Source organism: Tursiops truncatus, chromosome 4, assembly GCF_011762595.2.
Source record: "Tursiops truncatus isolate mTurTru1 chromosome 4, mTurTru1.mat.Y, whole genome shotgun sequence".
Classification (NCBI taxonomy): Eukaryota; Metazoa; Chordata; class Mammalia; order Artiodactyla; family Delphinidae; genus Tursiops; species Tursiops truncatus.
This window is the reverse complement of record NC_047037.1, coordinates 133,681,393-133,753,481: the sequence shown is the minus strand read 5'-3', so window position 1 is coordinate 133,753,481 and position 72,089 is coordinate 133,681,393. Positions and strand designations below refer to the sequence as shown.

The following is a 72,089-nucleotide window of genomic DNA, read 5'->3' as shown; positions in this document are numbered from 1 at the left end:
GAGAGTGGCATGGACATATATACACTACCAAATGTAAAATAGATAGCTAGTGGGAAGCAGGGGCATAGCACAGGGAGATCAGCTCGGTGCTTTGTGACCACCTAGAGGGGTGGGATATGGAGGGTGGGAGGGAGGCGCAAGAGGGAGGAGATATTGGGATATATGTGTATGTATAGCTGATTCACTTTGTTGTAAAGCAGAAACTAACACACCATTTTAAAGCAATTATACTCCAATAAAGATGTTAAGAAAAATAATAAAGTGATTACAAAATAATGGCTATATTTCCCTGTCCTGTACAATATATCATTATTGCTTATTTCTTTTATACATAGTAGTTTGTATCTTTTAATACCATACCCTTATCCTGCCCTTCCTCTCTTCCCTCTCCCCACTGGTAACTGCTAGTTTGCTCTCTATATCTGTGAATCTGCTTATGTTTTGTCATATACATTCATTTCATTTTTTAGATTCCACATATAAGGGATAACAGAGTATTTGTCTTTCTCTGTCTGACTTATTTCACTAAGCATAATACTAGGTCCATCCACTTTGTTGCAAATGGCAGAATTTCATTCTTTTTTATGGCTGAGTAATATTCCATTTTATATATATATATATATATATATATATATATACACACACACACACACACATATATACATATATATTCCATTGTGTGTATATATATTCATTGTTATATATATATGTATATGTATATATGTGTGTATATATATGTATATCACATCTTTTTTCATCCATTCATCTGTTGATGGACATTTGGGTTGCTTCTATATCTTGGCTCTTATAAATAGTGCTGCCATGAACATTGGGGTTCATGCATCTTTTCTAATTAGTGTTTTCACTTTCTTTGGGTATATAGTCCGCAGTGGAATTGCCAGATTGTATGGTAGTTCTACTTTTAGTGTTTTGAGGAATAAACCCCATTTCTTATACATATGAATAGATACTCAAATGAAAATTTGACTGAGAATGAGAACATATAGAGGTCTGGTGACATTCAGTGGCGGGGGCCATGGAGCTCTCCTGTGTTGCCGGGGAGAGTGTGAATGGCCAACCCTACAGAGGGCAACTGGGTGATAGTGAACAGTGGTATAAATCCACATGCCCTTTCACCCAGCCTCACATCTTCTGAGAATTTGTGTTGCAGAGACACTTTAGAGATGACATGTGTCCAAGATGATTCACTGCAGCTTCCTGGGTGATGACAAACAACCAGAAACAAATCCAGAGGCCATCAAGAAAGGATTAGTTAAAGTGTGGAACCTCAGAACAACAAACTATGCAGCTACGAAAAGGAACAAGGAAGCTCTCTGTGGTCTGATATGGACAAATTTCCAGGACTTTTTGTTAAGTGACTAAAAAACAAGGTACAGAACGTTGTGTATAGAATGTTACCTTTTGTGTGATAAAGCGTGGGGATGAAATATTGGCTTGTATAGGGATACACATATTCTAGAAGAATAGATAAGAATCTACAAAGACGTAGAAGAGGGGCAGGGAGAGACGAGGGCTCCTGGGGGATGAGACACAGAAAAGGAAGATATTTTAGACTTTTATATTTTGAGTGTGAACGTAGAGCATGTTAAAAATTTTTAATTAACAAACTCATCAGTCTTATATGAAAATATCCAAAATGGACAGATCCCTAGACCTAGAAAGCAGGTTAGTGGTTTCCAGGGGCTGGGGGAGGGAGAAATGGGTATGTCTGTTTAATGGGTACTGGGTATCCTCTCGGGGTGAAGAAAATGTTCTGGAATAAATAGAGGTGATGGTTGCACAACACTGCGCCTGTACTTAATGCCGTGGTAAATTTTATGTGATGCCTATTTTACCACAATTAAAAAAAAAAACCTTATCTATCATAACAGCTACCTTTCCAATTTCACAGGCCTTCATTTGGAGATCATTTTTTACTTCAAGAAATATTTCCCAAGTTCCACTCGTTCTAGAAAGATGGAGTGTGAATATTCATTTCTGTTCCAGGCATAAAGCTTTATCATGAGCGCTTGAGAGACACGAGCTCACAAGAACACGTGTTTCACTAATTAATCAAAAGCTAAAATCCAGTGGGTGAAGAGCAACAGTAGGTGAGAGGGAGGTTTGGGGTGGGTTGGGGGGAAGGCTAGTTAGCAGGTTCCTGAGGTACCGGGCAAGGGATAAAGTAGGGATGTAAAGGTCTACGTGCCACTGGGGGCCCTAAATCACCAGCTGCAGGGGCTGCTGGGTGAAGCAAAGGAAAATGTGACTTCCCCAGAGTGGAAGAGTGCCTAGGCAACTGAACACACAGACCCGCAGACAAGACATCTTTATTTTTAGGGATGCCACCATCCATGCCATCCATCTGTCAGAGCGCTGAGCAGGTCCAAGTCTGTGTCAGCATCCCTGGCTCGCCAAAGAGCTCCGTGTTCAACCGGTGGTTAATTGACTCCTTACCAGGTCACCTGGCCAGACAGATGATGATGATGAACTAAACTGACTGACAGGTTAGGAACAGAATCAGCCCATTTAAGTTGATGAGGGAGTTGGATCAGGGCTCCTAAGGCTGCATCTATATCCATGACCTACCAGAGAAACCTAATTTGTGGACACGGTTGGCAAGGGAAAGGGGGAGGTAGTTTATAGAGCAGAACTTTTCCACGTATTTTCTCAGTTTTTCCTCGCAACCAACCTGTGAGGAAGGGGTTCTTTCTGTGTTATTGAATAGACAACCAACACTCTAAGAGTTTACAAGTGGCTTCCCCAAGGTTCTCCGCCTGTCAAGACTCAATTACCAGACCTTAGCTTGAAATCCTTACTTCTTTCCAAGATGCAATACCCTCTCCCACCAGGATTTGAATGGTGTGGGGCAGGGGTGTGTGTGATGCAGGTTTCACAACTTGCTGCAGGATCCTCTCTGTGACTCAGTTTGCCCACTTGTAAGACGGAGACGATAATGATGCTTACTTCATAGGATAATTGTGTGTATGAGACAAAATAATGAAATTAAAGCAGCAGTCCAATGCCTGAGTCTACTAAATTAATGCTAGCCAGTGTTATTTTCAAAAATATCAGTAGTTTTAACAGCAAAAAATAAATGTGGTTGATAACGATGTTTTCTGATTAATAAATTCTGATAACTAGATTTACCATTTAGATGGCAAGTGGATGATTAGGTTTCAAAAATTAAAGCACAGAGAATTCCCTGGCGGTCCAGTGGTTTGGACTCTGCACTTCCACTGCAGGGGGCACAGGTTCAATCCCTGGTTGGGGAACTAAGTTTCCACATGCTGCACGGTACAGCCAAAAAAATTAAAAATTAAAGCACAATAAAATTCCTTGAAGCTGGATACTCAACTAGATATTTTTCTTGGACAATCTAGCAGGTCTTGGGAATCTAGTGGCACCTCATTATGAATACCAATTTTATTTTCATGCAGATATGCAGATATACAGGTATATACAGTGATCCAGGTAAGAGAAATCGCTCACAGAGAATTTACAATTTGAAAATGCAAATGATGGAAGAAGCCAATCCCACTTCAATCCCACTTCATGCTCAGAAGAAAAGACGGGCCTTGATGAAGCATGAACTCATGACTCAACCTTTTGTGTCCACTCGCTGTTTGCTGGACTCTCTTCCAAGTTCAGATTCAGCCAAAGGCTCTTTCTTTAAAAAATAAAATAAAAAAGCAGCTCAGCCCAAGGAGGCTGCTCGAGAGACATGTGAGGCTACACAGTTGTTTCCCAATCACCTGAGTGATGCCAAATTGCTTTAGGCTTGTACTGCAGTGAAGCTGAAAATATTTCTTCTTATCCTCCCAGACAGATGGTTGCAGAGTCCGTCACTGAGCCATGGACCTAAGGCCAGCCACCCACTGTCCTCTGTTGTGGAGGTCATCATCTCTAGGGTCCTCAAAGGAATGGAGAAATTCAATCTTGAAACTTCCCAGAACAAGCAGTCTCCCCTAGCCTGACTGGTCTCAGGTTACTGTTGCTGTTTCTAGGACTCTCCAGGCCCAATTCCACCATCTGACTGTTAATTCTCTCTCCCCATCGATGTTCCCAACCTTACCTCTGCAGCCCAAAGTGTCCCCAAACTTGTACTGCCCTTGATGTCTGTATCATTCAAGGATTTAATCATATTCTGCCTTATATCTCAATATAAAAGTTCCCTTTGTCTATGCCATGTTGCCATCAGCTAACTGAAGAAAGAATCTTTGTCCGAAGTCTTTCCAATCCACGTGGTACCTAATATGGGAATGGGTGCTCAAGAATGATTGTACAAATGAATAAAAGATAGTGTGAGAGAAATCGCTGCTCATCACTCAACCTGTGTACAAATAATGAAAAATATTGAATTGACCCCCAAAAGGTTTGACATGCATACCATAGAATAGTGCTTCTCCAACTTCTTTAGCAGCAAGCATCAGAATCCCCTACGGGGCTTCTTTTTTTAATATTTATTTATTTGGCCGCGCCGGGTCTTAGTTGCGGCACGCGGGATCTTCGTTGCTGCATGCAGGATCTTTAGTTGCGGCATACGGGATCTAGTTCCCTGATCAGGGATCGAACCCAGGCCGCCTGAATTGGGAGCATGGAATCTTAACTGCTGGACCACCAGGGAAGTCACAGGGCTTCTTAAAATACGGACTCCAGAGCTTCTGGTTTAGTAGGTTCAAGGTAGGACCCAAGAGTGCACGTTCCTGACAAGTTCACAGTGATGCTGCTGTTGCTGGTCTGAGGATCACACTTGAGAAGCATCTTCTTGGTTTATGGTCCTCAGCTATGAATCAAGAGATTTAGATACTAACCCCAGCTCTACCATAGGTGGCTGAGGGACATGGGGCAATAATTTAAGTTCTCTGGGATTCCTCAAAGGAAACTTTCCCTGTATGATTGCTAATGTTACTTCTAGCTCTAATGTTATCTGAGTACAAAAGGTATAAATTACCCTTCCTTGTGTCATCTACAATGCTATAATCTTCACGAAATTTTAGGCAATAAAGGCACAACGATTGCTTATCAAAACTTGGACCCATGAGAGTTCAACCCCAAATGATGCTGTGTTCCATTGAAAAGCTAAAAGAGGTGGAAACTAAGACCAGGCATCATGGAGACTTATGAATTTGACAGGGGTGGAGAAGGCCCCAAGGAAGCCAGATCAGATTCTCTTAAGGAATTAGAGCCTGATCTGAGTTTGGTTGCTCTCTACGGGCTCCAGGCCCCAAAGGATGCTGGCTTTTCTTAGGAAGCTGGAGTGGCAGGCTCCACAGAGCCCAACGTTGGCTCAATGGCCAGTGCCCTGAGAGAGGATGACCAGCTGTCATAGTCAACTGGTTCTTCCCTGCTTTTAGGATGGATCAAAACTTTCCCAGATAGGTGGTATCTATTTCAGTTTTTGGCATCACTAATTTGGGGGTCTCTCTCAAAAATGGTATTTCTACCTGTGACTGAGTATGTGAAGAGGTATCAGTCCTTGAGTGTCTTCAAGGGGAGAGAACTACCACGACTGGTTTCATATCCTCAAAGGGAAGGGCAAGTATAAAATATTCACTTGATGAGAGAGTGGCATGGACGTATATACACTACCAAAAGTAAAATAGATAGCTAGTGGGAAGCAGCCGCATAGCACAGGGAGATCAGCTCGGTACTTTGTGTCCACCTAGAGGGGTGGGATAGGGAGGGTGGGAGGGAGACGCAAGAGGGAGGAGATATGGGGATATGTGAATACGTATAGCTGATTCACTTTGTTATAAAGCAGAAACTAACACACCATTGTAAAGCAATTATACTCCAATAATGATGTTAAAAAGAAAAATATTCACTTCACTTTTGTGTTGAGTCAGAATTTCCAGCGTTTCAGCCACTTCCTGCCTTCCGGCCCTGCCAGCCTCCGACACTGAATCTCTGCTGTTCTTGGGACATTGACCATTGAGGAGCTGGCCACTCTTGCTTCATAAGTAAAAGTCAACATCTTTCAGGCCTGGAGCTCCTGACTCACGCTTTTTGAAAAGCACGTCTTTGCAAAAATCCATCCCTGGGAGGTGAATGTGTTGTGGCTCTCAAACACCAGTGAGCAAGTTAAAAGTAGGATGCTTGGTCTTTGGTCTTCAGCATTTTCTCTTAGACACTGTTCATCTCACCTCTGCCTCTCTAAAATTTTTCTCAGTTAAAGTGATTTAAGAATCAGTGGCTAACCAGAAAACTATCAACGTAATGAACATTTGCGTTGTACCTTGCAGTTTTCAAATGCTTTTCTATCAGTTATCTCATGGAATCCTAGCTTCTCTGTGGTGATTGATTTCTCTAAAGATCCGGGGTCATGTTGAATGGTGGCTCACAATCTAGATGACAGAATGGGAGCATCTAAAATTGGGAAGGCGGAAATGTGATTGATACATTGCAAGGCCCTCCACATGCCTCTTTGACTACAGGAAGTGATCAGACTAGATGTGGAGGCCCTGGGCTTGGTTATAGCTTCACAGGTGACCTGGACCCAGAGGGGACTTCCTTGCAGGATCCCAGGTCAAGAGGTCTTTTGGAGGAGTTTCTTCAGGGACAAAGGGCAGCTGGAACAGAGCTAAGCAGTTCACATTAAAAATGTTTTGGAGTGATAGAGCTCCTCTTAACACTGTCTTTTAGACAACATCAAAATGATTTCATTTCCATTTCTTCCTGTAATCTCAAAAGGACAAGTATGATCCTATTGGTCTTGGGGAGAACAAGTGGCTTCTTCAGGGCCTCCCAACCAGTGGAGTGATTTGACCCCCATCCCAGCTCCCTGCCTATGAGGCTGCCCTGCCTTGTGAGGCCTAGTCCATTTAACCAGGAAAAAAGCATATTAATCTTTGCTTTTACCTAACCTTTCATGCCTTTTCCTATACTTTCTCATAACAGTTCCAGGAGCTGGGTAGGAAAAGTCTTTCCCAGATGAGCAAACTGTGATTCAGCAAAATTAAATGACTTGCCTAAAGCCACATAGCTCTTTGCCCAGTTATCTTAAGACCAGTTAAAGAAGGTGGAGGGGCCAGCATAGAAAGAAACTACGGACTGAGGGTATGCTGATGGGGGATGAAAAAGGTAGGTGTGAGACTGGTCTTCAAGAAACATCTACCAGTGGTTGGTAGTCTCAGTACCCAAACTGGACACATTTATGTTCCTCACCCAAGTAAACTGAGTCCCTTCTGAAAGCATTTTAAAAAGGGAGAACGCTATGTCCCTGCACAATCTTTCCATTATCTTAAAAGTTCATCAAAATCATTAAATACCGGGGCCTACTGCTTGTGAAAATCAGTGTCCAAATTAACGCGAAGCTTCTTGCATTCACCACTGGGGCAACTTAAGACCATGCCAGAGGAGACCGACATTGACCATGACACCCAAATTCACCTCCGCAGGGTTAAAGCCGTCACCGAGACAAGGCTCCCCTGAAAGGGCCCTACTGATCTGTCTGTTTACTAAATCTCTACTGGCTTCTGTTTTGCATTTGTATTTTCTGCCCAACAAAGGACATGTTGTTCTTTCCTAAAATCCCTTGATTAAAAATCCAAGTGTTGGGTAATCTTGCGGCTCCCACCCATTCTAAACCCTCTCCCTGGTCCTTGATTCTCATCCACTCCAGCTTCCCCCTCCAGGCCCCTTATGAAGATGTGGGTCTGAAATCCACGTCTGAGTGATCTTGCCGTGCGCACATGTATCTATACCAATGGTAGCCCAGAAGTCCTCAGACGGAAGAGAGGGGAGGAGAATGCAGGGTAGTTAAGAGTTGCCTTTCTCCTGATATTACTTGGTTCCACAAAAGTGAGCTTCAGGCATTAACCCTTAACCAGGCTTTGGGTTCTAGATCCCAATTTCCTTTATTAGGAGGTCACACCGTGTGCAGGAGGGCCAGGACCAGCCAGCCTCCATGGAGCAAACTGGGAGGGTTTCCTGTGATCATGGTAGGTAAAGATTGAATTTCCTGGGGTGTCAAGTCGATACAGTGCCACCTAACTCCAAACCACCAGCAAACACCACAGGGTTCTCATGGCAGTCTTCCAGGTGCTAAAAACCCCTACGCTGGTGTTGTTAAGGTAGTTGTCCCTGCAAGGTAGCACTTCAAATTTTATGTGTAAGTGTTATCATATTTTAAAATCGTTTCCTCTTTAAAAATGGAAATGGATCTTCAGACTTCTCAGAAACACCAAGAACAGTAATATCATTGACATTTGGGGTAACTTTGATAGGAGATCTAACCATTCTCTGCTGCCAGACAGGGCCACCTAAGATGTCTCTGAGAGATGAGATGTTTCCTTTGTCAAGATCTCCTGGGGAAGCTGCCACACCCCCTCCATCACAGCCACTTCCATTTCTAGAGATGATTACTCCCCGGAATCACTTTACAGACTGAAGGCAAACCCCTCCTGTGCTTATGGAGAGCATTTCCGGGATCTGGTCCTGAGGACACGGCGGGAACATGCTTCTCCCTAAAGACCACATTGTCAGGGAAGCCCAGAGCTCTCAGACAATGTGCTTATTAATAAAGATAGAAATCATTTTGTCTGTGGTTGAAACTGTATATTCATTTCTTACCAGAGAAACTGCTTTTATCTCATTCAACCTGACTGAATCAGAGAGCTGCTGAGAACAAAACCAGCATGTTTTGATTGTTTGTATTTAATCTTTCTCAAAAGAAAAAAAAATCACTTTGTTCCCAGAACATGAAAATGCAAGAATAAGAATAGTAAAAAAAAAAAAAAAAATTATTTTTTATTTATTTTTAAAAATTGTGACGTGTAATTCGACATCTCTCACGAGGAGGTGATCCCTCAGGGCAAACAAACAAACTAACCCAAACTTGAGAGCTGTCACCTTCCAGCTCTTCCCAGGGTGAGATAATCATGATTTATTTGGAGGTGGCTTCTTGTGAAAGTTGGACAGCCGTGTCATAGCTACACAGACTAAATGAAGATTGTGTGCTGTACACAATCAGAGCATTTTACTGCTAAAAGCACCTGGAGATGACGGAGGCCAAATTCCTCCCTAGGCAGTAAGCCTGAAGCCTGAGGACCAGGGTTCCAGCCACATGAGCTGTGGTCCGTGACCTTCCATTGGCCGGGGAGGTCTCCTTTGATTCTTGTGTGCACTCAAGCGTAGGGTTACACTTTTGCCTCCGCTCCCCAACTCAGCGTTCCTATTTTGACAGAGATTTCACTTTCCCGTGGTTTAAAGTCCATGGGCCTATGCCTCCCCAGTGTCTTACGACACAAGTAAGAGAAAGCAAAGCCATTTCCCAGACAACTCTTTTCACTGGAAAGCCTGCCTGTCTTGGAGGGCTAAACCGGGAGAATCCCTGAGACAAACAGACAATAAAACCTGCACCAAGACGTGAAACCATCCGGCAGACATTGACAAGTGACACAGAATGAAGCTCAAAGAGAAGAGAGAAGAATTGGGATCTTTTGTTTTGTTTTTTCAAACTCCGTGTAACGTCTCAGGCTCTTTACTTCTTTCTAAACATAGCTTTTCCTACCACAGGAGAAACAGGGGCCTTTTTTCCCTCCTTATTTTTAATCTTTACAGCTGGCTTTTGGGCTGAATGCAGGGAAGGCCGGGGTGGAGCTGGAGAGGGGACCCATCTACCTTGTACGTGGGACACTTGGTCACCTGTACACCATGGAAAAAAATCATAACAAAGCCCTGCATTGACCAACTGCAAAAGAATCCTTCCTTCTGCTCCACCCTGTCTCCCCACCCTTTGGCGAGAGCCTCAGTAAATAGGTACATTTGGTGCCAGGATTGAAGGTCAACAGGCTCCTGCTTTGTCAGAGGAAGCTGGGACTCAAGTCAGAGGACTTCACGGAAATGCCATACCGTCTTGCTCCCCAGGTGTTGGAGCCTAACGATTAGAAGTAAAAGAGTCTCAGGGCAGCTCGCCAAGAACACAGGCAGCAGACACTTAATGCTACGGTGTGGCAATCATACCAGGCATCTCAGCTGACCTCAACCCGTGGGTTCTGTGCAGCGAGGCAGACTTCCTTTGGAACGGCCATTGCAGATCGTCAAACTCATCTGGGACAGGAGAATCCAAAGACGGCCCCCAAGATCCCCAGACCTTGGTGTACACCCCCTTTATAACCCCCCTGCCCTCTAGGGTGGGGCAGAACCTGTGATATGATGAAATATGACCTCTGGGATTGGGTTACTTCATAAGGCAGAGATGAAGGGATCTTACATATTTCATTAGAGCCCTTGGTCAGCTGACTTCAACTAGGGACTTTATCCTATGTGGGCCTGAGTTCATAAGTTGACTTTAATTGCAAAGGAGAGTATTCAGGGTGGGCCTGAACTAATCAGATGAGCTGCTTAAAAGAGGGACTGGAGGTCAGGGCTGGGAGATGATGTAGGAGAGATTTGAAGCAGCAGAGACATTCTTCTGTCAGCCTTGAAGAAGCACACTGGCGTCTTAAGGAGAGGGCTGTGTGGCTGGAGACCTCAATCTTACAACTGGAAGGAACCAAGCTCTGCCATCAGCCAGTGAGCTTAGACGTGGACCCTGAGCCTTAGAGGAGAATTACAGCCCCAGCTGACACCTTGATTTCGGCCTGTGAGACCCTGAGCCAAGAACCCAGCTATGCCACGCCTGGACCCCTAACCTATGGAACCAGTGAAATGATAAATATATGTTGTATTAAGCCCCTAAGATTGTGCAAATCTGTTAGGCAGCAGAGAAGAGTAATACAGCTGGCCCTCCACATCTGTGGGTTCAGTCCATGGCTGGTTGAATCCATGGTTGCAGGACCTTCAGATACGGAGGGCCAACTCTACAACGCCATCTTATATAAGGAACTTGAGCATACAGGATTTTGGTATCTGTGGAGGTCCTGGAACCAATCCCCACCACGGATACCAAGGGATGACTGTACATCAACCCAAGAACTGCAGAGAGAACCTGTGCCCATGTTCTCTCCATCATTTCTCCATATCCATGTTCCCCATTCCCACTTTTCCCTGTCAAGGTGAATGTTCAAAGTCAGGGCTTATTTTATATGAGGGCAAAGCAGACTGCTGCATGATGGGGGCGGGGTGAAGACTGGAGCAGCTCCTAAGATCTCTACGCCTGGCTGTTTGGGTTACTGAAGGCCTGGTTGACCATGTAGAACGTGTTCTGAGAAAAGGTAGCTTCTTAGACCCACAGTGGGGGATTAATCTTTCCTTCCTATTACAGGAGCATATGACTAGATATTGCTAATTCAGTCAGACTGCATTGCTATCCTAAATTTGGGGAGCGGTTCCATCACAAAGCAAAACACCCACCCCCAAATCCCTAAAGCAAATAGCTAAACAGATCTGAACTTGAAGCGCAGACCTGGGTCAAGGGTTGTAGGCAGCATAATGCTGGTGTGTGCCAGGGGGGCCTGTTCCCAAAGCATTAAGACTGGCACTCCATTGCCTCACTGTTCACAACTTACTAGCTGGGAAGGACATGGAAGATTATATCATCCAATCCCTGCATTTGACAGACAAGGAAACGGAGGCCCCGGGAGGTTAAATGTCTTTCCCAAAGCTCTCCATCCAGACACAGCAGGGGCAGGACCAAAACTCAGGGCTTTCAACAATTTCCCATCTTGTCACCCTGCCTCTACTGAAAAATGACCCCGGTGTTGCCTGTTGGTTAAATCGCCAGCTCTCTCAAACAGGCCCGGCTCAGTCTGCACCCGGCTGTCTTTGCGCGGCTGGAAACGTGACGCCAACTCTCCTGACGAGCCGACTTGCCTCTCTCCTTAGCTGCGCCGTCAGCTCGAGTCACTGGTAGCTCAGCAATGACCAAGTGACTCAGCCATTCTGAGATCCAAAGCTCACCAGGTAGATAAGTTTCCTGCGGCTGCAGTCACAAAGGGGATGGCTTAAAAGAACGGACGGAAATGGACTCTCTTGATGTTCTGGAGGCCAGAAGTCGGAAGTCAGGGGGTCGGCAGAAGCAAGCTTCCTCTGAAGGTCCTAGGGGAGATCGCTCCTTGCCTCTTCTAGCTTCTGGTGGTTGCCGGCAATCCTTGGCATCTCTTGGCTTTTTGCTGCAGTCTCTTCCTCCATGTTCACATGGCCTCTTCCCTCTGTGTAGGACTCTACATCTTCTCCTTGTCTTACAAAAATATTAGTCACATTGCATTTAGGGCCCTTCCTAATCCAATATGACCTCATCTTAATTCAACCAATTATATCTGCAAAGAACCTATTTCCAAGTAAGGTCACATTCTGAGACCCCAAGTGGACCAGAGTTTGGCGGGGGGTGGGGGGGGGTCCCTATTCAACCACTGGTTGGCTAGTACACTGGTTTTATACGGCTAGCTCAGCCAACTGCCCTGAGGGTAGAGATAATGTGTATGGGCAACCCCTCCCTCACTCTTACCCCTCTCCCACCCCCACCAGGACTGTGTAACCCAGGACCCAGAAATTAGAGAGTTGATGCTGGAAGTAACTTCAGAGAGCATCTAGCCAGTGGCTGTTAATCCCAGCTGCACAAGAGAATCTCCTGGGGAGATTTTAAAAACACCAATGTCCAAGCCCAAACCCAGAGACTGTGATTCAAGCTGATCTAAGGTGTGCCTTGGGCATTGGTAGCTATTAAGGCTACTCAGATGATTCTGTTACATAGTCAAGGTTGAAACCTACCAGTCTAGCCCACCCCTTAGTTTTCACATGAAAGACGAGGCAAACAAAACTTTAGCCAATATTCCACCCGCTCCTCCATTTATTGCCACCTCCAAGCCTGTAAGCTGCCGATTCTCTGACTGGAATGTCTCGCCCCCTCTAGATGGTATAAGGCCCCAGAGTTGACAGAACCCAGTAAGCCAGTGAGGCCTCTCCAGGACCATGAGGCAAGATGGCGGCCACCTCGCTGCTGTCACAACGTCCTCCTCAACTTCCGACACACACCCGTGACGTATGGAACCACACACTTGTTACAGGCTTTGTAAAGTGTTACCCAAATGCGCTTGGTCACTCTATTACGTCATTTGGGGTAGCATCACCTCAGCTACAGGGTAAAAGTGTGCACTTTGGCCACTCACCCATTTGGCTTCCATTATACCAGATGTTCTGGGGCATCTTTCTGGCTGCTGTTCTATTTTGTCATTATCACCACACAGTCTTTAAAAGCAAGACACATTTTTTTTTACTTCTTTTTAATTTTTGTGTATTCTAGTATCATACTCAATACAACAAATTCTTCGTTCCCTTGCCTGAGCTGGAAAAAAATACCAAAATATGCACCAAAATGGCCTGCTCAACACCTGAACCACCACCAAATAACCCTAAGATTTTCTTTCAAACAATGTTCTCTTTTGGGACCAGTGAGCTGCAAAAAACTAAAATAAAATAAAAGTTGAACAATTTTGATGGAGGCAGGACGCATCCTGCTACTTGGTCTCCCTTAGAATTCCAGGTGCCTCCCTAATCCATTTCTCCTTCCTCTTGGCTCCAATCTTGGGAGAGCCCAAGATCATGAAGAAAGGGAACCCCGCAAATAAGCCTCTCATCCTTGTTCCAGATTTAAAAACCAAGAGGCAAAAAACCTTGTCAGAATAACCTGTGTGTTCCTTATACTTTTTTGAGTGCAGTCCACACTGTTGGAAAATCACGTGCAAGTGTTTCAGACACTCCTACACACCTTTCAAATACTTTGGCACACGATATGACCAGCAAGGGCCAGGTCGGATGACACTGCCCAGGGCTCATGGGCAGCTCTGGGCCTCTGGCCTCCCCCCAAGTCACAAACCTCAACACTGGGCAGCTTGTAGCTGCAGCTAAACTCAGTTTTTGTGTCAGTTTCATGGGCTTCCCGAAAGGCCCGTGGGTACAAGAAAGTACTTACATAGCTGTGGCGTATGCTACAGCCCTCGCCCGTCCCTTTTTCCCTTGAGTCTCTTTCCAGGAACATCCAAGATCTGTCTCCATCTTCTGCTTTTTGTGGGTTGTGAGCAGCCGCCTTCTGGTTTGATGAAAGGAGGCCAGGTTCCTTCACGAAGGAACACACTCAAGACATCAACCCACTTGGATGCCAGAAAGAGCCAGCAAAGAGGTGGGCTTTGGTGACAAATGAAGCTGAGCTCCGTGGCATAATAATACACTCACAAACGAACCACAAGACATTCATTACTTTTTTCTTCTTCTCCGGCAGCAAAATAGCTGAGGCCCAGTTTGGACAGCAGTCTGAGGACTGTGGACTGGGCAGAAAGGTCAGATGTCAGACTGCCCAGCTGCTTTTTAATACAGTCCTACAGGGAAATCAAATGGACGGATTTGTCCATTGCTTGGCCGTTGATTCAGGAGCGATGGAGTAGGCTGTCGTCCAGCGGTAACCCCAGGGCTCCCACCAGCAGCAGGAACCTCATTCCCCATCCTCTGACCCCACAACATGGTGCCCCGCCTCCCCTCAGGGGCCGGTGAGGGGCCAGGAGGACGTCTGGGGATGCGGCCACAGGATGGAGGCAGGAGAGTGCATCCTCCTACCAGCCACGCAACCACCCATTCAGGTGTCCTCACACCTTCCTCCAGGCCCGGGGCCATGAGGACAACTCTGCTAGGCAGGTGTGCTGGCTCCAGGAGCCCAGGCTTGCGAGGTGGGGAGTGGGACCCTCCACCACTGTAGGCCTCCCAGGATCCTGGGACTTGGCCCTTCCTTAAGATCTTCGTGCGTCTCTGAGCCATCAGAGCATTGGGCTCATGCGCTGGGAGTGGGGGGGGCCAAGGAGGGACTCCAGGGCTCTTTTCAGCCCCTGAAGTCTACAAGGCAGGACACGCCTCCACCCGCATCTGTTTTCACCAACGGGAAATGGGTGAGGGGCCATCTAGAGGGAGTTGTGCCTGAGGTAGGGTAACAGGGAGCTTCCAGCCCTTGAGGACATTCCCAGGCAAGGCAGAAAGCTACAGAGCCCCTCCTTGACAGCCTTCGATGCACCAGAACACACAGCCTGTCGTGGGTGTGGACCTCCTGCAAGCTGGCTGAGACCTGCAGGATCCTTCTATACTTTGCTTCTCTGGCCCGGAAAAGCCACACTTTGACCCGTGGGCCACCCCAGGCTGACACCGAGAAGGCTGGACCGGGTTTGGATGAAGGTCTGAGGCTGAATCTGCCTCAGGCCGGGGTGGTTAACCCAACAGGTTCCCGTCGGAAGCCCCATTCCGGGGGGGGGGGGGGGGGGGGGGGGGGGAATGGGAAGAAGCGCCCCCTAGTGGTGAGAGGGGCATCCTGCCCAGGTGGGCTTTGGACTCTGGCTTGCAGACCGCTCCCCTGGGTGTACCTGCCTTTCCTCTTCTCAGGGCCTCGAGTAAATGCCATGCGGCTGAAAACTGTCTCCAAGCCAAATGAGAGGGGTCCCAGTAGAGCCAACCGTCCACTGTGGAGCCCACCCAGTTCACAGGGGCCTGAGAGAGGACTGGCCCAGCCCTGGACGGCTCACAGGGACTGACCAAAGGGGAGAGCTGGGCAGTCAGCCACCACCATCCCCCAGGTGGTGCTTCACTGTAGGGAACCAGGAAGTCAGGGTGTAACTGTTTTCCTCCTCTGTAAGAAAGGTTCAAGGTCCTGTAAACGTGTCATCGCGTGCTCTGTCCCTTTTGACACAACCCGTATAAGAGCAAATACCACTTGTATGCAGCCAGCTGCCTGGCAGTCTTCACAGAGAACTAAACACACCAATTTCTACGCGACTGTGAGATATTGTTCCCATTTTACAGTCGAGAAGAGTGAGGCTCAGAGAGATTCAATGATCATTCAGATGTGTCAGAGGTACTGAGGGCCAGTTTAGGACCCTATGTGTCCTCTTGTTTGTTTTTTCTTTTTTAACATCACCACTGCTTCAAAGTCCTTATGGGGATGAGGCTAGAAACATGTCTAACTTGTTAGCACTTAATGTCAGAGAAAAGCAAGCAAGCGAAAACCCTTCATGCTATTTCAACACCCCCTTTCACCCGAGCGAGGATGGTTCCCCTCCTTCTGGAGTGATTCTCCTGGAGCCTGAGGGGATCTGAAATATTGACCGGCTTCCCCGGGTTCTAGTAGGTGTTAGTTAAGTGCGTAGCAGTAGCAGAAGGTCTGGCTTTCAGGAAGGGGCCTGATTCAGATTCACAGCAGCCACCTGGAGAGACGGCTTTGCAGGGGACAGAGCTCGGCAGGTCAGCTGAGCCGTGGGTGATCCCCTGGCCAGTCACGGATGGCCTTGTCTTGGTCCACTTATCCAGGGGTATGACAGGGAGCCCCTTACTGAAGGGAAGTGAGGAAAAGATGGAAGTGGGTGTGTCGTCAAGAAAACTGGCCTTGCTTCAAGAGGGTTGTTGGGATGGCTGCCAGGTCCAGGGGCCGCGGAAGAGAGGCAGGGCAACATGGGCAGTGGTCCCTGACAGGGCAGAAATGAACAGCAGATGCTCTAATGTCCACTGGCGACCCAGTACCAGGCCTTACTCCCTAAATAGATGTTTCCATCCCCAAATCTGTAACTCCCCGCTTCTGAACACAGTTTCCCCTGGACTGTGGCCTGACACAAAAATGGCAGCCCAGGCCTTCTCCCTGACTAAGTGGCCTGTTCAAGGCAAGGGAGACATGGCTGGTACCCTCTGCAGTGGGAGGGTGACTTTGCCCAAGCACAGGCCGTATGGCCGGCAGCCGCTCCTCTGGGTCCCTGAGCCCACGGGCAGGGGGCAGGGACCCCCGGAAGGCCCACCACCTGCAGAGGCCCCGGCGAATCACGGGGAGACACCACACGCATCTGGTCTTCTGGCACCCCAAAATGCCCTCACATGTTAAAGCTCAAATCAAACAGGTGAAGGGAAACTGGTCATATGGAAAAATTCAGAATTGTAACATAAACAAACATCCCTTAATTGATCCATTTTATGTGTCCAGGGTTTTGCGAATCATATGTTCTTAGAATGATACGCATCTTGGTTCTCTAAACTGTAAAAGAAAGATTGGGTTTTTCTTATTTAAAAAAAGCTATTCTTTAATTTTTTTTTCCAAAGCCTAACTATGAACCACTGGAAGTTGGGGTGGAGGCGTGGGCGGAATATTGCTAAGAGTGTGTTTCTGGTCAGTGATTGAAGGAGGGGTGGAAGGGAGCCCAGACCTCGCCTTGCAGGCTGTGTGTATGTGCGTGTGTGTGTGTGTGTACATATGTAGGTACATGGGTGTATGCCAGTGTGTGAGTGTACTGCGTGAATGTGTATGTTTGCGTGTGTGAATGTGGATGTGTTTGTGTATATGTGTGTGAATGTATATCTACACGCTTGGACATGTGTGAAAGTGCTGTGGCCGTGTGGTCACTGTGCGTATATGTGAATGTGTGTCTCTGTGACTGTGAGTGTATGAGAGTATGTCTGTGTGTATGTATGTGAATGTGCACGTATGTAGTATGTGCACGAGTGTCTGTCTGGACAGGAGGGCTTGGGCATACATTGAATTCCTGGGGATGGTCCCGTTGATCACAGGAGACCTACTGAGAACTCTGGTCTCTGAAAGTTCTTTCCTGAGCTAAATTCTATCGTTCCAGCCCTACTTGCTGGACCATGACCAGAAAGTACAACTTTGTGACACATATTCTTTTTTAGCCTACATTTGGAGATTCTATGTTCAGAGGTAAAGCGAATTTTTTCTGAATTGTCCAGCCTCTTGGGCAACTAAAAGCAAGAACAGAATCCCCTCAGCCTGAGAACCGTCCCACGATCAGCCTCAGAGGAGTGCTGTACTCACAGCTTGTATTTGCATTCTGCATGGTATGTTTGGAAGAACAAATGCATGTCGTTTGGAAAAAACCCACACCTAATAAAGACTTTAGGCTAGCTGAACAGCCCTGGAATATTTCCCACCTTCCCACATATGAATAGTTTTGTAGGGGCCTCTGAAGCGGGTGTGCGGGGCAGGGCCCCCGGGAGGGGAAGGCTGCCAGGAACCAGCCGATTTCCTACAAATACACTTAAAAATGGAACAGTCCGCAGGGTTTCTATTTCAGCCACCTGGACAAGGACAGGTCACATGTGTTTTCTCAGACCTCTTTAAGGCTCCATTAGAATGTCTTTGTGGGTCACAATTCAAATACAGATAATCTCGAATTCAACTACTGATTATCTCTGGTTCAGAGTTGCTCTTGCCATTTTAAAGGAAGCTCATTCCCATTCATTTTATGTCTTTAAGTCTCAGTGGGGTCCCCTTTCTAAAGTTCCTGTAAGTATTAACTCCTATCCCATCCTACCTTTTTAAAAGAGAATTATAGTACAGGACTATCCCTAGGGTGGCGTAGATCAGGGTGATTTTAGTGATGTGTGTCCTGGGGCAAATCATATCCTGGGACTTACCCCCCACATTTTCCCATCAGGCAGGGGATCAGGTGAAACGATACACACACACACACACACACACACACACACACACACACACGACATCTTAGTAGAGAATGCAAAGTAAAAAAAAAGAAAAATCAAAGATATGGGTTCCATGTAAACATTTTTATAATTCATTTAATTTTTAAGGCATCACGGAGTTTGTGTAGATTACTTTAACCTCTAAAAATACAAAGTTTGCACTAGTAACATCAGGTAGTCAATTCATTTACTAAGTTTAAAGGTAACACGGTAAACCGCACCTTAAAAATCTGACTCCTAAACAGATGTGAAACAGGAATCACGGTGGCACATGCTAGACACAACCTCCGAAAATACATGGCTAACAAAGCAAGTGGAGGGCTGGGGTCGGCCGCCCCGGTAAAACCCTAGCGTCCAGCAAGAGGGGAGAGAAAGTGGCCACCATCTCAAGGACTTTGTTTCTCTCACTAGACATCTTTCACTAAATCCCAGAAGGGTTACTGTTAATGCATTTTCCTCTCTTCCAAATGAATCGCCCGGTGAGCAGGTGTATGTATTTTTTTTCTAACGAGCGTTTAACATCAACCACATGCTGTCACCTACTGGACAAGCAGATCTTCCGGAAGGTGTGTACAAATGTCAACGGGACACAGCCTGGCAGATGACACTCAAACCCAGTGAGTCTCCATGAGTGTGGAAACAGCCTCCCATTCTGTGCTCCAAGGCCTGATTCGGAGCCGGGCCCCAGCCCACGGGGAGCTGCGCCTGAGGGGCTGGCTCACGGATGGGGCAGGGCAAGTCACAGATGAACCAGAAACTCTTTTGACTCAGCAGTTTCCACTTCCTCCCCAGCATGACTATTTGCCAGAACTGCCCAAGAGGAGTCGCCATGAATCTAATCTCTCTGGATTTTCCTTGCTTGACCTCGAAATGACACTAGAGAGAGCAGAGAAACAACCGGATCCGGGCTAGCCCTACACGGCATCATGGCCCAAGAGGCGCAGTGCTGTTATGTCTTGGAGAGAGCGGCCATCAGAAGGGATCAAGATGTGCTTGGTCCACATTTCAACACAGGGCACGGAGATTCTGCAACACACAGCTGATGTCAAGAGTCCTCCTGAAGGCATGGTCTCTGTGAGAGGCGGGGAGCAAGAGAAGGCCCCTGACCGGCACCCTCCTCCATCCCCTCCCTGGAACCAGGGGCAGTGGCATCATGGAGGCAGGAACAAGGCAGATGGGGACACTCCATGGCTTCCGGTCCCCGCTTGTCCCTGCAAGTCCCTGTGGGTATGTGACCCTACAGTTCTCCATCCCTGTGAAACTTGGTCACAAGCGCCCTCTTGAGCTCTGCATTGCTGAATCTGTTGTTTTAGGTCCTCTATGGCTGACCATCAAGGCATTACCAAGGGGTCCCCTCACCGGTCCTTGAAAATAAACTAACACAATACCACGGAGGCATGAACTTATGTGCGGTGTGAATGTGTGTGTGAGAAAGAGAGAGTCTGAGGATTTGGAAGATGTTCACCAATAAGTTATCAGGAGTTATCTAAGTGTAGTGAAAGTTTAGGTGATTTTTTTTCTTTCTTCTTTATACCCTCTGACATTGTTTTAAAATATTAAAATAAGCGTGTAATTTGTAATTACAAAAACAAAGTTTTCGTTCTGAAAAAAATTAAACTACTATTTTAGAGCAGAAAAACATAGGCTATGCATGATTAAAAACCATCAGAGACAGATACAATTTTTTAAATAAAGGCGGAATTGAACCGAACCTTGTTTGCTTTGAAACTTAAACTGCAAAACACATGCCCTAAATATTGTAGATTACAGATATTCAGGGCATGTGTTGCAGCTCCCAGAATGTTAAAGACATAGATGAATATAAACTGGATAATTGGTGTGTATAACAACAGATACTGGTATTATTCAGATACACGAGTTGACAAATTATAAGACTCTGTATCACTTGGTGTTGAGTGGATCACGCTATGGCCTGTGCACTGTTAAAATATGGGTATTATTTTGCAAAGGATGGTTATTGGGAGGGAAACACAAAGGACACACTCTTTTCATAGTCTAGCTCATACGACCGAGATGAGACAGAAAACACCCCGACTTCACTTCATTCTTTTCGCGACATCCGAATATGCGTGTTCTATCTCCTGGTTGGCTGGACACGTGTTGGTGAACTCATCCCTAGCATACGCATTGTTCAAGTATCTCCAGATGCCAGTCATTTCAGAAGGAAATTCAAAATCTCTGTATCTCTTGGCCACGATCTGAAAATGAAGAGGAAATAGTCAGAAAGGGACAACCCACCAACATAGGCAGTTAGATCAGACAATCCATTCTTTTGAGGCGTGTAATATATTCTGCTTCTCAAGTTGCCATGTCGTCCTACAGCCGTTTGGGCCTCTCTGAGTTGCATTTTGAGTTTGCACGGGGCATACTGAGCGTGGAACTCAAAACAGAGGCTCTACACAACCGTGCCCACCAATGTATCACACAGTCCTTGTGATGCACTGGCATGAATTTGCTCCGTACTCCAGTGGATTTCTCTTTGTGTTGCTGGAAGTTGTCTCTCCCTGTGTTCTGCTGCCGTGTTATCTGGTGCCTGAGGTTCATGTTGGATCTTCAGTTTAGATTGTGCCAGGATCACTGTGGAGTGCCCTCTCTTTTTCCTATCTGCTGAGCCTCACCTCCTGAAATCCCAAACGGCTGTGTATGTTACTCCTGTGGATTTCTATCCTTCTGCCCCGGACAGGATCATTTCACTGTGGGTCTACCATGTGCAAAAGATCCTTATTCTTGTTCTCGTGGAAATAGTGGATGTACGGACAGGGTAGCTGAGAATGAACATCATGAAAACACAATGATGTGAGATGTTTCCTCTGGCTGGAAGGGTACCGTTGGGGAATTCATCACAAAGAGGGTGTATACTGTTGGAGATAGTATGAGTTTCCTGGAGTTGCCTTAACAAAGCACTACAAGCTTGGGTGGCTTGGAACAACAGAAATTTCTTCTCTCACAGTCCTGGAGGCCAGAAGTCCAAGATCAAGGTGTCAGGAGAGCCGGGCTCCCTCTGAAGGCTCTGGGGAAGGACCTGTTCCAGGTCCCACCCCCAGGTTCTGGCTTGTGGGAGCACAGCTCCAATCTTCACATGGCGTTTTCCCTGTGCTGGTGTGTCTGTGTCCAAATTCCCTTTTATAAGGACACTAGTCATGTTGGGTTAGGGGGCCCATCCTACTCACCCTAACTAATAACATCTGCAAAGACCCTATTTCCAAATAAGGTCACGTTCTGAGGTACTGGGAGTTAGGACTTGAACATATAAATTTGGGGGGACATGATTCATCCCATAACAAGGACCCAGGGTTACAACGGCCCATTCTGCTTTGTTCCTTTCCATTGCATTGGCTCCTGGGACGTTTGGATGGCGTGAGCATGGAATGTATCACCAATTAGAAGATCTTTGGGGGCTTCCCTGGTGGCGCAGTGGTTGAGAGTCCGCCTGCCGATGCAGGGGACACGGGTTCGTGCTCCGGTCCGGGAAGATCCCACATGCCGCGGAGCGGCTGGGTCCGTGAGCCGTTGCCACTGAGTCTGCGCATCCAGAGCCTGTGCTCCGCAACGGGAGAGGCCACAACAGTGAGAGGCCCGCGTACCGCAAAAAAATAAATAAATAAATAAAAATAAAGAAGAACTTCGGGACTTATTTCTCAGATTTGGAGGCCAGGAGCTATTGATGCAGTAAAACAAGACCACAGAACTTTCAGAGAGCCTCCTAATTTAACATCTTCTGCTTGAATTCAAACTTCCTGATGTTGATGTCAAGAATTCTGCTTTCCTTTCGTTTGCATTTGCCTGGCTGAGCTTTGCCCTTCTTTCTATTTTAGCATTTCTGAGTAAGTTTGTTATCTATATGCCTTTCACAGACATAAGCTTGTATTTGTATTATATCTTATGAATGTAATACTTTGTTTTCCAACTTCCTGTGAGTATTTTTGTGTTCATGTGTGTGTATGGGTTTCCCTTTCTGCTGGTTTAGAAGGTTTATGGTCTGTTTTAACTCTTCCAGTCGTTTCTTCTATAACTTTAAATAATAAGAATTCTTTATTTCTTGATTTATCAACTTTAGATGATCTCTACTTACTCCTGATAATGACAAATGAGGAAATTAGTATACCTACACTTCTTTTCTTTCCTGCTCCCTTACCCTCCTTCCAATGGTGTAAAATAGCCAAGTTTACTACATTCTGTTTCTTTCCAGTAGCTAGAGTTCCCACTGCTGTTTAGGCTAGTTCTGGTTTTAGATTTAAATAGGTTCTATGTTTAGCATCAATCCTTCTATATCACACACCTTCTCTGTTCCTGGATTCTTATTTTATTATCATTTTTTATTATTTCATTATATAGCAATTCTATTTTTAAAATTGGCTCAGGAGTGCTTATTTCATTGAAACCAGAAGTCTAGGTAAAAACAACAATTTACAAGGATATAAAATTCTTACATCACACAACCTTTCTTTCAATCCTTTAACTATTAAACCACTGTTTCCTGGGTTTTAATGTGGTCCTAGAGACATATGAGGCTAGTCTGAATTCCCTCCTTGTGTAGGTGGTTTTATCTTTTATTACTGTTATTACTATTATTATTATTATTACCATCATCACCATTATTATCATCATCATCATCATCTAGACACCCAAAGGTTCTTTTTTATCCTCAAAGTTCAGTAATTTACCAAATATGTGATAGTGTGTCGATTGTTCTGGGCAATATTTTTCTAATCGTGGCATGTTAAACTAAAGGTTCAGGTCATCCTTTAGTTCAGAATAATTTACCTTTGAGCCTCCTATTTCTCTCTTTTTTCTTTCCTGTTCTCTTTTTTCTGATTATGGGGTCTCGCTAATGACCCTTTACCTCGTGCTTCTTCTCCATCCGATTTGGGATGATCTTCTCAGGCCCGTCCTCTGATGTCTGATGAATTTCTGCAATGTCTTTTTCCACTTCTTGCTACTTCTAACATCACTTTTGTTTCTGAAATTATTTGCTTTAAGCGTGTTTTTTAGTTCTACCAGCTTGATTCCCATCTTCCTTGTGACATTATATTTTTTGGTATCTTGTGACTCGTCTTTGAGCGTTTTCACCAAAGGTTCTCTTTCATTTTTTTTGAGGCCACAGAGAAGTATCTGTCTGAAAAATTCTTTGGTTTACTGGAGCAATCTTTATCAGATACGTGTTTCTCATCTGCCTTTTCCTCTTTTGTTCTTTCTTTAACCTTTCCCCCCTCCTTTTGGATCATCTCTGTTCACATAGAAATCCCACTTGGATTCTTTCTGGTTATTAACCATCTTTTAATGGGCGGATCTATTGGACCTACCATTTGTTTAAAAACAGTGTGGTGGGCAAAGGGAGTGAGGCAGCGCAGCAGGTAGACCAATATGGATTTTACCCCCAAATACCCGCTCATCACACACTGCTCTATACTCTGTCCCAGGGACACATTAGGGTTAGGGCTACAGTCAGGGTCAAAGTCAAGGTTAGTGCATCCTCCACTCTGAGGCTCACAGATTAGGAAGTGGTCACCATGGCTAAAAGTGGAGCTCAGATAACTTACAGTCTTTCTTTTGACTTGTTCAGAGCTTGTTTCTTTTCTCCGCTCAGCAGTCACAAAGCAGAATGCCACTTGTCTTCTCTCCTCCCCTTCACCTCCCCTCCCTGTACCTTTGCATTAGAGGACGGTGGTGAACCTACAGATGGCGCCTCTGAACAGTTCCGCCTTCAACTCTGCCTCCACAGAGATCTCAGCTCTGTAGGGATGGTCCTGCCTCTCTCGTGGCCCACTCCGTGCCCTGTCCTCAAACAAAGAAGTCTGGGTTGGGCATTTCAGGGCTGTAATATTTACTTTTAGAGACATCTGAACCTTGCTGAAGATCTAGAGAAGCATGCCTAGGCTCTGTGAGCCCTCACACTGGCTGAAGTTTCTAAGTCTAGTTTTATAAAAGGTGGAGATAATGTTTTAGTCCTTCATAATGTTTTTGCTGGGTTTCAGGAAGGGAATAAATGATAAATTCCTCTATTCTCTCATCTTTTTACCATAAATTCCTTCACACTGATTCTCATTTCCTTTCAGAAATGCTCCATCCTGGAAGATTACTAAGCTGCTTGGTATTTTGAGTGCTAACTGGCTTTGAAGATTTTGCAGTTAGGTCTTATATTGGAGCCCTGGACTGCTTTATTTTACTCTGAGGTTTACCCCTCTACTGACATTTTAAACTCTCTTTTTTTATAGGGGCTAAATAAGTGGCAATTGTGTGTGTGTGTATGTGTCTGTGTGTGTGTGTGTATTTCTCTTTCCCTCCCTAACTTCCATGTGCTTCTGTCATGCCGCACTGGTCATAGCAATGATTAGAATACATTCAGTAAAGGGACTAAACCAAACACAACTACATAAATAACTCGTTGGAAAATGGCTCCCAAATGTCCAATTTAGAATATCTCCAATGTAGCAGGTTTGAGGGGTTAAGATGCTTTCGCTAATTTTAAGTGTCAGAGGACTGGCACAGCTACGGAAACGAACATTCACTTACAGGATCAACGGTGTCTTCAAGGCTGGAATTTCAAGTTGGTACCCTCTGAGCGCAACAAGGAAGACAGAAGAAAGAAGAAAAATGTAGCAAGGACTGGGATGGAGTAGGGAAGGAAGAGAAAGGCAAGGGAATGACTTGCAGTAACCAGGGGTGGCTAGTAGCCCCCAGGACATCAATGCCACAGACTGTGTGAACCTAATTTGTAAATTTCTAAGTGCTAATTAAATGTGTTATTAGAACACAGGGTCCTTGACTTGTATTTCCCTGTGTCTTCTCTCCCATCTCCCCTATGCTTATACCAAGGACCTAGCTCTGGAGCTGGTAGGATTTGAATAATAAAGATGCCCCAGAACAGGGGTTGAGTTTCTTCCTGGGGCATCTGAGGCTACTGAGGACCAAGGACATATCAACAGTGATAATGATAATAACAACTAACACCTGTAAGTGATAGACAGGCTGGGGCACTTCTGAGAGCAGCCATAACTAAGGAGTCCAAGTGTGGACTTGTCACAAGTCCAAGTCAACCACCTGGGAAGACAGGATGCCAAACCTGGCAGAGGTCCAGCCAAGGAGCTGTTAGCTGCTCCCCAGCTGTAGGGGTCGGTGATAGGAACCAACACCCTCTTGTCCCTAGACAGGGCTAGGCTTACCCTGCCCATCACCAACAATTGACTGAATTCACTTTTTTTTTTCCAGGTTGGCTCAGTTTTTTTTGTTTTGTTTTGTTTGTTTGTTTATTTGTTTGTTTTGTTTTGGCCACTCGGCTTGCAGGATCTTAGTTCCCCAACCAGGGGCTAAACCTGGGCCACCACAGTGAGGGCACCAAGTCTTAACCACTGGACAGCCAGGGAATTCCCCAAGTTCACATTTTAATACTAGCAGATTCCACACACCATCTCCAATCCTGGAGCTTCATGAAACACCAGGTATAATCAATGTATTCCCTCAAGTTGCTTTCACATAGCTTTTCTTTAGGCTCCGGGGGTGAGACTCAAAAAGAGAAGCAGTGAGGATGGAAGGATGGGAGCCACGTTCTCAGATGCTTCTTGAGAACCTCTGAGGACCAGCTGAGAATGTCATCCACAGATCTGAAACTTGGGGCTTGCCTGCCCCAAACAGAAACAAGCTAGATTTTTAAATGCAAGAGTCCGCATTTTAGATCGTTTCGATGTCTGGCAAAAACACAAGTGAAAACAAAATGAAACAAAGCCCCATTCATGTATTCAGCACCTGAGGTAAGAGGAAGGACAAACCTTAATAATGTGGAGCTTGGGTAAGAGGTTACAGTCGGCGAGCGTGAGTTCATCCCCATCCAGGAACTTCCTTCCAGAAACAGTAACTTCCTCGGTGCTGTAGGCGTCTATTTCATCAGGCAGAGGACTGTTCAGATAATTATCCAGCTTCTTCAGGGCCTTTAAGAGGTTCCTTTCGTAAACTGAAACAGAAGGGCAAAAAATGACTAACGTGAGCCATGGGAGTTAGGGTCACCTCTCTCTAGATACCGAAGAAGGAGTTTGTCCCTGCCTTCCTGAGACACGGCCAGTGAGCATTGGAGACTTGGGAAAGAGAGAAGTGGATTTACGAGATCTGAATAAAGGACTCACTTCTCCCTGGAAAGTAATTCTGCCATCTACACAACACTGCTACTTCTAGAACTCATTCATTTCTTCAAAAATCTTTATGGAAATCACACAATGAAGTAAGCAGCAGTAGAAGCTTCATTCGTACTGAGTCCCATGGTGCGGCAAGGAATCCCTGGTGGTCATTATTTTCCCCTAAAATGTGGTTTTCTGGGCTCCCCACCTCTAGAAGAAGCACTCAATCTCTTGAAACCCATGTGTCAAGGTCAGAGGTACTTTTTCCTCATTTCTATGTACAGGTCCCTCCCCACTGTGAAACGAGTCAGAATTCCCAAGATCTTATAAGAAGCCACACTAGAGGCGGGGCAGAGGTCCAAGTAGAAAGCAGAAAACAGGAAGATGGGAGGGACTCACTCTCGTTTGCATCCTTCTTGGTGTTTTTAATAAATGCTGAGAACTTGGCAAACACATCATTTCCAGCAGAGTTAGATTCAGCGTGTTGGGTCCCCAGCTTAGGGTACCTTGAAAAATTCAAAATGAGAGTATCACAGATCAGCCATCTTTGAGTTAGGAGAATACGATGTGAGGCAGGGGGAGGAAGTGACATTCTCTGAGTGGATATAAACATGAAAACTGCCCCTTGAATGTTTGCCTAATCTTTCCATCTTCAAAGTTGAGAGCAACGCCGTCCAGGGGAAAAGCACTGGACGGACTGTTCTCACCCTGGGATGCGGGGCCCCAACTGGCCTTACTGGTCTAGTTCCCTCCCTCCTGAAATAGAGGTAATGGACTAGAAGGTTCCCTTCCAGGTCCAGCCCGCTGTGATGCTGCGTGCTAACACCCGCTCCTTACCTTCCAGCAGAAGCGACCCACCCACGTGACATTGGCCTACTTCCTCCCCACTTCCTGCCGTCAACCCCTAATTGCCAAACCGCAGGTGAGGAGCAAAGAAATCCGAGCCACCTAAGCTCAGCGTTTCTAATCTCGCTGTGCCTTCTGTGGCACGTCACAGGTACAACTCGGGAAGTAGATACCGTGGCCAGAGAAAACCAACACACGGAATTGTCTGTGAACGGGGAGAAGTGACAAGCGAGTGGTGAACACGGGTTTTGATGAGGCCCACCTTGGGGGGGCTAACTTCTCCTCTAGGAACTCCTCGATCTTATTCACGTCCGTCTTGACCTCACCATCAAAAGTCATGAAAGGTGGGTTGGTGCCGGGAGCCAGGTTCTGCAGGTCCGCGGGTTTCCTGGGTGGGAGGGAAGGGCAGCGTTGGTAGCGCCACTGTTTGGATCATTTCCAAGGCTGAACTGTGTCCTCCCCAGTTTAAGAGAAACCACCCTTGAGAATTTCAAAGGCGATTGTGGGTTTACAAACGGTCCTACTGGTGAGGAAAGTGTGGCCCTTTATCTGGAGACGGAGGTGAAACGTTAACTCTCCCCAGTGTTACCAGCCAGGAGTGGTGCTCGGACAGGCTGGGTTTTTTTGTTTGTTTGTTTGTTTGTTTTTTGCGGTACGCGGGCCTCTCACGGTTGTGGCCTCTCCCGTTGCGGAGCACAGGCTCCGGACGCGCAGGCTCAGCGGCCATGGCTCACGGGCCCAGCCGCTCCGCGGCATGTGGGATCCTCCCAGACCGGGGCACGAACCCGTGTCCCCTGCATCGGCAGGCAGACTCTCAACCACTGCGCCACCAGGGAAGCCCTCGGACAGGCTTTTGAGAGGTTCACAGCTGACCGGTAACTGGCAGAGCAGGCTCTTCATGGCGCACCCTCAACCCCCACTCCTCCTGGATTACGTCTGATCCCGTTCTGTAATTACTGTGTGGCCCACACTACTCCCGCTTCAATCCAGGGTCCTGACCCGGGGTGGATGTGCCTGCAATATCACCCATGGGTCCTAGAAGTGTGTGTGTGTTTGTGTGTGTGTGTCGGTGTCTGTGTGTGCCTCTGTGTCTCTGTGTGCCTGCATGTGTGTCTGTTTCTATGCCTGTGTGTGTCTGTCTCTGTGTGTGTGTCTCCATCTGTGTGTGTGTGTGTGTGTATAGGGAATTAGGTACAGTTATTTCAATACTGCAGAAACCCTGTCGTACCTTTTCAAGTCCACCGTTGTCACATTAAATATGACGCCCTTTAGCCAGAGAATCATAAAGATACGCTGAGAAAATGGGCAATTTCCAATACTCTCACCATCACAACCAGCCTACAAATGGAAAAAGAAATCCTTATCAGAGCCAGTCTCACAGTTAGAAATGCCAGACTCTGCTATGCAATGCACACAAAATCATGATGAATTTTCGTTAATGGTGATGATACTGTAAATAGCCTTCTGAGGCCCCCTCCACCAGCCTCCAAGTGGGAGCTGGGGAGGGGAAGGGAGGACACACATGCACTCGCTGAGCATTTTCTGTTCTCCTTCCCACAGCTCACCACTTCCTGCCATGCTGGGCCTCTGAATAGCAGTACAAGGAGGCAAAGAGTGGCAAGAGGGAAGCCCCTTTGCTACTAAAGGCAAAGAAGGAAAACAGGTTCTTTCCCTCCCTCCATCTCTTTAGAAGGAACACATCTCTCTTTCCAGGATGATCATGCGTAAAAACAGACCAGCAGGTTCTCCCACGGAGACACCATCCCCAGTATTCTCTACTATTTTCATCTCTAGAATGAAGGCTGGATTATACGAGTTCTTAGACCCCCGGACACTGTAAAAAATTTTAGGTCCCCTCATCCGTTGGGGAGCATTTGTATTTAGATGGTAGATTGTTGCACAGTAGACATTGAGGGTGGAAGGATAGGAAACAGTGCCTCCCTGATGACCTAAGCAGGTCACATCCACACACACATCCCTGAGACACAGGCACAGAAAATTACTGAACAGACATCCTCCTTCCTGTGGGCTCCTGGGAGAGGAGAAAGGCAGGCGTTGGAGAAGAGAGGGGAACCGTGGGGCTTCATCCTCCTGGGGGAGTTCCCACACTCTTCTTTCTCTTCCCATCTTTCTCCACCCCATGCGTCTCTGGCAAGGTTACAGTGATAACAAAATGCTGACGGAAAGACCAGGAGACTCAGCCAGACTGCGATGACAGAAACACAGCCATATTTAATCCAGGAAGTCCATTTCTGCCACATGCAGTTCAAGGAAAGTTGAGAGGAAAGCAGTGAATCTATAACCTGAATAACAGAAGGACACAAGGCAGAAGGTGAGCTGTGGTTTGGGAACTGAAGAAAGGAAAATGATGCCTTAAGAAAACTGGACAACTTAAAGAGAACTTCAGAGGTGGTTCTCTGTCATTAGGTTCCGAAGTCACCCAGAGAGGTTGTTAATAACAAGATGTCCCTATAAAAGAAGAGTATAAGAGACCCCAGACCCAATGTTAAAAAGACTTGATCAGCCTCTTCACAAAAGACAAAATCCAAATGGTCAATAAGCACATGAAAACACTCTTAGCATCACTAGCCAGTAGGGCAATGCACATTACAACCACAAATAGATTCCACTACACACCTACAGAATGGCTAAAGTGAAAAGATCGGACAATATCAAGTGCAGACAGGAATGCAGAGCAACTGAATTCCCATCCATTGCCAGTGAGAGTGCAAACTGCTACAACTACTCTGGAAAACTGTTTGGCAATTATCTACCCAAGATAAATATGCATTTATGCTATGACACAGCTATTCCACTCCCAACAGAAATAGTGCTTAGGAACACAAAAAGCATTTATATGCATGTTCTTAGCAGCTTTAGTGTAATAACCGAAACCTGAAAACAACTCGGACACCATGAAGAATAGAATGAATAAATAAATGATAGTACATTCATATGGTAGGACAAGACGCCACAGTGGAAAAAATTAGCTATTACTACAAGCCACAATGTGGATGAATCTCACATACATAATGTGGAGGGAAAGAAACCAGACTCAAAAGAGTCCTGCATAATTCAACGCAGGTGAAGTTCAAACACAGGCAAACCTCTCTATGTGACGGGAATCAGAAGAGCAGTTGCCTTTGGAAGCTAGGTATTGTCTGGAAAGGCTGAGAGGGAGGCTTCTGGGTGGTGGCAACATTCTACAGCTTGAGCTGTGTGGTGGCTACACGGTGGGTATACTGAATTGACTAAGTCTTAGTTAAGGTTTGTTTCCTTTACTGCATGTTACATTTTAATACAAAAAAGAAGCAGAAATATTAATTTTAAAAATACAGAGTCAGATTCAGTGGGTCTTGCATGGGGTCCAGGGATCTGAATTTTCAACAAGCTCCCCCAAGGTGATGTGATGCTTGTGGTCAGTGGTGTCAGCCCCACCTTGGACAAGAGGGAAGGCTGGCCCAGTGTTATGATCAATGCATAGGACAGAACGGTTCAAACCCCCCAGTTGGATGATCTGTTGATAAGAAGACTTGCAAGACCTCCTAGTTGATAAAAACAGCTGCATAAGTGTAAAGATAAAGGATGAACTTAATACACCTGAAGAGGCACCAACAGATTCAGATAAGTGACTTCAGAGACCCCTAAGCTCTGGGTACTTGCTTCACCCCCTCCAACCCCTCCAGCTCTCCCTTCCCCCCCAGTAGAGGGAAGGGCTGAGAATACCCCCAGCTGGAGTCTGAAGTTCCTGGAGCTTGAGGGGTGGGGGAGGTGCATAGCTAGGACCCAAGCATCCAAGTAGTCATCACAACTGCCCTGCAGGCGGCCCCCTGGCCACCTGGTCCCATAGCCTTATGGCCATTTTGAAGGCTGCCCTGTCTCATCCTCGGCTCTGTTCTGGAAAAAGAACCAGCGCAGAGCTGAGTTACATAAAACTCCCAGCGGCTTCCTGCCGGGGAGCCCTCCTAAATCATGGTGCCTTCTTAACCACTGTAGGTTTGGGCAGAGTCATGCCAAAGAAGGGGGCCAAGGGGGGATGAAAGCGCTGGGACACAAAGGCACATATTTTGGCCAGTCCTGACTTGTTCTGCAGCTTTTAAACCTCTTATTTTTATAGTAGTTACACTAAGCTCAGCAAAGTCTGAGATAAGTTCTTCAGAGTGGGGCAATTGTTCTTCTCCTTCTGCCTTGTGTCTCTGACCTTGGAAATCCTGGAATAACTCATTCTGAATTCAGCAAGATCCCCGCTGAGCCCAGGCGTTCTTCACCGGGCTTCTTGATGAAACTCACCTTGACCAAGAACCCTGTGCCGGGGACAGCAGCATCTGGAGAATAATTACTCTGCACGGGTCTCTCTGCCTCACTCTGTCTCTTTCACGGTCTCAAACTCAAGCCAGTGTTTTCCCTTGTAATTGCTCTCACCTTTTCCTGAATCCCGGCAGCTATCCCTTTAGAAGAAATAAAAAGGGGGTAGGAGCAATTCATATTTTAAAATATACCAATGGCCTGTGTCATCCACTCCATCAAAACTTAGCCTTCTTAACAGGCTCCTTCCCAGAACTGCAACTGGTCCTTAACATGGGTGCCAGGAAGGTGGGACAACGGTCTGCACGGCCATAGCGCCCACAGCCCAGAAGATCGTGATAAAAGCCGTGACTGTACATTTCCCCCCCGTGTGGCCTTCAAACAGAATTGTTCCAAGCCAGCGCAGCTGCTGGACTGAAGGCTGTTAGGCAGTTTAGAAGAATTAGCCAGCTGCCACGACTGCCCATAAAACAGGATTTACATAACCAGGGTTGCCTCATCTTAAATTGCTCTAAAATAAAATTTTTTTCTGTCTCAGCCTGTTGTACATGTGGGGGTTACGGGAACATGGTGGGAGGGACTAGGACGCCTCGCTGCCTGATTGTATTACTTTAATGTGCTTCCGTGCTGGGATGTGCTGGCAAAAGGCAAAGATATACCATCTCCACTGCCCATTATTGGGCAACAATGGGAGAGTGTCGCTCTGGTCACAGTCATCACCAGACGAGATGATGGGGTACACACATAGACATCAGGGGTGAATAACCGACACTGTTGCCATAATCGGGACGTTTTATCGTATGCAGTTTTATTTTCTGATGCCGCTAATTCTCTCAGGCTAATTACACTCTGGGCTAAGATTTCTCAGCAGAGCTCTCAACCTACGGGGAAATTCTGTATGTATACACTTCTGATTAAAATCAAATGGGGCAGTTTAAGAGATCAGAGTGTCTTTTGTTTCCAGTGAAGACCCAGGCACTTGGATAACCTGGATTTGGAGGTCTGCCTTTCAAATGCAACTTTGTTGAGCGCCTACGACGACGGTCATTCTCAAAAGAAAAACACTGGTGCCTCTGACACGTTCTGAGAAATTCCGTTCGCCACTGAGCCCAGCAGCGGCGTTCAAGAACGTTGGTGATTCTGCTGGGTCCCCACTCACGGCCTGAGGTGTAAAGGTCCAAATGTCGCTACAAAGGTCAGCAGATCCTCTTCAGATCAGAGCCTCTCCCACCTACTCTTTGCACGCTCACTCCATTTAGAATCAGTGGGGAGCATTTTTTTAAATTTCCTCTCAGTGCTTTCGGTTTCCGCCAGACGACCTTTCCAGGGCTGGTCTGTAATTACACGGAAGGGGACCACCCACCACACCTTCCACTAAAATGACTCCCACTCGCCACTCCCTTTGAGGGACCCGCCCACCCCCACCCCCGCCAGACCTGACCAAGGGGTGATGACCCCCTCAAGATACTCCTGGTGGCTCCCTAGCACCCCTCTCTGACCTTCCCACCAGAACAGGTCATGCACCCACCACCTGATTCCCCACCTTCTTTCTGGTCCCTACCTTCTCTCTAGAAAATTCCATGAGGGCCTAAATGGTAAACACATTCTGAGAAGGAAGCATTTGTCCCTACTCTATGTAAATGTCACGAAAAAGTGATTTGCGGATGGAGGGAGGATAAAGGAAGAGGCAATAAATTGGAAATATTCTAATTGTCCCCTTTCTGAGAACTGGCTTTCAACCAAGGAGGTAGGATGGCCATCCTGTGTGCGGGGGAGTGTTCCTGTCCCTGCAGAAAAGCAGGAGGGATCTGGGGGCAAAGAGCTAACTTGGCTGGCTCCATCCCAGGGACCCAGAGAAAACTGGTGAGTAATAATGGGCCGTGTGTTTCCAATGATCTGGAGGGACTTGAGGCTGAATAGAATCAGTAGCTGATCTGAGGAGGCCAGAGTCAGAAGACAGTTTGACGTGGGAGGCCACGGGCAGCCACCAGAATCAGTCCTTCCCCAGGAAGAACAATGTGGTCCAAAGGGCCGGCCAGAATGCTCCTCTGTTGGCAGCTGGTCCGGCTGAAGGCGGGACACAGCACAGCCAGAGAGAAACAGCTGCAGCCAACCAGGTGGGACCGACTCCCGCCCTCCGAGCCCCACCTACACATTTCCCTGAATTCCTCCTGGGTCCTTTGCAGAAAGCACGACAGTCTCGCGTGCTTTGGGGCCTGGCGATGGAAACTGCCCAGCACGGCCAAGCACAAAGATCCGGCCTCCAAGCTGGGCAGTCAGCCAGCACCCCCGGTCCACAGATGCTGTCCTTCCCATGCACACGCCTCTTTACAGATGACGTCAGGGTTGCATGAGCACCTCTCGTTGAATGTGTGTGCTCTAAACTCAACCCCAGGAGGACGGGAGGGGGACCACCATGAGTTCAGGGCACTGGAGTAGCTAGTGCTTGTAAAGAGAAATGTGGGTGCAGTGTCTGCGCACGTACCCCCCAGCCTGCACCCACCATGTCCACCTGCCATTTGGAGCAGGTCAGGACCAGGGAAACTGTCCCAACCCAGCGACAAGGCCTGTGGGACAGGTGGGGGACACTCCTCCTGGGTCTTTTCTTGCTCCCATGTGGAAGCAGGCAGGAAGGCCAGGATGTCCCTAACCCTCGACACGGGTCTGGAGCCCGGGACCCACCTTCCTTCATCCGGGCGGCTCCTGCCGGCCCTGGTGGAGTTCCTGGCACACAGTAAACACTCCAAGCATGACTAAGGGCCTGAACCCCGTTGTTCCCATGCGCCTGGAGCCTGGTCCACTTCAGAAAGTGCCTCCCTGGGCCTCTCTCCTCTTTCTTTGCTGGGCCAATCAATGTCCATGAACTTTTCCCTTTTAGAAGCTCACAACTTCTCACTACTAAGAGATCACCCAAGGAGAGTGGCATCCAACTGGAGGGAAAAGAACCGAAGGTGGGCAGGAGCGAGGGGGAGGGGAAGAGGTGGAGGCAGGGGAGGGGAGGGGAGGGGGATGGAGATGGAGGAGAGGAGAGGAGGGAGGGAGGGGGGATGGTTGAGAGAGCCCAAAGGGCCCAAGTCATGGGCAGCAAAGTCTCCCCCAAGCCTTCTGGACTAGCGGTTTGACTTAAAATGCAGTATTTAAATCCGTCAGACACTTCCTCATTTTTTTTTTTTTTTTTTTTTTTTTTTTTCGGTTCGCGGGTCTCTCACTGTTGTGGCCTCTCCCGTTGCGGAGCACAGGCTCCGGACACGCAGGCTCAGCGGCCATGGCTCACGGGCCCAGCCGCTCCGCGGCATGTGGGATCTTCCCGAACCGGGGCACGAACCCGTGTCCCCTGCATCTGCAGGCGGACTCTTAACTACTGCGCCACCAGGGAAGCCCCAGAGACTTCCTGATTTTGAATAATCTGTAAGTTGAAAAAAAACGTATAATTCTTTCCACTTGCCAGACACATTGAAGTTTCCATTTTGAGCAACATGAGGTCTCTTGGAGACAACATGGTCCAGGGGAATGGGTACGGGGCCAGGTAGAGCCAGTGTGAACTTGGGCCCCACTACTTACTAATCGAGTGGCCTCGGGCAATTCATTTGTTCTCCCTGAGCCTCAGTTTCTCCATTTAAAAAATAGGGATAAAAATCCCTATGCCTTGTAAGATCTCTGTGTGATACGCTTGGGTCTCCTGGGCACCCAATAAAGGCAGCTATTCCGTCATCATCATTACTCTTCCAAATCTGAGAGCCCCAGAACAGACAGTTATGGGACTTAGGGTACTTTTTAACAAGGTTCAATTAGTGTGATTTTCATGCCAAACCGTATAGGCCTTAAAGGAGCACTGATTTTTTTTTTCCCCAAAAACCTAACACCTCCTATATCTATTCCAAGTGAAAATTAACAACTGAAGTCTTTTTCTTAATTGCAAAAGCAAACAGATCTTTAGCCAGGAGGCAAAATAGGAGGGCCCTGGCCTGGCATTCGTGTCTGGGAGTTACACAGACCTCTTGGGGAAAAGTCCAGAGGAAAGGGCATCAGGAGGACTGGGTGCACCTGACCGATGGCAGGGTTGACAAGCCCAGGGAAGCTGCTTACTTTTCAAGAAGTGACACCAAAGCCCTCTGTCTTTCGTCTGTGATCACCTGGGGGAGAGTGGGTTCCGTGTAATGAGAGAAGAAAGCAACCACTCTTCCATCAGGACTTGGCGTTCAACACGCTGGAATTGCCGATCCCCGTGGAGAAAGGCTATGCTAACTAACTGGGGAGAAACAAGCCATCCCATCTCTTCCTTGTCCAGTAAGAATGTTTTTGAAGAAAATGTCCTCCCAAATCAGCAATTTTGAAGGTGATTTTTAAAAACTAACACCTCTTGAAGACCAACTCTGATTTCAAGTACTCTTCCAAACTATTTATGGACGTGATCAGAGTCAATCCTCTCCAACTCCATTGGAGAGTAAGATGTCCTATCTCAACTTCCATTTTACAGATGAGAACACTGAGGCACAGAGAGACTAATAAATAACCTGCCCCCAAACCCAAACTGGATTAGGTGAACAAAGATCACTCGAGTTCTTGTAAACTGGATCCAGTTAATGGGCCCAGCTTCTTTCCAGGTCCACACGATGAAAACCAGATCTCTCGCCCTTTTCCTGAACTTCACTCAGACCCCAGCACAGCCTTCCTCCTTTGAAATCCTTCCTGCCCGGGTCTCCGAGCCTCCCACCCAGATTCCTGCAGCAGCCTCCTGCCGGCTCTCTCTGCCTGGGCTTCCTAGCCCCTCCGATCTTTCCCCGTATCCTGGATAAGGTTAACCCGGATGCCACTGTCCTTAGCTCATTCTGCTGGAATGCTGCTGAAGTGCAAATTCCAGCTACATTGCTATCGAGCAGTGTGGCCGGGGCAGAGTACCTAACCTTCCAGCACAGCTCTTCGCTCATTTACACCATAAGGTTAATTTTACCTGCCCCTGCATGTTGGGTGAGAATGAATTAGACGTTAAGAGAAAACACACAGAACGATGCCTGACATGCGGAAACATTGTTACACCCTCCCTCCTTCCTCCCTCCCCCCACCTGCCTCCCCCTTCCCTTCCTTTCTGACTCCCTCCTTCCCTCCTCTGCCTTCCCCCCTCCCCCTCCCCTCCTCTCCACCATCTAATAGATGCCGGCCTGTCAAGCCAGTTAGTTACTCCCCTTAAATGCTGTCCTTACATATCCCACGTCACCTTCCTGAAATCCCCCTTATCCACCTGCTACCACCTCACTCCTGCTCAGGTCAGGTCAGTGACTTTTTCCAGCTCTGTATCCTTTTCTATGACTCTCTGGTCGGCATTTCTTTTTGCTTTTTCTGAAGTTCACTGACAATACAGTCGGCTCTGCCTGGTTTAGTACCAAACTGTCTCCTAATTATTTTCTGTTGGTTCCATCCCTTCAGGGAGGACCGCATCAGCCTCTGTAGAGCCAGCGATGAACTGTCTTTTCCCCGGCAGTGCCCATGACACATTCATTTTCCTCCAGCTCCCCTGGCAGCACAGCCAGGCCCACGGAAGTCACTCCAGGAAAACTCACCTTGTGGAGCCAATGGTCACTGTTCTCAAAAGTTCTAAGAAGCTCCTTGTCACGAGGAGTTCCTTTAAACACAGAGAAACCACGCCTCACCCCTGAGGATGATATCAGCAAGCCCAGCCTTATCGGTCCCATCCCCTCCCCAGCCTGCCTGTCCTGGGGTTGCTTTCTTCACCCACCCCAAAGGACAATCGCTGGGTGACCCGGTTTGCCTGCGACTGTGATTTTTAAAGTCGGAAATCCCTCAACCCCCCCAGTAAGCCTCAGGCAAGGTGGCACGGCTGGTCACCCTACTGTCCACCCAGGTGAGAGCTTTATTTTTTGTGAGGGTCAAAAACATTATTAACGACCTCCTAGTAACCTAGAAGTGGGGCTTTGTTCCTCCTTCATCAGAAGACCAACAGCACAGATGAACATAACCGATTGATCAGATTGGGTAGTTGATCTCCTGAATGCTGAGGAGTTGGGACTCTCATCTCCCCGGGAGGGAGAACAGATGAACAGAGGCTGAGGCCTTCTGGGGTGAGGAAAGGACGCGGGAATTTAAGACAAGCCTGGCAAACTCCCCAAATTGCACAGAGCCAGCTAATACAGGAACGGCATTTCCCCTCCCGGCTGTCAGGCCACCTTCGGGAAAGAGAAGCAGTTAAAATCGGTGGTACAGTTCAGGCAGCAACTGTACCCCAGAATTGCCCAGCTCTGGGTGTGACAGACCCAAAAACACTAACTCGAAAAGATATATGCACCCCCATGTTCACTGTACATTATCAATAATAACCAAGATATGGAAACAACCAAGTGTCTACTGGTGGATGAATGGATAATGAAAATGTGGTATATATATACACAATGGAATATAATTAAGCTATTAAAAAATTGAAATCCTGCCATTAGTGACAAGATGGATAGACTCTGAGGGTATTTGAGGACAGAAAAAGACAAATACCATATGATCTCATTTATACGTGGAATCTAAAACAAAACAAAGCTCAGAGTTACAGAGAACAGATTGGTGGTTGCCAGCGGGGCAGGGGGAGGTGAAATGGGTGAAGGGGGTCAAAAGGTACAAACTTCCATTTATAAAATAAATAAGTCCTGGGGATGTAAGGTACAGCATGGTGACTATAGTTAATAAAAGTGTATTTTGTACTTGAAAGTTGCTAAGAGAGTAGATCTTAAAAGTTCTCACCACAAGAAAGAAGAGAATGTCATAACTATGTGTGGTGAGGGATGTTAGCTACACTTTCTTGGGGTGATCATTTCCAAATATACACAAATATTGAATCTTTATGTTGTATACCTAAAGCTAATATAACGTATGTCAAGTATACCTCAATTAAACATTTTTAAAATAAATAAAAATAAAAACTAATTTAAATTAAATTAACAGATAAATAAAGAAACTGTCCTCCCTTGTGGATACTCTGGAAGCTGAGTACCAGCCCATGTTAAACCACAGCCGCTGGAAGAATCGTTTAGTATTTCAGTCAAGATCGATTCTACACGGTTAGGTTCAGCCTCTGAAGCTCTAGGTAAGAAAGAAAATAAGCAAAAACTGAAATGAAATCAGAACACATCCACGTGCGGAGGCTGAGACTCACCTTTCCACACCTTCACGTATTAATATGTGTCAACTTCCTGTTTCCCTCTAGTGGCGCTTGGTTCCGAAAACTGAGGGGGCCCTGAGAGACTGGACACCAGCAAAAGGAAAGACCGACTAAGTGCCTTCCCCTTCTTCTTAAGTTAGAGGATGCAAACCTTGAATTCTTTTTGGTATTCTTGCTTGATTTGGGGTTTGTTTCTGGTTTTTTTTTTTCCTTATCAGATTACCTACCTTATTTGAGTAGCGTCAATAAAGAGCTGAGATTTTAAAAAACTGTCATGTGGATATACGTATATTTGCATAGCGCTTTCTTAAGATTAACAATCATAACCATGAAGTGCACAGAGAGAGGGAAAAGGGCAGAGTATCACTGAGATCTAAGAAATAAAATGATGAAAAACTCTTACAAATTGGTGGTGCAATTCAGGTGGCAAACCCACCCCAGAATAGCCATCGCCGGGTGCAACAGACACTCCAGACCAAAGGGCACCGCGCTAGCGGGCCAGAAACCATGACCTGCTCATCCTTAAATCCTTAACTTGATCTCAACAAAGACCACGATTTCTGTTTGATCCTCCATATTACCCTTCGGGTCAAAAAGAACAGCAAGAACTTCTGTCCCAGTCAAATAGGAAAACCTTCTAGGTATCCCCTAGGTCATCGGCTGGGAGAAAACCTGGCAGACTTGAGTGTACACCTCTTCTGGGGAACTTAGGGCTGGAAAGATCAGTGTGATTAGTAAGTATCAGCTTGGAATTCAGCTCCCACCTCTCATTCTAAAAAAGAAGACACATAAGTAGATTCATCTTCTCAAAATAGCTCACCCAAGGCCTTAAGAAGTTCACAGATTTCAGATCTGTCACTTACAAATGTCATTAGAAACAAAATGGCTATTTTATGAAATGATGATGATGATGGTAATAGCAACTAACACTTACATAGCCTTTGCCCTTTGCAAGCTGTAGTTCTAAACACTCTGCTTTAATTAACTCAGTGAATCCTGAGAGCAACCCTATTAGATGTAGGTGCCATTACTATCTCATTACGCAGGTGAGAAGGTCTCACAGTCGGATTTGAGCCCAGGAATCAGCTAGAGGCTGTCCTCTTCATCCCACTCTGGACCCTGGCCCATGTCCAAATGGAGAGGCTCCAGCGCCAGCAGGGCCCCTCCTCAGCACAAAGGGCACTGGCTGGGTAGTCTGCTTGTTTGTTTTACCCCACCTCCTTTCAGTAAGGTGACTTGGAGGCGACTTGCAGGAATCCATTGTAATAAAACACACAGCAGAAGCAAGTGAAAAGTGCAAAGGACAAACAGTGCTTGGGACATTTCACAGTCCTGGGGGACAACTTTGGTAGCCAAGTGGGCTGGGGGCGTGGAGGGAGCCTCTGGCTGGGTGCTACATGTTCTGTTCCCTCCCTAGGAAACCTGTGCTAGAAGTCAAGACGACAGTGAGCTTGTCTTGCATCCCCTAGCCCCGCACTTGGAGGCAAACAGTCTTCCTGCCAGGTTAACAACAGAGCACCCCCTTCCCAGACGCACACAGCCATGCAGGGCTGGCATCCCCCTGTGAGAACTGGGGAGTCCAGCAAAGCTGTGCAGACAGCCCACTTCTTCTTCCAGCAGGGCAGGCAGCGTCAAGGTACTCCTTGAAAGATCCTGTCAAAACCACTCTAATCCAGTCCAACACAGCCCACGTAGCCTGTTCCTTGTCATGTGGCCGAAAGAGTTTGGGTCTGGGATTTTTAAGGCAGGTAGAACCAAATGCCTAATCTTGGCCATAAACAGCTTTCAATAAAAACAGCAGAGTGTTGAGCACAAAGCAAGACCACTGCCTGCTGTAGAAAAAGGACTTTTAGGACTTGCCCTTCTCATTTCAGAGTCCGAGAAGGCACTGGTTAAGGACTGGTGGGCAATCTCAGAAGCCGCCAGGAAAATAACCACCAATTAACTTTCCAAGTAGGTCTATGCTTGACCTCAACTCATTCTAGCCGTGGCCTGGGGTGACAATGACAGAATGTGAAAGAACAAGTTCAAAGTCTATTTGCCAGTGCAGTAGGCAGAATAATGGCCCCTCAGAGGCCCACATCCTAATACTCAGAACCCGTGAATATGTTACCTCAATGGCAAAAAAGGACTTTGCAAATGTGACGGAGGTTATGGATTTGAGATAGGGAGGCTACCCTGGGCTGTCAGGTGGGCCCAGTCTGGTCACAGGCATCCTCAAAAGTGAGGACCTTTCCCAGCTGTGGTCAGAGAAGATTTGACTAGAGAACAACGGTCAGAGAGATGAATGTTGCTGGCTTTGCAGATGAAGAAAAGGGGGCCCCAAGCCAAGGAATGCAGGTGCCCTGTAGGAGCTGGAAAAGGCAACGACATGGACCTCCCCTAGAGCCTCCAGAAAGAAATGGAGGACCACTGGAGCCTTAGTTTTAGCCCAGTGAGACCTGTGTCAAACTTCTGACCAACGGAACCGTCAAATAATACATCTGAGTTGGTTTAAGCCGCCAAGTGTGTGGTAATGTGTTACAGCAGCAATAGAAAACTAACATAGCTAATGATTCCCTATGGGAATCCTCAACCTTTTCCTAAGATGACGCAGTGGATCAACCGCACAGCAGTCACACAGAAGGGTGAACCCTGAAGTAGGCGGCACTTAGCCTGTTTCTAGAAACTTCCTGCCTGAGCCTCTCCTCATGTGCCAGGGATTTGCAACGTTGTCATTTGAAGAAGCTCTGTATTGAGCCCGCCGATAGCCAAGCCAAGACCACAGCTCCTCTGTGTGGACTTGTGAATTACAACAGCCTTTTTGATCTGAATTCTGGGGAGGTCTGCTCGTTCCTCCACGTCACCTGTGGGGCCACAGAGTCTGGCGGACGAGCCCCTAACACAGGGGGCTTGACTACTTGACTCAGCAGGCTGTATATTCCCCCCAATTTTTTAATTTGGTAAAACCGATCTGAGGACACATCTGGCCAAAACTCTGACAAGGCACAGTTACAGATCATCCTCTCAAGATGACATTTTGCTCTTTTCAATCTTGGCTCCTGACTATGGTTTTTAGAACCTGCCTTCTCAAAAGGACTCTGGCGTCAGGTGTGCAAGGTCTTCAAGAAGTTATTAGCGCCTCCTAGTGGTCTTGAGATGCACTTTCCGACTTCTCACCTTCCCTTTAAACACACCCATTCCTCATTAGGGTCTGGTGGAAGATGTCACAAATAAGTTTTTAGGCCCGGTAGGAGGTTAAACCTTCCCAATTTGCCTGGGACTCAGGTTTCCTGCTACCCAGGACTGTCAGTTTTAAAACCAGGAAAGTCCTGGAAAGACTAGAGTGCCTTGGTTTCCATACCCATGACCCCCTTGAGACCCCACAGGAAAACTACCCAAAGAGGGCATTGTCTTCCTGTCCTTGGCACTGCAATAACCGTGTACCAAACACAATTGGGACCCAAACGGTAATGCCTTTACTAATGCAACTCTCTGTGAGAACAGCAGCTGACTTGAACGCACTTTGCTCATGATAGGAAAATAACAACTGAAGATCTGCAAATTATTTCTGGACTCTCATCGTGGTGGGTGGGAGAGTAGGGTCACCCCATATTCTGGGCAGAGCAGACCATGAAAACGAAATTCTGACTTTCTCTAAAAGTGTTCAGATTCAGTTTGTTCAGAATTCTCTAGCTCTTTTGCAAAATTCTTTAGAAACATGTAGTTTCCTGAAAAATAAACAAACTCCCTCTCTATTTTTCTTTGTAATGTTCATAAGTTTTAAGGAGGCCAAAGGTCTGAAACTATCTACTTACAAAGATGAAAGTCTAGTGCCTTAAAGACACTCATGTTGGTTTCAATGGCCAACTTATGAAAGTTGTATAGATCTGGGTCAGGGAAGGAGGAGACTGGGAATTTTATAATATTTTTTGTTCAATCTGAAACTAGTCAGTTAATCAGAAACATCTTAAAGGTTTTTGAGGGAATTCTCATTGTGGATTTTAGAATGCTTTCCTTTTAACGTTGAAAGATGGCAGAAATCAGAGGCTCTGTGATTAACTTTCCAGGTAGAAGGCAGGGATCACCTGTATGGTATGATATGTGAGTGTTGGGAGAATCCACCTGTCTAAAAATGCCCACATCATCCTTCCACAAAAGCCTGAATCTCAGAGAATTGTCTAGAAAAAAAGCCACTGTCTGTTAAGAAATGGTGCTGGTTACTCTTGTCTTCCCCAGGGCCAACCCAGGGGAGGACACCAGTCCCAGAAACCTCTAACCTTCCCACAAGCTGGCACTGTTTGTCCATTTCCTCATACACAGCATGAAAGGGTCCATTTTGGCAACACTTTCTACGCCTTCCTACAGGTGCCTGATGAAGTGGCAAAGTCGTTAAAGTTCCTTTTGTAAAGGTATGCTTGTCAGATCTCATTCCAAAAAGTTCAAGGCACTTTTAAGAAGCCATATTAATTACTACAGCTGGTCACTATAGCTATGAAAGGTATTCAAAATATAAAATTAAATCCCAAAGACCTTGAATAACCAAAGCAATCTTGAGAACGAAGGCCAAAGCTGGAAGCTCACGCTTCCTGATTTCAAACTACATTACAAATCTATAGTAATCAAAATAATATGGTATTGGCATAAAACCAGACACATAGATTAGTGGAAACAGAACTGAGAGCCCAGAAATAAACCCACGCATGTATAGTCAATTAACTTACAACAGAGGAGGCAAGAATATACAATGGGGAAAGGACAGTCTCTTCAATAAATGGTGTTAAGAAAACTGGACAGCAACATACAAAAGAATGAAACTGGGACACTGTGTTACATCATACACAAAAATTCATTCAAAATGGATTAAAGACTTGAATGCAAGACCTGAAACCACAAAACTCCTAGAAGAAAACATATGCAGAAAGCTCCTTGACATCAGTCTTGGTGACAATTTTTGTATTTGACACCAAAAGAAAAGGCAACAAAAGAAAAAATAAACAAGTGGGACTACATCAAACTAAAAAGTTTCTGCACAGCAAAGGAAACCATCACCAAAATGAAAAGGCAATTTACTGAATGGCAGAAAATATTTTCAAATCATATATCCGATAAGGGGCTAATATCCAAAATATATAAAGACCTTGTACAACTCAACAGCAAAAAAACCTCAAACAATCTGATTTTAAAATGAGCAGAGGATCTGAACAGACATTTTTCCAAAGACATGCGGATGGCCAACAGGCACATGAAAAGATGCTCAACATCACTCATCATCAGGGACATGCAAATCAAAACCACAATGAGACATCACCTCACACCTGTTTTAGAATAGCTATTATCAAGAAGACAAAAAGTAACAAGTGTCGCAGACGGTGTGGAGAGAAGGGAACCCTCACGCACTGTTGGTGGGACTGTAAATTGGTGCAGCCACTGTGGAAAACAGTATAGAAGTTCCTCAGAAAATTAAAAATAGAACTACCATTTGATTCAGCAATTCCATTCCTGGGTATTTATTCGAAGAAAATGAAAACACTAACTCAAAAAGATACATGCACCCCCGTGTTCATTGCAGCACTATTTACAATAGCCAAGATATGGAAACGAACTAAGTGTCCATCAACAGATGAATGGATAAAGAAAATGTGGTATATGTATATGTGTGTATATATATATACACACACACATACACACACATACACACATATATATACACACACACACAAAGGAATATTATTCAGCTATTAAAAAAGATTGAAATATTGCCATTAGTGACAAGATGTATGGATTTTGAGGGCATTATGTTAAGTGAAATAAGTCAGACAGAGAAAGACAAATACCATATGATCTCATTTATATGTGGAATCTTAAAATAAAGAAAAGCAAAACCAGCAAACAAGCTTAGAAATACAGAGAATGGACTGATGGCTGCCAGAGGTGGGGATGGGGGTGAAATGGGTTAAGGGGGCCGAAAGGTATAAGTTTCCAATTATAAAATAAATAATTCATGAGGATGTAACGTACAGCATGGCGACTATAATTAATAATACCATATTGCAGACTTGAAAGTTGGTAAGAAAGTAGATCTTAAAAGTACTCATCACAAGAAAGAAAAATATTTGTAACTCTGTGTGATGATGGATGTTAACTACACTTACTGTGGTGATCATTTTGCAATAAATACAAATATCAAATCATTATGTACACCTGAAACTAACATAATGGTGTATGTCAATTATACCTCAATAAAAGCTAATTAATTAATTAAATCAGGTATACTGAAAAGTAGCGACCTTAGGTACTAAATAGATTTGGTTTTCTAAATTAAAGTTCGTAGTAGATCTCATGGATGACATACTCACTGAAAATTTTTGCTTCATTTTAAAGAACAAACAGAAATGTCTAGTCGATCAGGTAATCAGTTTCTCCTGCCAGTGTCTTGTTTAATGAAATAATGGAATTATCCCTTAATGGTTTTTGCAACTTCAACAAGAAGAGCAAACAAATGAACAGCTCCCAGCACAAACAAAACTTCTCGTAAAGGAGAGGGGCAATTATGTAATGCACAATGGGAGATGCAATTATGCAATGTGTATAATGCAATTATGTGTATAATGCAACTGTATATATATATATTTTATATATATTGTATATATTGTATATATATATTGTATACATTGTATATATGTTGTATAATGCAATGTGTATAATGCAATTATGTAATGCACAATGGGAGATGCCAGATCAATGGTAGAGTGGGAAGGCACTTTTTAATTTAAATGCAACTTTATTCAGTTCAGACCTACATCTTCATGTTTAAGAAACCTAAGCTACATCAACTTGCTAATTTTCCCCGCTGCTCCCTTTTCTCCTGACCACTGAGTTGAAGGTAAGCCTGCATTACTAACCAGAAACCTCAGGTTTCACAAGTTTAGGTTCAAACCAGCCTGTCATCTTGTATCAGTGAAAAGAGACAAAAGAATCAACCAGGAGTACATAAAATCACATTGTGTATAAAATAGGAAAAGGTGGCTTTATGCTTCAAAAGCAGGAAAGTCAGAGTCAGAACCGCCACCCCCCAAAAAAAACATATGGAGTTTAGGAAAATCACAAAATTGTCCTGGAACTGTGCTCGACAGGGTAACTACTCCCATTTTAACAATTAGATTTCATTTTGTATTTCCTTGTAATCTGAGAATTCTTACAAGGTCAGGGGTTCCTAGGTCATGGATAATTAACTTGCTGAACTTGAAAGTTCTTTGTCAGTGAGCAGAGGCACACAGTACCACCTTGTAGTGGTACTACAAGGTGCCAACCTTGATGTTAACCTTGATGTTAGCAATTTGAACGGAGAGATTTTAGAAGACTTCAGACCTTACAGAATTATCTGGAAGCTTTACCTTCCCCCCTTTCCCACTGTTAGTTATATGACTATATTCTCTGGCCTGGCTTGACCCACGCAACAGGGAAGGTCTGTGGTCTCAGACCAAAAGGGACCAGCCAAGTTCCAAATTCGGAGAAACACCTAACTGGCTGACCAAGGCCAAGGCTAATGCCCTGGCTTTATTATACAGAAGTCTTTTCTGTGCCACAATCTTTTTTTGGTGAACTCTCTCCCCACCCTCACCCCTGAGGAAGAAAAAAGAGGGAGTGCTATCCTGTTTCAAGATTCCCTAACCCTGACCTATTAGGTCAAAAAAAACAGTGACCCTGGGGCCAGCTTCGCAGTGGTTCACAAACCGGCCAATGAGCAAACAGTTCAAGGGCTCCTGTTTTCAAAAACGACATTTACGCTAAGTGGCTAGGAACTGGTGTCCCTAATTTGTTGCAAATCTTACTGTGGCCCCAGCGATCCAGTTCCAGGGCAATGGATCCCTTCATCTGCCTGTGGAGAAGGACACACCGACACCACAGGAGAAGAGGCTGGGGATTTCTCAAGATGTTCATTTATTATCCTAAATCCAATCTGGGCAAGGCCAGTTTCTTACGGGAGTGTCTTATTTCAGTTTTGTAAGGCTTGGAAAACTGGGATTCAGAGATGAAACAACAAAATATTACTTTTTATGTAGAATAACTTGAAAATACTGTACACTAGGGTACCTGTAGGTAATTAACTAAATAGGAAAAGACGTGCTCTGTATTTCAGGAAGAAAATAGAATGTGAAGATTTTGTGAGGGTTCTCATTTATCTGTCATCAAAATAAAGGCATCCACACAGATATGAAAATGAGAGAGTCAAGGAGATTCACTGGGCCAGGGAAAGGACTTATTAGGTCTTAGGTATCCTAAGGGGCTACATGCCATGCTTGTCCAGTCCATCCACGGGCACCATGTAAACCAGACCTGCTCTGGTTCCCTGCACCCCATCTGTGTTCAAATCCACACTAACTGATAATGGTCTGCAAGACCCTGGTCACAGAGACCTTCCAACAACACCAGGAGAAGAGGCAGCTGAGGGGGCTTGGTTCGGCACTATCTCGTTTGGCACGAGGGTAAACATGGCACAAAACACTGGGTGCCCCAAACCAGGAAACAAAACCTCGTTCTGAAAGACAAAATTGTGCAAAAATAATAAAAGAAAAGATTTCCTTTTATGGAATTTGGGATGTTTAAGAATGCTTGAGAATGTTTGTTGAATCCATGAATCCATGAGTCAATCAATCAATCCATGACCCCCTCAATCCATGACCCCGCCCCGCTGACATTGACGGTCAGCACTCCACCGCACTGTGAACAGAAATACTCAGTGTCTGATGTGTCAACACATCCTCAAGGTGGACAGGACGGCGACAATGTGGCAGAAGGAGAGACCCCACCCCCCAGAGAAGAGTCAGCTTCCAGAATTCCCGTGCTTTACTCTATTCCTGACCCAGTTTGGGGAACCCGTTGTGTTGAGAACATTCCGAAATCCCACCTACAGTGGATACAGTTTAAAGCCGTAAACTCACTTCACATTACTATTCTCTGTGAATCGGTTTAATAACTTCAGGGGATTTTTAACTCTTTCCATTTTTATTCTGACGTTATTGGTGCAGCAAGTAAGAACTTAATAAGTCATACTCTACAAACCTTGAAAAGCCAATTCACCTAATTTGCCAGAATAAGGTATAGTTCTGAAAATCTGGACTGCAGATTAAAACATAATTCTGTTACTGAGATATCACCCGCTGCTACCTTTTGGTGGAAAGACGTGCATAATAAGTGGCCCTGGGAAAGATGATGGAGTTGAACTGATATATTCACTGATTTTCCCACGGAAACAATGATACAAGAGAAGATTATTTTCTTTGCCAAGAACTAAAGGAATAACTTTTGTAGAAATGCCCAATAAACTACAAAATTGGGGGAGGAGTGTCCAATGAAAGACAAAGTGTTCTAAAGGGTATATAAACCCTTTAAGTGGGTGACAGAGATGACATGAGGAGAAACCAATGGAAAAGTGATAGAGTCCCTTAAAGTACTAAATTCTTAACTAATTTCACAATTTCTGTTAGGGGCAAGGAATGCAGGAAAGCTTCTTTCTTTGGGGAGATTGTGACATGGCAGTCATCGGAATTTGATATGCTAGCTCAAATTCTGGAATTCCTACTTGCGAGTCTCCTTTAGAGACTGAAGGACACCCACATTCATGAGACACACCACTTACTGAGGTCCGATAACCTCTCCTCCGGCACCCTCTGCCCAGGCTTTTCTCAGCACAGCATCATCATCTCCCTTCTTCCTCTATAGTCTGTGCCAGCACAGTCCCCACTGGTCTTATCCCCACATCTTGGTTAGGGCAGGAAGGAGCCATGTGGGGTGGTTCCAGAGAGCAGAACACTCTGCAGTTAGGAGGGATGAGGGTCCGTGGGCAGGTGAACAGAAAGCTGGACCACGCAGCTGCGCTCCCATATCACCACCCATGATTCTGCCACGGTCAACAGGAAGGGCTGTAGGAGGCTGCTTGCAGGTAAAAGGCCAGCGGTTCCAGCTGTACCATCACCATGACTACTGTGTAGCACAGACCATCTGAAGGTCTTCTCGGTTTCTTTAACTTTTCTGCAAGGCAGAGGGAACGCTAACTGGAGAGGAAACTGCCCAGTTGGCTCCCTGGACTTGCGCCCCTTCTGGTTCCTCTTCTGCCCTCTGGTGGAGCCAGCGAGGACAGCAACAACCAATAAAACCCAGCACCAGAAACAAGGCTCCTTGCAGATAAGAATCGTGGCCCTCATTTTCATACCTTTGTTGGTATCGTTTATTGTTATCATACTAGCTCATCCCATGACACGAACATTACGCATCACACTTCTTGTAAGCCTATAAAGGAGAAATGTATCATAAGTGCAGCGAGTATTGAGTGTTTTTCTTCTTAAAGAAATAAATGACTACACAGTTGATATCATTTTCTAGACTGACTTTGCACACCCAAGGAGGGGAAAGCTTTGCTGCACTTTATCAGTAAAATGTGTTTATTAGAGTCCTCGGTCCAGGCCACAAAGGGGATTATGCTCTGTCTTGAAAAATGCTTCTCACTCCTCCATAACCTTAGAACTCAGGGACGATTTCATTCCTCATTACGCCTAGATCCTAATATATATTTTAGATCTTAAAACTTTGAAACAGATCTGAGCTTTTCAAAAAGGCTATGAAACCTAAATTCATTCCCAAGAATGTATAGTATTTATTCTTTTCGACTGCGTAACAATGTCTTATGAGGTGGATTAGGTGGGTGACCACCCTTGACCCACAAACTTAATCACTGAACCCAATTGCTCTTAGCTTTCAATTCTGGCCACATGCTTAGTTATGTCGGCGTTCATTGTCACAGTGGGTGGAATCAACTCATAAGAAGCACACGGACGAACAAAATGAAACTTGCTACTTTTTATCCTCCTATATGAATTCTGCTTTAAAAACTCTGGGCCTGTTTTTAATCCTTATTTAATCATATGGCCTGATACCAACTGAAGCTTTTACACAGAGATGAAAAGCTTATTTCCTTGTAAAATTCTCACAAGGAATTATTACAACAAAGGAACACCTTGTTCTGGAAGACCAGCTTAATAACGCAGCCTGTTTCTCTATACCCTGGCGGTTTATGTTCTTGAATGACTGAGCGTATTCCATTTCTTAGAGTGACTCCAAAGGGGAAAACGCATGCACCAAACAGAAGAACTGGCCACACGGGGCCCTCCTTTTACCTGCACTGCCCCCCACCCCGCTTGGAACTAATTTAACCCGCTCTGCACCTCTCACCTTGGTCATCTTTCCGCCCACTCAGATTTCACCGGCTTAGAAGTGTCATAAGTCACATGTGCCAGTTACCTTTGGCCCGGTAACAAATCGCTCCACATTTAGCAGCCTAAGTTGTGTGCTTTATTATAGATCATGATTTGTGAGTTAGGAATTTGGGTAGGGTAAGGCTTGCCTAAATGATCCTTCTATTCCATGTGACGTTGACAAGGTCACTCAGCGGTGTCCAGCTGGTGAATGGGCTGGTCCCAGGGGTTCAAGACAGCTTCACACACTTGTCCGGTGTCTTGGCAGGTTGGCTGGAAGGCTGTGCGGCTGGGATGGTCAACTGGAGCGCCTACAGGCAGCCCCTCCAGTATGCTGGCCTCAGGGGCCTCACTGAACAAGGCAGAAGCCGCACGGCCTTTTGTAATAAAAACCACACAGCATCACTCCCACCATATGCTACTGGTTACCAAGTGGTCACAGAGGTCAGGCCACGTTCAGAGGGAGGAGAATCAGACCCCACTTCCCAATGGCAGGAGGGTCAAGGGATCTGTAGCCTTCTTTAATCCACCACACTATCCGATTTCAGGGTGTGCTGAAATGCTCACATCATTTACTTATAGATCCAGGTCTTGACTAACTTGAACTGGTTTAAAATTTTTTTAGCAGTGCCTAAAAGCAATGGTGTTGTTTTGTATTACCCAGTGATGAGCAGAGCACTGTATCTGCAGTACTTACTAGAGCACATCTCACTAGCTGGAGAGTAACAGAGTAATCTTCCTTTATTGCTGCTGTCCACGATGCGAATAATCATAATATATTTGTTAAAATGGCATTAACAAAAAAAGTCTCCCTCCATATCTGATGTGTCAATACCTCTGAGTTTTCTTAAGCATGGATTTCTCTGTTCAGAGAGTTAAATGACACCAAAAGAGCCATTGAGTGCAACCCACACTTCATCTCGTCTGACCATTTATGGGAAGAGAGTTGAAGGCATCCAGCCTGGATGGAGTTCAAGCAAAAGGAACAAAGTTGGGGAGAGATTAAATCTTTCCAAGATTCTTTGAACTCACCGTGTCCAACGCCCTGACACCAAAGGCACCAAAAAAAAAGTGTTAATCATCCCCATTTAGGAAGAAAGCCTTATGTCTCCGGATCTCCAATAACACCTTTATGCTGGGTGATCTTCACAGCACATGACAGCTGAGATGTGCTGCATGTCTTGGTCATGCTTGTGGCCACTGTCCTAAGGGCCCCATCAGAACCCCTCGTGTGCCCCCAGCCAGGGAAGAGAACAGGTGCCCCCCTGATGATCCTCATCCCCACAGCCCACTGTGGCTGGAGGTGGGCTAGTGGCACCGGAGGGGGATGGATAGGTGTGCATAATGAGGGGCTTCCTACTGGCCACCCTCCCCAGCAAAGAGTCTCACTGGCCGGAAGGCAGAATCTCACCGGTTTAAAAGGGAACCCAATCTCTTGCTTCTCCAGAACAGCTCTAAACTTGCACACTCGAAACAAAAAGGGGGCACTGAGACTAGTAGCTACTTAACCAGCACGTACTGCTTCTCCTTTGTATCAATAAGAATAAGTGGCTGTCTCTTAGATATGACAAAGAAATGACTGTAAAAAGGGCATATGGAGTGGCCCAGATCGGGGCTCGAGACCCTCTTTTCTTGTGCATTATAGTTATGGAATTGAGATTTGTTGTGGTAAGTACTACAGCTACATCATCATTGAATATAAAAAATAATAATAACTCCAGTGCTTTACACACTGCTAAAATTTTCTTAAACCAGTTCAAGTTAGCAAAGACCTGGATCTAAATAAATGATGTGAGCATTTCGGCATACCCTGAAATCAGATAGTGTGGTGGGTTAAAGAAGGCTACAGATCCTCTGACTCTCCTCGCATTGGGAAGTGGTCTGATTCTCCTCCCTCTGAATGTGGCCTGACTTCTGTGACTACTTGGTAACCACTAGAATATGGTGGGAAAGGCCATGTAGCTTCTGCCTTGTCCACTGACCCTCCCTGAGGCCAGCATACTGGAGGGGCTGCCTGTAGGCGCTCCAGTTGACCATCCCAGGTGCACAGCCTTCCAGCCAACCTGCCAAGACACCAGACAAGTGTGTGAAGCTGTCTTGAACCCCTGGGACCAGCCCATTCACCAGCTGAACACCGCTGAGTGACCTGCATCACTCCCCCATTTTGGTCGTCAACTGTATTCCTTACCATAGTCTCCTGCCATGGAATTAGAAAGGTAAAAATGATTTTTAACAGGCCTAGTACTTTAATAGTTGGTCAGTTACCGTGCTCAGACAAAAGCCAACGTCTGTAAATGCAACCTGACAGTTGAGGCATTGCTGGCTTAGATGGAAAGAATCTACGAAATCATAAAATTTACATTCTGCAAAATGTACCATTAAAAGCTGACCACGCCCTCACAGGCATAGAAAATGAACTTATGGTTAACAAAGGGGAAAGCAGGGAGGAGGGACAAATTAGGCGTTTGGGATTAACAGATACAAGCTACTACATATAAAATAGATAAACGACAAGGACCAAGGACGTACTCTATAGCACAGGGAGCTATATTCAATATCCGGTACTAAACCACACTGGAAAAGAATGCAAAACTGTGTGTGTGTGTGTGTGTGTGTGTGAATGTATAACGGAATCACTTTGCTGTACACCAGAAACTAACATAACATTGTAAATCAAAAATAAAAATCACAGCTGACCACGCAATTCAGTCCACCTGATATAGTAGCCACGTTTGTTCACTGCCATCATTCATTGATCCGTGCACTGTACACAGCACAACCTTCCACATAGAAGGGGAGTACAGCAGAAGGGCAGAGCCCTTGCGGTCAGAGATCTAGAGGCCAAATCTCTCCTTTCTGTCCGTCAGCACCCGGGCTGCCGTCCCGCTCTGCCCACCTGTCCCACCAACCCCTCCCCCGCGCCATGTTCTCCTCCCTCGCACAGCATCGTAATTATCTCCTTCCGGATCACTCTCTAAGGCTAAGGCTGCAGAAAAGCAGGAGCTGTGTTCATCACTGTTTGTCACTGTAGTACCCCCAGCCCCATGCAGAGTGTCTGGTACGTGGTGGGTACTCAATAAACATTCCCTTTCAATAGCCTACTTGGGTCCAAAATACCACTTGGTAGTTTGAAAGACTGAGAAGCAGCTTTTCTTCGCCCCATATCAAGACTCAACTTTCAGATGGATGACCAAGTGAAGAAGGAAAGAGAGAGAGTAAGTTGGGGTAGAGTCCATAAAACGGGTAAAAATGGAGAATTTTTTTAATCTGATGATCTTGCACGCATATATAAAATCAGACTTTCCTTCACAGACTGAATAAATATATATCAACATGGTCTGTGTTTCTCCATAAAGCTACCCTTCCAGAAGCTTCAAAATTATCTTTCCAAACAATCTTTGATATTTGTATATTTCCATCCTCCCTCTCATCAAACATAAGCTATGGGTAGGCTTCCACAATTCACTGGTCCTCTACAGATAGGATTTGTGATCAATCTGTACACATTTTGGTCAATTCTTTCAATGCATGGAATCCAAAAAGAACATCTGGCTAGGAGACACAACCTTGGAAACAATACTGATATCACTTTATCGCAGATGACTACTGATCACGAATCCGTTTCGGAAGACGGCAAGCCAAGATCAAAGTGATATACCTTCCATTTTCAGATGGAGCAGGGTGGGGTATGAAATGACGCTGCTATCTATACATGTTAAGCTTTGTTTTGAACAGGAATTCATACAATGTAAGAAGTGGGAAACTGATTGTAGAATACACCCATTACTAGAAAAATGCAAAATTTTTAACAAGAATGTGAGAGAGCTACAGGCACTGATAGGGAATGATTTCTAAGATATGATGTTAAGTAAAGAATGTAAGATATAACCGAATGTATTTCCAGTGTACTACTTTTATGAAAAAGAAAAAAGTAGGTGTGGTGTTTTTTTTTAATATGTCCACAAATTCTTTGACTTTCTCTTTAAAAGGTGGGATGGAATTCCAATCTCCCTGAAGGCTGGACCTAGTTAAGAGAATAAAACAGAAATGACTGTGTGACTTCTGAGACAAGGTCATAAAAGGCATTCTTCTCTCTTGGATCCCCCTGCTCTGGGGAAAGCCAGATGTCATGTTTGAGGACACTAAAGCAGCCCTATGGGGAGGGTCCAAGTGACGAGCAATTGAACCTCTTGCCAACAGCCATGTGAGTCAACCACTGTGGAAGTGGATCCAACCACAATCAATCCTTCAGATGACACCACAGCCCTGCAAACATCTTGGCTACAACTTCAGGAGCCAGAACTACCCAACTAAGCTGCTCCCAAATTCCTGATGCAGAGAAACTGTGAATAATAAACGTTTATTGTTTTAAGATGCTAAGTCTCAGAGTAATTTGTTACACAGCAGTAAGTAACTAAAACAGTGAGGATACTTACATATATGTTTGAATATGCACAGAATATCTCTAGGGAGAAAACTGAGAGGCTGGGCCTCAGGCATGGATGAAGATTTATTTTTCATCACATTGTATTGTTTTATAAGTTTTTCTTATCCTAATATATTGTTTTTTCTTTTAAAAAAGTACATTTTACAAAAGAATCTCATGGATTACATGAATGACCAAACTGTGCATAAATATCTTTAACCTCTATTTTATTTCAATTTTTAAAAAATTTAATTTACTCAACTTTTGAAATAAAGTAGAAGAAAATAGTAAAATAGAAGTTGAAATATTTTAGAAGATATCTCCCTCAACTTTGCCCAGATACAGACCCCAGTTAACAAATCATCACTCTGTCAGAAAAAGAGCAGAGAAAATCAATGATGGAAAAGGAGAAGCTTAGGAGATTTAAGCATCCACCTCCCCAACTCTCAGAGAAAACTTTTCTTTGCTGAATATCAAAGGAGCTCAGAAAATGGCTAGCACAAAGCCAGCCTATTTTAGAAAATCTTGAAGAATTTGTGCTAGGGATTATCAAAGGGTCCTACTCTCTGTGTCTCCCCAAATACAACTGAATCAATAACTCTTTAGTGACCACCACTGTATGTGCAGGTCGTCCTATATATACTCTCATAGCGTCCTACTCATCCTTGATCCCATCTTCTCTTCCTACCAGCATTACCAGGGTGCCCATTATGTACCAGACCCTGTGCCAGACTATGACATCTTCAGGGAGAAGAGTGTCTCTGGCTCTTCCACAAGGGACACTAGACTGGGGCAGCGGGGAACGGGGCTTGAGTCCAGCTTCTCACTAGCCAAGTCACCTTGAGCCAATCATCCATCCATCTGGTTATTTACCTACCATTACCAAAACTCACTGACTGAGGACCTCCCACGAGCCCACCACCGTGCCAGGCAGTAAGGACACCCTGTGGATCTCATGCGCGTGCACTGTGCACACACGTGTGCATAAGAAGTTAGCAAAGCATGATGTTCCACCTTGGTTTCCACCCCAACTAACCTTGTATGATTTCATAGACGTCATTTGTAAGTAAGTGGTGTTGACACTCAGAAAACAAATGACAAAAAAATGTCATTTGGGGGGAAACATTAAAGTCCCTGAAGTGCATTTTTGCTCATTTCCCTTCTAAACACACAATTCATACTTAGTTATGAAAATAACATCTCCCTTTCAAGCTCTTCAGAGACCAAACCCCACAGGGCAGGTCTCAGCCTGCTCACACCTGGCTGAAGATGCACAGACAGCTGCAGCCTTCTGACCCACCAGGAGCGCCTCAGATGTTGGTCCCCACAGACCCCCGCCCCGCTCCCATCCCCCCGTGTGATATGACAATGCTTGGGAGGCTTGATTTAGTTACTTATTTATTTGGGGAGGGGAGGTATCTCCAGGTGACAATGCTCATTCAAAGCCTTGTCTTTTTTTTTAACTTTTTATTTTCTATTAGAGTATAGTCGATTAACAACGCTGTGATAGTTTCAGGTGCACAGCAAAGCGACTCAGCCATACATACACATGTAGCCATTCTCCCCCAGACTCCCTTCCCGTCCAGGCTGCCACATAACACTGAGCAGAGTTCCCTGTGCTGTACAGTAGGTCCTTGCTGGTTATCCTCAAAGGCCATGTCTTTCTCAAGTTCTACTTTGTTCCGTCCTCAGTTTCACCTCCCTGGAGAACCCAAACGTGATGGCAAATGCAAGTCTTCAAGCTCAGCGTTAGCTGTGTATTAGTGGTTTATATGAATGACCTCCGAAACGTAATTTAAGAAATTCTTAGTCTCTGGCCCAGGATTATTCACGGGTCACATTAAGATTTTTTAAGTCATGTGAATTTGCCAGAAAATCCGTATCTCAGACTATCCCATCCCTAGACACTGCCTCAAAGTATTAGATGAACCGAACCTGTAAGTGAGACTTCCTTGGCGACCAAACCGCCACAGCTGCTGAAGTCCTAACCTTACGCTATGGTGTTAGTATTTTGTTTGTCGTTTGTTGTTACTATGTTGGTGTGTTATTATGTTGTCCTCCTTCCTTTTCACGAACAAAGAAGAAAAGAATCTTCCTTACTAAATATATTGCAGGGTTGCCGTATAATTAGATGGTAAATAATGAACACTTCTTTGAGAAAACAGAACTAAAACTTAGCATAGTCAGCAATTCATTTACCATACAGTAATTGAAGGAGGCTTTCCTGTGGCCTGTTCTATACATTCCTGGCTCTTTTGCATCCAAGAAGACATTCTTGCATACGTATAGAATAAAACAAAATGACTAATAAAATGACAATTCTCACAAAGATGGGGAACATAAACCACCAGGTGGCTAAAATTAGAAGCAGATTTTATTATTACATTTTACTGGGTCGTATGTCATTACTTTCTGGTAATCAATACATTTATTTGTAACCAATACATTTATTTTTTTAAAGAGGAAGAAATGTAAAAGTTAAAAGTTCCCAAATAGAATGAGGGCTAGTTAATTTTAAAAATTGTGTTTAGTAGGCTGTCATATGAAGCCTAGGAGAATGTTCTCTCCTTAAAGAACAGTTTTACACATCAATCATGGAATCAAAAACCCACCAAGACACACTTGCCTGACATGTTTACAGAACCCAGGAGGTCAGACGTCCATTATGGAATACAGCGTCCAGATAAAGCGGGGCCCAAAGAAGGAACCTAGAGAAGGTTAAATCTGGCAAAGAAATCCTATTCTGAACTAAATTAAGGATTTTAAATCGAGTATTACAAACTCAAGAGCTAAAATAGTCTAAAGGGTTTTTGCTTGATTTGGGATCTTTTGTTTTTCAAGGGAATGATTAGAAGGATAAGAAGAAAGTAAGGACTTCCCTGGTGGTCCAGTGGTTAAGACCCCATGCTTCCAATGCAGGGGGCACGGGTTCGATCCCCGGTCAGGGAACTAAGATCCCGCATGCAGTGTGGCATGGCCAAAAAGCAAAAAAAAGAAGAAGAAAGTGAGTTATGCCTTAACAATCCTACGGGGCACATCCTAGGTGACCCTCAGAAGCTGTATCAAGCAGTAGTTGCTTGAAAACCAATTTCACTGTTTGGAGATCCATTTGTTTCCTTAAAGAAAGGAAAACAACAACTGAGCACCAAGCCAATCATCAAACATTCTGGTTAAGCAGTCCACGACATGCCCCCTTGCCTCTGCCTTCACAAACTACTGAGCAGAGTCTGAGAAAACAACTTGTTTTTACCTTTCATAATATTCTTTTCCCCAGAAAATGGAGGTAATTAGGAAACTAGAGATATTTGCCAGAAATAAATATATAAATAAAATGGCAGGGATGGAATGGGAAAGGGATTATTCCTGTGCAAAATCAATGAAAGTTTATCAGAGCTGAGCAGATGTAACAATAAGAAGTCACATTTATAGCAGGCTTATTTCAAGTCAGGTACTGTTCTGAGTGTTTTATACAATCCTAATTTTGAATGCCCCACAAACTCATGGAGTAGGAACTATGATTGTTCCTGTTTTATCCATAAGCAACAAAGGCACAGAAAGATCAAGTAACTTGCCCAAGGTCACACAGCAAGAAAGGAGCAGAGCCAGGATTTGGTCCCAGACCCACTGGCTCTAAACTCTGTGCTGTTGATCACTACAGTCTACTATCTCACACAGGCAGCCACCCGTTCACACACACCTTCACGTTCCAGACCTGTGTTCCACGTTGGAGACAGCACGCAGAAGGTAGTGCCATGTGTGAGTGGAGCTTAGACAGAGGGATACCCAACCCAAATTGGGGTTAGAAAAGTCTCCCCAGAGGAGATGATGGCCATGCTGAATCTTGGACACATAGCAGAGAGCCAGGCAGGGAAGACCGGGAGGGTTGAAGGGAAGGAAACTCGATTCAGGTACAGCACATGCAAAATTTCCAGGCAGAAAAGAATGTGGTTCCCTCTAGGACCAGTAAGTAGTCTAACAAAGCTGGCATAGCGGTACCATGGGTAGCAAAGCTGGATGGGAGGGATACTCAGGCAGTGCCAACTAGACAGGAATCACATCGCGGATAGCCTTGTGACCTGGCTAAGGAGTGTGGATTTATCTGAAAGTCTGTAATAAACAACTGAAGATTATACTAGGAAACAAAATGATCAGATCTTTTCTTTCTTAGCTCACTGGCTATGACAAAGGGACTAGATTCGAGGGAGCCGAGGATGGAAGCAGAAAGACTATTAGGAAGCTGTGTTTCCAAGCTGTAACAAGAGGCTGGAATTATGTAGTCAGGCGACCAGAACAAGGGGAAATTTCTTAAACCAAGGAGCAGATTTGGGGCACACACAGCAACACTGTGCTCGGATTTCCCCCTCCCCTAACTTCCCTGAAGTCTTCTGGCTCCCAGTGACCCTCCTAGGGATTGTACCCTCAGGTTATGTCCCAATACATAATCGTAAAATGTCTCAGCATCTTAAAATTTGCTCAGAACAGCACAGTGAAGAAACGCAAGGCTGTTCTTCCCAAACTCTCTTGCCACCCAAAGAATTCCTGAAATTCTGATCTTAATCACTTTGGGAACTGGTTTTTTTTTTTTTTTTTTTTTGGCTTATTAAAATTTGCTTATATTTCTCCCAAGGAGGTTTAGGTCATAACCGGCCTCTATAAGCCTGAAAGTATTTTGGAAGGATTATGATTCAACATACAATGCACATTCTTGACCTTATTATCTGCTGTTTTCCCCATCTGGCCAAAGGTCTTTGGGAAGGGCTTTTTCAACAAAGATCCCCCTGTGAGCTGCCCCCGGAACCTAGTTCCTCATTTGTGATGTCTTGTAGGAATGTCTATTTAAACCTAAAACTTCCTCACTTGTGTCTCTACAGAATCCTTGTCCTCTTTGAATCTTTGAAGTAAGGCTGAAACTAGGACATAAAGGCAGACGATGTTCAAGTCGTCAGCATCTTGCATTCTTCCAAAGTAAATGTTAAATGTTCAATAAATATTACAGTATTTAAATAAACTTCCACTTTCCTCCCAAACATACCTTATCAATTCTACAGAAATGGAAGACCTTTTTGGAGCTGAAAATTTGGGCCCGCTCTGGGTCTCTGAGGTTTGAGTCCAGAGATACTTCTCACATGACAACCTACCTGTTTGCATTTATTCACTTTAGGTATTAACGTTTCCTTTGGCAGAAATTGCTTTGAACATCAGCAGGGCTGGGTGGGGTTTTGTTTTTGTTTTTTAAAGTGAATTCTTTAATAACCTCCTGACTAGAAGGGCTAGTTAGGATTTTCAGTACAAAGGACAGGGGGACGCTGGACCCGCATCCCCATCTCCCACCACTCTCACCCCAAACTTTTTGATTCCAAACCCTCAGTTCTTCTTTGTAACGCTCCTTTACCTCTTCTCCCTGAAACCCAAGCTGTCCCGCCTCTCCCCCCACCCGCACCCCCCACCGCCACCCCGCGGATAGAAGTGCTCGGTGACCATCAGGGCTCCAAGAGCTTCATCCCTGCGCGTCCCTCTGGGATCAGATCTCAACAGACCAAGACTAAGGATGGGAGGGGACGTCCTGGGAGTTGCAAGAAGCCAGATTTACCTTCACGAAGAGGGTGATGTCGTGCTCCTGTCCCGGGGCCCCCTCCTCGGACACCTCGCCGTCCTCCTGGCCACCGTTCACCGGCGCGGTCTCGTCGCCGCGCTCGGTGCTGCCCCCCTCCGCCAGGTGGTTGCTCAGCTCGGCCTCGGGTTCCCGGGCCTCCGTCGGCTGGGCCACCTCCACATCCGCGCTGCCATCGAGGGGCTCGTCCGCGCCCCCGGCTGTGGCCTCCTCGCCTGGCTCCTCTGGACCCCGCTCTCGCCTCTCCTCCTCTGCCTCCTCTCTCTGCCCCAGGGGCGCACCCTGGTCCTCGTCCTCGCCAGCATCTGCCCTCGCGCCCCCGGGGGCCGCTTCCTGTGACTCCTCTCCCTCCCGGCCCCCTGTCTCTTCCGCGGCCCCCGCCGCTGCACCCGGAGGCTCCCCCGCAAGCTCCCCAGGGCTGCACTCCGCGCTCTCCGACGCTGCGGCCTCAGTCGCCTCGGCCTGGGTCTGCGGGCTGCTGTCCCCTCCATCCCGGGGCTCACCCTGGGCCCTGTGCGCCTCTCCCGCCGGCCCCCCGACATCCGTGCTGACCCCCGCCGGCCCCTCGGCGACCGTGCTGACCCCCGTCGGCCCCTCAGCGTCCACGCGGAGCCCCGCCGGTCCTTCGGGGACCATGCTGTCCCCCGCCGGCCCCTCGGCGACCGTGCTGTCCCCCGCCGGCCCCTCGGTGACTGTGCTGTCCCCAGCCGGCGCCTCGGCGGCCGTGCTGTCCCCCGTCAGCCCGTCAGCGTCCATGCGGGCCCCCGCCGGCCCAGGCGCGCTGCCTCCCGGCTCCTCCGGCCCGCTCTCCGCCTCTTCCTTCGCCCCGGGGGCCGCGGGATCCCCAGGCTCCACCTGAGCCTCCCCCGGGGCCTCGCCCTGCGCACCGCACCCCGGGCTCGCCTCCTCCGCCAGCTCCGCGCCGCTCGCCCGCTCCTCTCCCTCCCGGGAGCCCTCCTCCGACTCGGCCTCGCCCTGCTCTCCGCTCGCGCCCCGCGTCTCAGCCCCCGGGCCACCGCCTGCGTCCGGCGCCACCTCGCCCGCGCGCCCTCCGTCCGGCCCCGGCCCTTCTCCTTCCGTCACCTCGGCCGTCGCGGCTGCGCCCGGCCCCCCGCCCCTCGGCGCCTCCGCGGCGCCCTCTCTCGCCTCCTGCCTCTGCGCCTCAGGGCCGGAAGCCCCCGGCTCGCCCCGTCTCTCCGCCTGAAGCGCCGAGCCCTCGGGCTGGCTCTGGGGACCCGGGGAGCCCCCGTCCGGCTCCGCGACCTCGGTCATAGCCGCAGATCCCTGTCTTTGACCAGAGACCCTTCCTGGACGCTGCTGAGGAGCCAGGTGGCGCTGGGCGAAGGGCGCGGTGCCAGGGGCCGCTGCGCCAGCTGCGAGAGGACCCCCTGCCCGGGACTCTGGAGGCGCCTGGGCGGTACGCTGGGCGCGCGGGGCGAAATCCTCCCGCTCCAAAACGCTGCGCCCCTTCTCCCGGGCTTAAGCTCTCTGGGCTATTCCTCCTCCGCTCGTGCTTCTCGCTGGTTGCGCGCCTGATTCCCACCTGGACCCTAATTCCGACCTTGGTTCCCTGGAAACGCGCTCGCGGAGGTGCAGTGCGCTGCTGGGGAGGGTGCTTAGCTGCTGCACCCTTTGAAATGCCTGGCCCTCTGTCCAGGGGTTGACCAGAAGTCCCCGGTGCCAACTCCATCCCCACTGGGACTTGGGCGGGGTTTGCATCCCCTCTTCTCTGCCTATTTGAGTGGCCTGAGAGCCTGGCCAATGACAGTCTTTCTTGTGACCTTTGTGGGTTTCAGTGAAAAGATCCTGATTCTACTGACCGCTTCGGTGTTTTCTGGAACGGCTTCAAGTTCCAGAGCCATTAAAATCACCCCCAAACACACACGACACCCAAACACCTAATTCCCACCTTCCCAGGGGTCAGGGGTTAAGCTCAGCAGCTGTGCAACTGCAGATGCCCCTGTAGTGCTTCAGTGTCCTAGAGCAGAAGGGTAAATCCTGAAAGAAAGAAGGGGAGGCCACACGGCCTCCTTCCAATTTCTCCAGGGCCCTGCTGAGAAGTTCCAGAGGCCCCGTATAGGAGCAAGTGGAGCCAGGTGACCTTCTTGGACCAGGGATGGGTCCTGTACTCTCTCCATGACAAGTACTGGGGGGTCTGCCCTCTGGGGTTATATTCTGCATCTCCCTGGTCCCTGAAGATGCCAAGAACCTGCTTATCTTTCTGATTCTCCTAGATTTTCTAAACCCATGTTCAAGGCTTTCGCCTTAAAGTTGTGTGTTAAGGGCTTGGGGAGCTGAAGGTGGGGAGACGAAAATGGAAGATTTGAAGAAAGGGAGCTATGGAAATCACTGGATTAGAAATCTCCCAGGATCACAGACCTTTCCTCTTAGAAGAAGAAGAAGAAGAAGAAAGAAGAAGAAGGAGGAGAAGGAGGAGAAGGAGAAGGAGAAGAAGGGGAGGGGAGGGGAGGGGGGAGGAGGGGGAGAAGGAGAAGGAGAAGAAGTTATGATGAAAATTATGTAGTCAGTGTATGTGTCAGGCTGGATCATGTGGGTGACAGTAAGGGGCTGGTTGCCCAGGGTGGCACAGCCTAAATGTGAGCGAGCAGTGTTCCCAGATCAAGACTGATTGAACTTGTCAGGCTCTCAAAAGCTTTGATACTGCCCTGAGACTCATTTGTCTATCATGTCCACAGAGGGTTCTATTATCACTAAAAAATCAGGGAGCATCTGTGATAGGGCCAATCACAGTGTGTGAGTCACACATTTGGCCAATCACCAGGATGTCTCAAGACATGGAAACAACCTGAATGTTCTTCCGTGGAGGAGTGGATGAAACAAACATGGTAGGTATTGGGTTGGCCAAAAAGTTCGTTCGGGGTTTTCCATAACATCTCACGAAAAACCCGAACGATCTTTTTGGCCAACCCAGTACTTACAATGGAATATTATTCAGCCTTAGAAAAGGGGGGGGGCTTCCTTGGTGGTTCAGTGGTTAAGAGTCTGCCTTCCAATGTAGGGGGCGCATGTGAGTAAAGCTGCAATGAACATGGATGGCACTCTATTTTAAAACACAGCTCCTATTCTCAGTCACCGTCTTCTGCCTTATTTTTCTCCATAGCAGGTATCTCCATCTGACATGTAATATATTCTACGTACTCATTATCTGTCTCCCTCATCCCACCCCACTAGGATGGCAGTTCTGTGAAGCCAGGCGTTTTTGTGTGTTACTGCCTAGAACAGGACCAGGCACATAGTAGGCTCTCAATAAATATATGCTGAATGAACGAATGCATGCGTGCTTTCATATAGGTATATATCAACCTGAACCAGTTTTCAAAAAGACTTTTCTCAGTTGGTTTTATACTGTGGGGGACAAGCTAATGTCACAAGACAGGCTGTTCCCAGAAATTCTTATCTACTGACGGTGGTGAATACTTCAGCAAATACTTTTAATAATTAGCAAAGGCCGGTCAATTGCTATAAAGGAACACAAAGGAAATACCAAATAAATCGAGTTGCGAAGGTCACTGTGAAGTCACTTGGAGGTTTGCACAGTGTTGACTCGGCAGCCAGCACCAGATTAGCTATTTAAATACCAAGGAGGGTTAAACAGAGGTGACAAATTCAGGGATGGGAGTCAAAACTGCTGATAATTAAGTCGATTTTAGTAATTTTAGAGTTTTCCTACCATATTTTACGAGGAAACATGAAGCAGGGTAACTCGAGGATTACAAAGAAAATCTCTCAAAGGCTTACAAATAAATGTTTTAAAGGTTTGTTGTGTTTGCTGTTTTCCCAGAACAAACAGACTCATTTCCACAGAGATCCCCTCTTTCTCTGGCAGATCTCTGCTCCTTTCAGAAGAGCCCTTGGGATGATGATGTGTCTAGAACATTCAGATCACTGGCTGCACTTATGGCCAAACAGAAGTCCCCCTTGCACTGATTTCTCTTCAAGCTCTTCCTCCCCACCTAAGAATGGCCCCAAACCTGGCTTTGCTGTTATCTGTAAAGGTATAGTTCAGTTAAGAGAAGGATATCGGCACAGAATAGTCCTCAACTAGGAGGCAGGGATTGTGCATGGATAGAGCGTCTTGCAAGCCGATAAGAACATCACACAAATCAACACAAATAATGTCGTGTGAAACGAGTAGGTTCTCTGGTCACATTGCCTGACTTAAATCCCACTTCATCATGTATTAACTGTGTGATCTTGAGTAAGTTTTTCATCTGGAACAGTGAGTGTTATAATAGGATCATTGTAATTGTGCGTTTTAAATCAGAGAACGTATGTGTCATACCCAGCACAGCGCTGCTTCTTGTTAACATTACAGTCTCCCTGTTGTACTTGTCCCAGGGGAAGAGCGGTCACTTATTGACAGAACGGTGTATTACAGGGCTGGAAGAGCCATGGAGAACTAGGGTGACACTTTGTCCCACTTAGCATGGGATGGTCCAGGTTATGCTTTCTGTCTCGGCAGCATGATCATAAGAGCGTCCCCTGCCGCTCTCGAAAGTGTCCTAGTTTGGACAGTGAATTATATGGTCACTCCACCACGAACTCATCTAGCTAGTGAGCGTTTCTTCTGTTTTCTTTCCATGTGATTTTGCACTGTTCTCAAAACAAACTAGATTTTGAACAAATGCTTTTTGGATGATAGAAGAGATTTTAAAAAGCAAGAAAAAGAGGAGGAGGGAGGGGTGAAGGAGGAGAAGGAGGGGCAGAGGGAGGAGTCCCCAAATTTTTATGACAAACCACCTGCTGAAAGCCTTTCTGGAAAGGTAGCCCATAATCTGGAAGGAGTGTTGATAGAACACGTTCAGCCCAGGGAGAAGGGCAGGGGATGAAGGGTATGGAACCCTCCTGCCAAGCTGGTTTCTGGGTCCTGGAGACTGTAGTTTGAGCTTCTTATTCTGTTTCCTTTCCTTCTGACACCAGCAGCATCAGTAACAATCCTGGGGGAGATGGAAACAATACCAGAAATTAAGACTGAAAATCAATTTTAAACCTTTCACCTCTATCTGTAAAGTTTTTTCTTAGCATGTTGGTGTTTTTCTAAAAATGTCCAATCTCCTGTATTTGCTCCCTACAAGTTTTAGAAACTTGGGTTTCTTTTAAGTCTTTTAAACTCTGAGTTTGTGATCTCTTCTCTCCAGTCCTCCAGAACCCTGTAATCTATAGTGATGGATGCTGACCTGACGGAACAGAGCTTAATCTTGAACACTGGCTTTCGGCTAGGGGCAACTTTGTCGTGGGATATTTGATAATGTCTGCGACATATTTTCTAAACTTCTATTCCTTACCAGAAATGGAAAAAATTTATCAGAACAAAAAAGATACACAGCCATAAAAAAGAAGGAAATAATGCCATTTGCAGCAACATGGATGGACCTAGAGATTATCAGACTAAGTGAAGTAAGTCAGAAAGAGAAAGACAAATATCATATGATATCACTTAAATGTGGAATCTAAAATATGGTACAAATGAACTTATTTACAAAACAGAAACAGACTCACAGACATAGAAAACAAACTTATGGTTACCAAGGGGGAAAGGGGGGGAGGGATAAATTAGGAGTTTGGGATTAGCAGATACAAGCTACTGTATATAAAATAGATATAGATGAACAACAATGTCCTACTGTATAGCACAGGGAACTATATTCAATATTCTGTAACAAACCATAATGGAAAAGAATATGAAAAAGAATATATATGTATACATATACGTATATATATATAACTGAATCAACTCTGCTGTACACCAGAAACTGACACAACATTGCAAATCAGCTATACTTCAATTTTTAAAAAATGAAAATGGGGCTTCCCTGGTGGCGCAGTGGTTGAGAGTCCGCCTGCCGATGTAGGGGACACGGGTTCGTGCCCCGGTCCGGGAAGATCCCACGTGCCGCGGAGCGGCTGGGCCCGTGAGCCATGGCCACTGAGCCTGCGCATCCGGAGCCTGTGCTCCGCACCGGGAGAGGCCACAACGGTGAGAGGCCCGCGTACTGCAAAAAAAAAAAAAAAAAAAAAAAAAAAAAAAGAAGGAAACGATAGGTGAAGCTAAAGAGAAAGGATGCACTGGAGTATGTCTTGTTCCTAAATACCCAGAAAATACCTGTCACTTGCCAGGAGCTAGGTAAGTTCTAAGCAGCCAGGAGAAACAACACAAGCTGGCCATTGTTAGACTTTCCAATCCTTTGTTTTTTTCCTTCTACCTGTAACTACAGGTCCACAAAGAAAGCATGTACCACATCTCAAAATTGGGTTATCATCTCTATGTGATGTAGTCATGAAAACTGTCATCTAGAGACACTATCTCCATTTTACTCACAGAACTGAGAAAATCTACCCATCCATCCTCCTATCCATCACCAAATCTATCCATCGATCATCCTTCTATCCACCCACCCATCATTTATCCATTCATCCACCACCACACAAACTTTTTCTGAGGACATTTCTTGTGACACAGCCTCAGCTAGTGTTGTAAAAATAAACGTAAACAAAACAAGGTTCCTTCCCTGCTGTGTAATTCTGCAGAGTGGAAGAAGCTTACTAAACTACAGAGTTTTTCATATTCACGCTGGTTCTTGCTGGTGTACCACGCCATGCTTCATCAATAACTTTGATTATACATTTGTTTACTCTGAAGATCCTTAACTACACCCTCTAAGCCCAAATATGCCAAGGCCATGCTTTGTAAAAATATTTTTGCTGCTCATATATTGAAATACATTTCTTAAAAACTTGGAGTCAAATGTTTGAAATTTGTTGATTTAACACAGTTTAAAAAAATCATCTAGCTCATGATTTTTACACTCCAAAATACTACTGACATCTGGATTTTCCTTTATAATTTGGTTGGGTTTAATCTGATTGGACTTGAAGGAGATAAGGGCTGAAAAGGAGGGTCTGCCTGGGTGAGAGCCTCAGCCCTGTTGGCACATTCTCCCTGGGGATGCATATGTTTAATGGGTGAGTTATGAGTTCAGTGACCTTGGGAAATCCCTTTCATTTGATGGGCATCATCTTGGATGAAATGATCTTGGGTTCCTTCAACACTCAAGTTCTGTAATCTATGATCTAACACCTCACGTATTTAGAAGTCACTAATCAGAGCAGAACAAAGCTTGGAAGCAGAAATTGAGCAAAGAAGGTCTCCCAGAGCCAAAAACAATATAACTGAGTTGGCTTCTTAAAGCGTGAGTGTTTTCCTCAAGGATGAGCAACAGAACTCTAATTCAGAGCCCACGACTTTATTCTAAATTCAATCTAACCTATTTTCTGGTGTCTTAATCCAGAATACATTAGAAACAAACGATTACATTAAAAGCAAAGAGGGAAGTCAAGCTTCAGTTATTGATAAGGTTTACTTCTTCATCTCAAATGAACCAAGAAAATGACTTATTGATTGAAAGAAAGAAAAAAGGAAGGAAGGAAGGAAGACAGAGAGAGGGAGGGAGGGAAGGAAGGAGGGGAGGAGGGAGGGAGGGAGGGAGGAAAGAAAGAAAATAAAGAGCCCCATATGCCTGGCAACAAGTAACAAAAATCTTAAAAGCAGACTGATGACTATGCATGTTGGGAAAAAAACAATAAAGATATTTGGCTTTATTTTATCATATTTACTTACTAATTAGCACAATATTATTGAGGCAAAACCCCAAATGTAAATATTTCAGGTAGAGTAACCTAACGTAAACAAATTATACGTAACTATTTCTTATATATTATAATAACCCATCTTGAAAATAAGGCATAATTGCATAGGTTAGAAATTTACGTGGCCCAGTAATTTATCTTCTTTATACTTTCTTTACTGCAGTCTAAATTAGGTTTCAAATTCTTCCGTAAGTCTATTGCTGGTGTGGTTGCCAGAAATAAGATCAAAGTTCTTGTTCATTTAAAGTTGGTTTCTCAAGAATGGCAGGGAGCAGACTCCTTGTCAATGGAGTCAAACAGAAGAAAGGCAATGAGTAGATCCCAACGCTGAGACGAAAGGGCCCTGGAAGGGAAGAGATCCCCTGTCCCTGGGGATAGCACTTAAACTTCCACCTGCCACTTTCTAGACAGGTGTGCTCTGCTGGATAAGCACATGTCATATCCACAATAAGTGCTCAGTAAAGATCTCACCCTCTCTTAGAATATTAAATATTGAAAGGACCTTAAAGGTTGTTCTGTCCAGCTCCCTCTTAGAATGTTTTGCATTTTGCCACTATTAAGAAAGCTCTCAACACATAGGTATTACTTTTTAAATCGTTTAACACTCTCAACAACCCTGGGAGGTGGTCACTGTCCTGCAGTAGAAACAGGGGATGCCACAGAGTGAAATAACATGGAATTGAACTGGATTAAATTAAGAGTTGTGAAAAACTGACTCTGTAATATGGCTTTTCTTCTGAAATATTTCCCATGAGGACAGCTGGATCACTTTTGGACCTTGTAGAAAAATAACAGTCATGGGACTTCCCTGGCAGTCCAGTGGTTAGGACTCCATGCTTCCACTGCAGGCGACACTGGTTCGAGCCCTGGTCGGAGAACTTAGATCCCGCAAGCTGCCAGCACAGCCAAAAAAAAAAAAAAAGAAGATAACAGTCATGCTAATAATCCCTGACAGTCATGACGTAAGATTGTGCGCTCCACTTCTTTTCCCTGCTTTACTGAGATATCATTGACATATAACATTGTGTAAGTTTAAGGTGTACAATTACAATGATCTAATACACATCCATCTGAAGTTGAATAAGGCTGCACTCTGCCTTATTTCAGCTCTCATGCTGTAAACAAGTGTCTTTTTCACAGTCTATTCAATGCCAAGGTTTTTGCACTTTTTTGCTGACATCACTGTTTAAAATGGCCCCCAAGCGCAGTGCTGACGTGCTGTCTAGTGTTCTTACTTGCAAGAAGGCTACAGATGTGCTGGAGAAAATATATGCATTAAATAAGATTTGCTCAGGCACAATAATGTGTTTTAGAAAGAAACACACATTAAACAAGGTTATATATTGATCAGTTGATGAAAGAGCTGTGACCAAAGACTTGCAGGGACCTAACCCTGTGTTTCTCCAGGATCAACGGCTCTGTATTTGCTAATTCAGTGTTCACAGCAACTTTATAGAACTACCGAGAATAACAAGAATCAACTGCACTTAGAAGGATGCCCGACACAGACTAAAGCCTCATGAACATCTCCACTTAACCATTATTATTTGAAAATTAATATTTGCAAATTAATTTTAAATAATTAAAAATTAATTATTATTTGTAAATTCTTATAGTCAGTGTTTTGGTGTTAACAGAGATTATTAGTTGTAGGAGCCCCATGGAAATTTGTTGTCTGTATGTCAATGAAAGAATGAATTGGTTTCACCTTCATCACGTGATAGTTCGGACCACCTCCATCTCTAGCGTGGACCACTACAGTAGCCTCCTAACACTTCTCCCTGATTCCAGGATTGTCTCTCAGGTGAATTCTCAACTTGGCAATTTGAGTCACCCTTTAAAAATGTTAACTGGATAATACCACTCCCCTCAAATCCCTCCAATGGCTTCACTTTACACGTAGGACTAAATCTGAAGCTCTTCTAGAAGCTCTGAAGGTCTATGTAAACTGGTGTTATCTCCCAGTCTTTCTACGACCTCTGTCTCCTGCCTCACTGTTCCCCATCACTGGACCACACGATCTAAACCAGGCCCCCTGCCTGAAACTCTCTACGCCCGTCTCTCCATAGCTCACTCTCTGACTTCTTTTACATCCCTGCTGAAGTCACCTCCTCAAGGTCACCTTCCCTGATTGTCCTGTGCAAAACAGCTTCCCTCCCTTCCCTCCCTCTCTCATTCTCTTACTCAGCTCTGTTCTATTTGTTGGACTTCTGTCTCCCCCCTAGACAGGAAGCTCCAGGAGGGCAGGGAGCCTACCTCTCATCTCCTGGTGCCTCGTCAGCACCTAGAACAGCTCCTGGCATACAGGAGACTCTTGATAGTGGTGTGTTATATGAATGAATGCTATTTTGACTGAACTGGCTTGACTTGCCATCCAAGTCCACCGAATGTTTTCAGATTGTTTGCACAACCAGTGCTTTTTCTTAGGGAGCAGATGTCCTCCTCGGTCAGTCAGTGGGCCATCAAATGTGTTTTAACTAGCAATGTTACTCTGCAGTTCCTGCCCAGGTGGATGTGAACTGTCTATAAAGTCAACATTGAAATGGAGCCACCTCTTCTTCCTTTTCACAGACTCACTTGCCTCATTGAAAGGAAGTCGGGTATCTTCCTCTTGGGTCTCTCTCCCTCATTTGATTTGCCCGAGAACCCCAGAAGTTTCCTCATGCCAAAGGGGTGAGACACTCTTCTAGTTTCCCATCTTCACCAAATGCTGATGCTCAAGCCAGGGGCCCTTCTCCCCTCTGCAGGGACGCCTGATACCAGTCCCCACACAGCCCCAGGGGCTAAACTTCGCGGGTCAACAACCCCATTCCTAGACTCCAAGTTCCCCCCAGGGGAGTTCCCACATCACAGCTCTCAGCAAGTCCCCCCTCGGTTCCACCCCAAGCGGGTTTCGCTCCCTTCCCCTACCCGGGGCCCAAGCTGGTCCCGAGAGCCTGAGGTTAGGGTGCAGTCCAGCACCACTCTACATCCCCTAGGGTGGGCTAAATTCTTCTTTACCCTCAAAACAAAAACAGCCCAACTCTACCCTTCCTCAGTAACCCAGGGCAACCCCCCTGCACCTGTCTTTTGGTGAGTCCAAGATAAGTGACCAGCCCTTCCTCTGCTGACACGTAGATGGCAGCTTCTCTCACCAAGAAAAATGAAAGAAACACACCCTTAACATCCAGCGCGGCACCCCTCTGGAAGGCTCCCAACTACATGTGTAAGCAAAAGCCAGCTTTTTTAAAAACTGAACTTCATATTTAAGTCCCTGATTTCACAGATACCACTCATGACATTTATGAATATATAGGATTTTGCCTTTAAACAAAATTTCAAAACAATCCAAAGGCAGACCCAGCCCTTCCTTCCCCCTCTTTTCCTTGCACTGGGCATCTGGGTGTCTTTGGATGCAACCCTTAACACTTTCAGTCCTTGGCTTCCCAACCTGACTTTTGGGAAGTGATTGCTGTCCTGCTCTTGCAAGGTTATTTGGGACTAAAAAAGACATATGTGTGAACAGAACCCATAAACTGTGGACACACAAAGGTAAGGCATCTTCGTTAGACCTTCAGTCCACGAAGGCAATGGTGTCCAACCCCAGCTGTGCATCAGAATGACAGGGGAGTAGGTCAGAAAGAAAGACTCCCTAAGTCTCATCTCCAGAAATGATTTTTCCAATCGGTCAGACTTGACTCCCTGGTGTCTGTTCCATAGATTCTGCAGGAATGTCTCATGCTCTTTCAGGTTTAGAAAGACTGCTCTAAGGATCAAACATCTATACCTTCAAGGGAACTTGGATCAATGAACTACCACTCCAGAGAATATTTGCACATTAAGTCCTATTTCTATTTGAGAAATAAAAGCTTTGCACCCATTAAAATTTTACAGGTACCCAAGATCAAGTGAGAAAGCTATTTTTCAGGTGGAGAATCTTTGACAGTTCCTTGAAGCTAACCTAGGTGGGACTTTTGTCTAAAGAATATAATAAGGTATATTTGAACCATGTGAGTTTTTATAGTGAAGGAGTAAATAAGGAACTTGGTAGGCCTAAAAGTAATTTAGGCACATGGTAGCAAGGGGGAAAATTCATAGATTTTTTTGGAGGATTGAGAAAAAGACTTCAAAGCAAACTTATTTGGAGATTTTTTCATATATATTTATTTCTCCTTATAAGTCTAATTGGTTTTTTAAGGCATTACTCGTCTGTATGTCTCTGGTGCACCTATATTCATTACATTTTTAAAAAATCCTGTTGGGTGAGTGCAGAAGCATTTGATACATGTAAAACTTGAAAGCTCTTTTGTAAGCCTGTCTTGAAACCAGGAAG

General features: G+C 45.7%; 1 protein-coding gene across 1 annotated transcript; it reads right to left on the bottom strand.

The window, feature by feature from the left end:
- Nucleotides 1–18,461: 18,461 nt before the first annotated feature.
- On the bottom strand, nt 18,462–61,725 carry CLIC6 (chloride intracellular channel 6). The gene is made up of 6 exons (XM_019922281.3): nt 60,089–61,725; nt 28,600–28,709; nt 27,634–27,759; nt 26,925–27,031; nt 26,184–26,365; nt 18,462–20,615 (listed from the first exon to the last, which is right to left on the bottom strand). The coding sequence occupies exons 1-6, from the start codon at nt 61,379–61,381 to the stop codon at nt 20,454–20,456; spliced, it is 1,980 nt and encodes a 659-aa protein (XP_019777840.2). The 5' UTR covers nt 61,382–61,725; the 3' UTR covers nt 18,462–20,453.
- Nucleotides 61,726–72,089: the final 10,364 nt, after the last annotated feature.

Excerpts from the sequence above, each read along its gene's own strand:
- CLIC6 (XM_019922281.3), bottom strand. The coding sequence starts at position 61,381 with ATGACCGAGGTCGCGGAGCCGGACGGGGGCTCCCCGGGTCCCCAGAGC. Across the intron at positions 27,760-28,599 it reads ACAACGGTGGACTTGAAAAG|GAAACCCGCGGACCTGCAGA; the intron begins GTACGACAGGGT and ends CCTCCCACCCAG. Across the intron at positions 26,366-26,924 it reads CAAGAAGGATGCAAACGAGA|TTTACGAAAGGAACCTCTTA; the intron begins GTGAGTCCCTCC and ends CTTCTGTTTCAG.